This window comes from Arachis ipaensis, chromosome B10, assembly GCF_059453495.1.
Source record: "Arachis ipaensis isolate K30076 ecotype BB chromosome B10, ASM5945349v1, whole genome shotgun sequence".
Taxonomy (NCBI): domain Eukaryota; kingdom Viridiplantae; phylum Streptophyta; class Magnoliopsida; order Fabales; family Fabaceae; genus Arachis; species Arachis ipaensis.
The window spans coordinates 41672814-41744902 of record NC_142435.1 but is presented as its reverse complement, the minus strand read 5'-3'; the positions used below and the strand labels follow the sequence as shown (position 1 = coordinate 41744902).

At 40.4% G+C, this 72089-nt stretch overlaps 1 non-coding gene across 1 annotated transcript; it reads left to right on the top strand.

The window, feature by feature from the left end:
- The first annotated feature begins 33712 nt into the window (after positions 1–33712).
- Positions 33713–33820, top strand: LOC148579819 (small nucleolar RNA R71). The gene has a single exon (XR_015895377.1). It is a non-coding gene; the product is annotated as a small nucleolar RNA R71 (small nucleolar RNA).
- The last annotated feature ends 38269 nt before the right edge of the window (positions 33821–72089 follow it).

Here is a 72089-nt window from a genome sequence, read left to right as displayed (position 1 = left end):
TCTAGTGTTCTTTATTTTGTTTTAATCTGTATGTCCGATTATAGAATCTAGATACATACCAAGAAAGTGATTGAGGCCATTGTTTGATTATAGCTCACTATTCCCAAATTAGCCTACCTTTTACATCACCCTTGTTAGCCCCTTGAACCTTTAAAAACCCCTCTTGTTTTATAACCACATTACTAGCCTTAAGCAGAAAAATAAAATAAAAATCCCAAGTTGAATCCTTGGTTAGTTTAAGATAGAAATTGTGTGTTGTGTAAGTTGGGAAACCTATTGGAAACAGGGATGATAAAAACAAAGGGTAGAAAGTTAAAAAGAATAAAATAACTCAAAATAAAAATTTTGGGAAGCATGCTCATGTGAAATTAAAATAATTGAATTACCATGTGCATTAAAAAAAAAGAAAGAAAGAAAGAAAAAAGTTTTAGTATTTGAATAAAGGGGATACAAAAGAATTCTCCAAATGCAAAAAATAATGCACATGAGATAAAAAGAAATAAAAATTAAATATGAGCATGTAACATAAAAAGTGGGAAAAATATGGGAAAATAGGTAAAGAAGCTTTGCTTTACAAAATATGTATGTTAGGTGAGATCTTAGACTAATCAAGGATTAACTTAAATTAGCTCACTTAGCCTTATACATATACCCTTACCTTTACCTTGACCCCATTACAACCTTAATTAAAGACCTCATGATTTTTGTATGCCTACATTCTATAATTGTTGATTGGTTAGATGAAGAACAAAGTTATAGAAAGTAAGAATAAAAAGAAGAATAGATTGATTAACCCAATAAACACTGAGTGACTAGAGAGTAAACACAAAATCCAGTGAGGGTTCAATAGCTCATCAACATATATCTGTGCTTAAATTATTGTCTTGCAAGTTTATAAAATATTTTTCTTTCCCATCTCAATTGTAAAAGTGCTTTATCATTATCTAAGGTCTGGCTATATATATGATTCCTTGAAAAATGTGAATTAATTCAACTACATGTAAGCTTTATATACAAGTGAATAAAAATAATTAGAATTGCATGATGCATTTAGGTAGTTGCATTTAGAATAGATTGCATTGCATGAGATTCCACCACTTCAACCTTACCTTACTCTTTATCTTGGATTTAGCATGAGGACATGCTGTTGTTTAAGTGTGGGGAGGTTGATAAACCCGTATTTTATGATATATTTTATGCTCAAATTGAGTGATTTATTCAATCCTTCACTCACTTATTCATGTTAATTGCATGGTTTTACTTTCCCTTCCTTATTATGTGATGTATGTGAAAAACATGTTTCCTATGCTTTAAAAGTAATTATTTTAATTTCCCTTTATTACCATTCGATGCCGTGATTCGTGTGTTGAGTAATTTCAGATCTTCTAAGGCAGGATGACTTAAAAGATGGAAAGGAAACATACAAAATTGGAAGGAAAGCATAAAACAGAGTTTTTGAAGAAACTGGCAGTGATGCGATCGCATGGACGACGCGGCCGCGTGCCAACGCAAAATAGCAGTGACGCGACCGCGCGATTGACGCGACCGCGCGCCTTAAGGGAAACGCATATGATGCGGACGCCTGACTGAAGAGACCGCGTGACAAGGGAAACTCCAATTGACGCGACCGCGTGACCCACGCGACCGCGTGACAAGGGCCACGCACCAGAAATTACAGAAAATGCCCCCAGCGATTTTTGAAGCCCTTTTTGGCCCAAATCCAAGTCCAGAAGGCACAGATCAGAGGTTATAAAGTGGGGGAATGCATCCATTCAGAAGAGAGTCTCCAATTAGTTACCTTTCATGATTTAGATGTAGTTTTGAGGGAGAGGTTCTCTCCTCTCTCTTTTAGGATTTAGATTTAGGATTTTTATTCGTTTTCAGGATTATCTCTTTCTATCAGGTTCAACATTCCTTTTTATTTATCTTTTCAATTTAATTTATGAATTCTTCTATGTTACAGATTACTCTTTTGAATTAATGTTATTTGAGGTATTTCAGTTTACAATTGTTTCTTTTATTTATATTACCGTTGCTTCCAATCTGAAGGCATTTTTATTCCGGTAGATTTACTTTTTCCCTTTTTGGTCTTGGTTAAGAAATCAGTAACTCAGGAGTTATCAAACTCAACATGATTGATAATTGTTATCTTTGCTAATTGAATTGAACTTCAACAATCCCAACTTTTCCTTAGGGATTAACTAGGATTTGAAGATCAAACTAATTAGAACTTGACTTTTCTTTGCTTTAAGTAAAGGCTAACTAAGTGGAATTAAGATTCAATCTTCATCATCATTGATAAGGATAACTAGGATAGGACTTCTAATTTCTCATACCTTGCCAAAAGTTTACTTTACAGTTATTTATTTACTTTACAGTCTTTTACTTATTTCAATTGCAATTTAAATTACTTGTTCCTCATCTTAAAAACCCCAATTTACAATCTTCATAACCAATAATAAGAACATACTTCCCTACAGTTCCTTGAGAAGACGACCCGAGGTTTAAATACTTCGGTTATCAATTTATTTAGGGGTTTGTTACTTGTGACAACCAAAACGTTTGTACGAAGGGATTTTGGTTGGTTTAGAAACTATATCTACAACGCGACTATTTTTATAAAATTCTTTACTGGCAAAAAACCCTAACGTCAGTGCTTTAGGCACAAACACGCCCACGCGTACGCGTCCCTGATGCGTACGCGTCGCTTGCAAAATCAGCCCTCCACGCGTGCACGTCACCCACGCGTACATGTGGCCTTGCAAATCGGCGTAAATGATTGTATGGCCAGATAGTTATGATGGTGTGGGGATGGAATTATGCTGGAAGCACAAACCCCATCACGTGTATGCGTCCCTGACGCGTACGCATCATTTTTCCAATACAGGCCATTCACGCGTGCGCGTCCCTGACGCACACGCGTCACCCTAAATTTTGGCAATCTGCGTATTAAAACGGAGAGTTGTGCGTGCGCGAGGCTGCTCTCGCGCCAATAGCACAATTCAGGTCACGCGTACGCGTCACTTGAAAATAGCGCAACCCACGCGAATGTGTTATACACGCGTACGCGTCACATGCAACGCACAGTTTAACTAGATCTGCACCAGAATTCTTATCTTTTCTTCCCCAATGCTAATTCTCTCTTCTACCTTCTTAATTCTTTCTTCTTTCTTCTTTCTTCTTTCTTTTTTATTTCTTTTTACTTTTTCTTACTTTCTTCCCTCCTTCCTCCTCTTCTTCATCAAGGTTCTTTTCTTCTTCCCCTTTCACTTTTCCATTATTACTTTTATTTATGTTTTCTTCTTCTTTTTCTTTTTACTTTCATTATCTTTGTTTTCTTTGTCTTTCTTTTTCTTTTTAAATCCTTTTAATTGGTGTTAGAAATTTATTTGGGTGATTGTTTCTTCTATATTTTGCTTGTGAATATATTGAAGCATTGTTTGAAAATTAATATTACTTCTTAGGGTTGCTTGCATGTTCAAATTTAATACTTTCAATAACATATTTACTATGCATGCTAAGTGTTTGTGAAAAAGTCTGTATGGCATTATACATTTTTAATTATCCTGTTCTTCTACTCTAATGCCTGTTTTTCTCAAAATTCCTTTCAATATTTTATTGATTGAATATAATTATCAATACAAACAGATTGTTAGTTTGGAACATTTGATAATCAAATTGGGCAATTAATACTTGATCTATGCTACTCATGCCTTTGCCGGCATGCTAATAAACATCTTGCATCTTGCCATAATATGCACTTGCTATATTTCCATGGATGAACTGATCACATGTAGTCGCGACCATGTGATAAAAGTCATCATTCTTTACCTTGGCATTGATTATCACTTGTACTGTGCTCTTCCTTGCTTTAACCCTTAACTTTACATGTAACTTTCCTCTTCCCTTTTCAGGATGGCCACCAAGAAGGGTAAAGAGAAAGCTACTCCCAAACCACCGGCAAGAAAAGGAACAAAAAGGGCACTAGCTACGGAACCATCCTCAACAGCAGTCAAACCAACAGCAAAGAGGGTCAAGAGGATCATTAAGGTCAATGAAACAGAGAAAGCCTTTCCAGCAAGGGACACTACGCGATTTCCTAACCGCTACTGTGAGCAGATGTTCTCCATCTTGGCTGAGCGGACTATAATAATGAACATCTACTCATCCTTTCAACCTACATTGTTGATTTTGTTGAGCCCCGGATTGAGCGCAGACAATGGGAATTCTTACGAAGACAGCCACAGCAGGTGAATCTCTCATGGGTAGTTGAATTCTACTCTAATTTTCACATGCCAGCCCTGCAATCTGTCTATGTGCGTGAGAAGCAAGTCTCTATATCCGAAGAGGCCATTCAGCAAGCTTTAGATCTTCCCCCTGCTCCAGAAGGATTGGACGCATACCAAAAAGCCTCTTTCAAGCGCCAGACATACCAATTTGACTGGGACACCGTCCTCAGAGTTATAGCACAACCTGGCAGTAGATGGATCTATGGATACCATCGATCCCGACCTAAGGGCATATTGGCTTCAGCACTCACCTTGGAGGCTCGAGTATGGGCACAAATCATGTCCCATTACGTCTTTTCGAGCACTCACGAGTCCTCCTTCACTGCAGATATGGCTGTTCTCCTCTGGTGTATCCTTACAGACCAGCCACTCAATTTACCAAGACACCTTTGGTATGTCATGGGACACGTACAGATCGCGGGTAACCTACCTTTTCCCGCCTTGGTTTCAGATCTAGTTTCAGCAGCCAGAGTTTCCTACAGAGTTGGGGACACCAAGGCCATGATTCCACGGGATGATCAGTACGTCCCTAACGGAAAGTACATCAGACCTCCAGCAGCCACTACTAGCCAGCCTACAGAACCGACCGGAGATACTCCTTCTCCTTCCACATCACAAGCACCTTCAACAAATCAACTGCTCCTTCAGATACTTGAGAGGTTGGACCAGCTTGACCGGTAGGCAAAACAAAGAGAGCGCCGTAACAAGCGCCGATTTACATACCTCAAGGAGCTGATTATTGGAAACCAACCACCTGAAGAAGACCCAGACACTCCGGACTTCACTTCATCTACTAGCACAGGGAGCCATGACAATCCCGACTGTGGAGATGCTGCTACCAGCCCCCCTTTGTTCCTGACTGATGGCACCGAGGACAGTGCCAAGCTTTAAGTGTGGGGAGGTCGGTCAGTACCTGACTTCCGGAGGTAATTTCTCTTTCTTAACACCAATAAGTTATTTTTCTTTTGTTAGGATAGATTGCATAGTAATAGGTATTTGCATGCATATTCTATTTGATTGAAAAATAATAAGTTTCTTTTTAAGATCCTATTTTTGAAAAATTTTAATAATTTAAAACAAAACTTTTGTGTTAAAACTTGTTTGAAGATTGTAAATTGGAACCTGGTTTTTGAGCTAAGAACACACAACCTGTGAGATTTGAGCTTAACTACATGGTTACACTATTTAACCATAATATTTTATTCTTGTATGTTTTCTTCTCTATGATTGTAATTTTTATTTTATTCCATCCTATATGTCCAATGTTTAATGTGTTTATATGCATGCATATAATTGAGGCCATTAATTATTTTTACTCACTTATCCCAAATAAGCCTACCCTTTTAAATCACCTTTGTTAGCCACTTTGAGCTTTTTAATCCCCATTTATTCTATATTTTATCACATCACTAGCCTTAAGCAGAAAAACAAATTAATTACCCCAAATTGAATCTTTGGTTAGCTTAAGATAGAGATTGTGTGTTAACTAAGTGTGGAAAAACTGTGGGAACATGGGTTAATAGGGAATGTGTTATGATAAAATATTGGAAATTTGGGTACCTACTCATGTAAGACCAGAAAAATTAAAAAAAAAATCCATGTGCATTGATAATGTTATGTTTACTTTTATGCTTTCAAAAAAAAAAACAAAAAAAATATTCAATAAATAAATAAATAAATAAGGAGACAAAATTATCCCAATGTTAAGTTAATGAAAATATCAATGCATATGTGATACAAATTAAAAGAAAAGTTGATGCATGAGTATGTAATGCAAAAATGGGAATTTTGGATAGCTATATAGGCATGAATTTAAAAGTATATAGAGTGTATGTATAGGTAAGAGCTTAGGTTAATCAAGGATTCAATTTATAGCTCACTTAGCCATATATATACCCTCACCTTTACCTTAGCCCCATTACAACCTTGAAAAGACCTCATGATGTTTGCATTAGTACATTAAATATTTGTTGATTGGTTAGGTGAAGAACAAAGTTTAGAAAGCATGACTAGAGAAGACTAGAGTGGATTACCCTATACACTTGAGTGATTAGAGTGCACATATACTATCAGTGAGGGTTCAATGCTTGATTCTATGATCCCTGCTTTCATGATCTGTCTTCTTACAAGTTCACTGGTCTTTACTGTATGATTTGAATTAGTGGAATTTGGTTTATGTTTGTCTTGAAGAACTTATTTACTTTTGACCAAGTAGGCAGAATCATCTTAGCATATAGTTTCATTCATATACATAGGTTGCATTGCATTGCATGAGTCTTACTTTTCCTTACTCATTTATTTTATCTCCTTGAGCTAAGCATGAGGACATGCTAATGTTTAAGTGTAGGAAAGTTGATAAACCACTATTTTATGGTTTATCTTGTGTTCAATTGGGTGGTTTTTATCAAGTCCTTACCCACTTATTCATATGATTTGCATGATATTACAATTCCTTCCTAGTTTTGTTCTATGGTTGAAAACTTGCTTCCTAGAAGTCTTTAATTTGTGTATTTTAATTCTCCTTTATACCATTCGATGCCGTGATCCGTGTGTTATGTGTTTCAGACTTTATAGGGCAGGAATGACTTGGAGAATGGAGAGGAAGCTTGCAAAAATGGAAGGAACACAAGAAACTAAGGAGATAACCAGCGAGCATCGACGCGCACGCATGGCTCACGCGAGCGCGCGATATGGAGAAATTTGCAGCGACGCGTGCGCGTGCCTGACGCGTATGCGTGGATTGGAGTTTGCACAAAGATGCGTGCGCATGGATGACGCGTACGCGTGACACGCCAAGACGACTAGCAACACGTACGCGTCAGTCACGCGTACACGTGACATGCGCGATCTGCAGAAATAATAGAAAATGTCGGGGGTGATTTCGGGCTGAGTTTTGACCTAGTTTCCGGCCCAGAAACATAGACTAGAGCCAGGGAACATGCAGAGACTCAACACACATTCTCATTAGCATAGTTTTAGTTTTAGATCTGAATCTAGAGAGAAAAAACTACTCTTCCTCTAGGTTTTCTTTACATTCATAGTTTTATAGTTTTATGCTTTCGCTTTGGATATTGAAGAGTCATCACCTCCGTTGAAGTTACTATTCTAGTTTGTTTTCTTCTTCCCTTATTATTCCATATTCTGAATTCTTGTTTAGAGTTACAATTGGATTATTTTTAGAATTTATTAATGCAAAGGATTACTTTTATTTTTAATTAATTTGTAGTTATTGTCTATCATGTCTCTTTTCTATTCCCTACTTCCAACAACGAAGATGGTATCCATGTTGATGGAGTAGACTCCCAACTTGACAAGGGGGTTGATTAAGAGGAGACACTTGAGTTGGAATGCTCAAGTGATTAGTTAAATTGGAAGTTGTTGGCTAATTCTCTATTTACTAATGCTAGACCTTCCCAAGGGAGAGGACTAGGATTTGCGAATAAGAGTTAGCTCAATCACTTGACTTTCCTTTATTTAGTAAGGGTTAACTAAGTGAAAACAACAACCTCTTTATACTACACTTGAGAAAATTCCAACAAGGATAGAACTTCCAATTAATCATTCCCCCAGTCAAGGCTTTTTATTTTGAATAATATAAATCTCTTTTAATTTTTATTGCTTTAATTTACAATCATTTATTTGCCTATTGCCCAAACTCAAAATTCCCCACAAAACTCCTGATTAATAAGATAACACCCTTTTTGTCAACTCGTTGGGAGACGACCTGGGATTCATACTCCCAGTATTTTTATTCTAATTTTATGACAACCTTTCTAAATCGATGAGCGGATTTTAGCTGGTTAAAAACTATACTCGCAACGCTGTTCTTATATTCTAATTTCTTAATTGGCCGACTCCACCCCCGCATCAAACACATTCAAAAATATATTCCATCTTTTAAGTTTGTTTTGAGAATTATCTGAAACGTGGATTTAGGGTTAAACGTGAGGTCCAGATCCTTTTGTTTGGCAGCGTCTGACTTGTTGGTGCCAAGATGCCGCTTGTCTGAGTTCCTTGTGAGGAGATGGGGGTGGTACCTGCAAGAGACTCCGATGCTTAAGTTAGCAAGGGATTTGGGCAAGTTTTTAGTAGATCAGAACGTAAATTATACATGAGGAGTGTCAGTGTATTTATAGTAGAGTTAATAAACCACCTTTTGTTGGAGTAGTTCTATCTTTACTGATGGATAACTATTTCCTTTATCTTGAAAGTTTGTTGAGATCTATCTTTTGGGGAAGATAAAAATTGTGGGCGAGATTTGGGGAGGCAGTTACTTGCTTTTGGGTAGGTAGAGCTCGGCTCCTTTGTCGGTGTCCGACCTCTTTGAAGAGGTCGGGCGTGTCGTGGAGGCCACCTTTCTTGGTAGGCATTTTTTTTATTGGGCTTGACTTTATTTGTTGGGTTAGGGTATGAACAGTGCCCCTACTTGAGTCCTGGACTTTTTATAGGCCGGGCTCAAGCATTTCGAGGCCTTTGCTAGGACGTCGGGTGCCCTGCCTTTTCGGAGGTCGAGTATTCGACGTATTTTAAAATTTTGAAAGTTACCCCTCTTTAAATGAGGGGTGAATGTTGCACGGAAGTTTCTCCTTGGGATCCGCACTTGCTTTAAAGAGGAGTTAAGGGGTCGTTTGCCCCTTGTCTCTTATAAAAGTCTTTCGAATCTTCTTCTTCTTCTACTTTTTCACAATTCTGAAAACCTTTCCGTTTCCTCCTTTCTTGGTAAAGAACTTTCTCGTTTCTTTCTTTTTTCGATTGTTCTTGCTTCGAAGAATTCTCCATTTTGGATTTTCTAGAGGTTTTATCTTGCTGGTATGGAGAGAAACGTTCGTGTTTTAGTGCTGTTTGACGTGCCCCTCCTCTTTTCGAAATCTTCATCAAGGTAGGTTTCTTTTACCTTCTTCCTTGATAATCTTGCATTCTGTTTACATGAGTTTGCTCAGAGTAATGATGTTGATGTTGATGTGCTCTGTTGGTTGATTCTTGGAGTTGTATTAATTTTGGTTGTGAACTCTCTTGGCTTTTCTTACCAGCTGGGACTGGTGTCGAAATGTTTGGTTGTGTGTCTGGTATCTTGTAGAACTGTAGTTGAAACTACTTTTTGTTGTTTTGGGATCATCTAAAGATTTTCGAAAATGTTTGAAAATATAGCCATTTTGTTGTCTGTTGGTTGTATTCAGATTGCCCCCAATGGTGTCGCTTTTGTGTAATGACGTTATTTCTATTACGTGGGAGAGACACCATTTGATATTTCTGTATGTTGAAGAATTCACTGAACTGTGTTGATTAGCTTTGTGTGTTTTTTACCCGACCTGTGATGTCCGAGCTCTTTTTTGTAACGACTTCTTTACTTTGCATTTGTAGGTATAGACTTTATGTCACGGTCTGCCGTTCTCAATATGTCAACTAAGGTTTTCCCTAGCCTCTTAACTTGGGTAGATATTACCATTTTGTCTTGTGTTCCCGTAGTAGATAAGGAGTATTGTGATGCCTTCCGTAGACATCATAAGATTTGTGAAAATAGAGAGGATGAGAGAAACTACAAGTTGATAGTGTCCGACCCAGAGGAGTGGGTATGTTTTCCTCCTTTAGACAACACAGAGCGTCCTTTCTTCTGCGCTTACGATTGCTTTCTTTCTAAACTGGGTGTTTCTATTCCTTTCTCAGATTTTGAGTCGAATATCCTCTGGTCTTGCAATGTTGTTCCTATGCAATTGCACCCAAACTCTTGGGCTTTGCTGAAAATCTTCCAACTTCTTTGTTGAGAACTCAAGGTCTAACCTTCTGCCTCGGTTTTCTTTTATTTGTTTGTGACCAAACCCGGGACATTAAAGAGGAAGGCATCTTGGTTTTCATTCTGAGCTGCTTAGGGTAGAAAGGTATTTTATATTTTTGATGAGTCTTTCCATGACTTCAAAAATTACTTTCTTAAGGTCGGGTCAGTAGAGGGTGTCTGACCTTTTTATTTAGATGAGAATGATGAACCCTCATTTCCCCTTTATTGGCAAGAGGAGCCTGTGATAGCCAAGTATACCGTGGATAGGTTAGATGAGGTCGAAAGACATTTTGTGGATGTATTACAAGAGTGTTGGGGTTGGGCCCCTCATTTAGACACCAAGAAGTTCTTAGGGGACCCCAGTCAGCTTCGGTCCAAGCTAGGTAGTTTCCCGATCTCTTAGCTTTTTGTCTTATTAAGTTGTCTTTTATTGTTCTGATGTGCTTTCTTCTTTCGTAGAGACTATGGCCTCTAAGACCTCGTCCATGAAATTATTGTGCCAGACCCGAAAAATGGTTGTGGCTCCGGGCCTTCAAGATAAGGAGGCTGGAGGTGCTTCCTTCCGACCATCCCCTGAGAAGCAGGACCCTGGCCCCACAGCCCAGAAAAAGGTCATCCTTACCCTCTAACGTTCGGTTGGTCTCTTCCGACCCGCCTTCTGAGAGCTCAGGTGACCTTTCTTCCCCGTTATCATCAGGGCCCCTCCTAAAAACAAAAAACTGCTGGGGAGCCGGGCATTAACGAGAAGGATTTCAACGGGTTTGCTTGAAGTGAGAGGAACATCTTGGCTTATAGCCAAATAACCATGGATGATGTGGCGATTTAAAATCACCTCCACCATATGGCTCGCAACTATATTTGTATGGCAGAGATGAGTACTGCCCTGGCTAAGGAGCTTAGGAAGATTCCCATCCGAGCTACTCAGGCTTTCCTTGATTCCACCCGAGCTAAGTGGGGAGGGTAAGTAACTTGAAGGCAGAACTGGAGCAGAAGAATGCCAAGATGATGTCAGATTTGGAGAAAGCTTGATCTCGAGCAGTGTTCCGAGGGTTACCTGAAATTGAAGGTCGTCTCGGATGAGATCTGCTGTTGTTGCTGGAGCTGTCGTGTCTGACTTGTTGGATTTGGTGGTGCTGCTTATCCTTGATCACCGGAGGGTGATGGTACCTGCAAGAGACTCCGATGCTTAAGTTAGCACGTGCTTTAGGCAGGTTTTTGTGTAGAATCAGAATGTAAATTATACCTGGGTGCTCCAGTGTATTTATAGTAATGGGGAGTGATCTTCCTTGAGATAAGTTTGTTATCTTATCTTATCTTTTGTGGAAGAGATCTTTATCTTTTAGTCCACCGCCTTTTGGTGAGCGGGGATCCTTTACTTTGGGCCTGCTTTGGGCCTACATGGTGTTTTGGCCGAGCTCTTTATGGAGAGGTCGGTGATGAGCCAGCCTTGTAAGAGGTCGGTCGCGTTGTCTCCGTCGAACCCAGACCGTATAGCTCGGTCCAGGGTATGAACAGTGCCCCTGCTTGAGCTTCGATCTTTCTTTGAGGTCGTGTTTTCTAAACTTCGACCCCTTTGAGGAAGTCGTGTGGTGCACAAAATTGTAAATCACACTTTTCACAACTCTGCACAACTAACCAGCAAATGCACTGGGTCGTCCAAGTAATACCTTACGTGAGTAAGGGTCGATCCCACAGAGATTGTCGGCTTGAAGCAAGCTATGGTTATTTCGTAACTCTTAGTCAGGAAATTAGTAATGAAAATAATTGTGTTTATGAAGAATAAATAACATAAAATAAATGGTACTTGTAATTCAATAACGAGAAACAGGTTGAGGTTCCGGAGATGCTCTGTCATCTGAATCTCTGCTTTCCTACTGTCTTCTTCTCCAAACATGCACAGCTCTTTCCATGGCAGGCTGTATGATCCTCTCGGATGAAAAATACCAGGCGCTGTCACCGCACGGCTAATCATCTGTTGGTTACCACTAGTGTCAGAATAGGACCCTTGTCCTTTTGCACACTGTCACTGCACCCAACATTCGTAGGTTTGAAGCTCGTCACAATCATCTCCTTCCAGATCCTACTCGGAATACCACAGACAAGGTTTAGACTATCCGGATCCCAGGAATGGCTGCCAATAATTCTAGCCTATACCACGAAGGTTCTAACCTCCGGACTCGGTCCGTTGATCAGAAACCCAAGAGATACACATTCAAGCTGTCACCCAATGACTACGTTGAGCTCAGATAGAATGGGAGTGGTTGTCAGGCACGCGTTCATAGAATTGAGAATAATGATGAGTGTCACGGATCATCATCTTCTCCGGATTAAAGTACGAGTGAGTATCTTATAATAGAATCAAGCGTGATTGAATGGAAAACAGTAGTAATTGCATTAACTCATTGAAACACAGTAGAGCTCCTCACCCCCAACCATGGGATTTAGAGACTCATGCCATCAGACATACAATATGAAGTGTAAAAATATCATAAGGTCCTCAATGAATCTCTAAAAGTAGTTTTTATACTAGACATAGGTTTACAGAAAATAAGTAACTAAGTGCAGATAGTGCAGAATTCCACTTTTGGGACCCACTTGGTGTGTGTCTGGGCTGAGCTTTCAAGATTTCATGTTCATACGCCCAAAGTTGGCGTTAAACGCCACCCCAGGTGCCAGAATGGGCGTTTAATGCCGAAAAAGGTGCCAGTTCTGGCATTTTACGCCAGACAGTTTTAGGCTGACTTTGGACGCTGATTTGGGCCATCAAATCTCTGACAAAGTATAAACTATTATATATTGCTGGAAAGCCCAAGATGTCTAGTTTCCAACGCAATTAAGAGTGCGCCAATTGGGCTTCTTTAGCTCCAGAAAATTCAGTTCGAGTGCAGGGAGGTCAGAATCTAACAGCATCTGTAGTCCTTTTTCAGCCTCTGAATCAGGTTTTTGCTTAGGTCCCTCAATTTTAGCCAGAAAATATCTGAAATTATAGAAAAATACACAAACTTATAGTAAATCCCAGAAATGTAATTTTTGAATAAAAACTAATAAAAATATAATAAAACGTAACTAAATTATACTAAAAACTACTTAAAAACACTGCCAAAAAGGGTATAACTTATCCGCTCATCACAACACCAAACTTAAATTGTTGCTTGTCCCCAAGCAACTAAAAAAAATAGGATAAAAAGAAGAGAATATACAATGAATTTCAAACTTATCAATGAACTTAGTTCCAATTAGATGTGCGGGACTTGTAGCCTTTTTGCTTCTAAACAGTTTTGGCATCTCACTTTATCCTTTGAAGTTCAGAATGATTGGCTTCCATAGGAACTCAGAATTTAGATAGTATTATTGATTCTCCTATTTCAGTATATTGATTGTTGAACACAGCTACTTTATGAGTCTTGGCCGTGACCCTAAGCATTTTGTTTTCCAATATTACCACCGGATACATAAATGCCACAGACACATAACTGGGTGAACCTTTTCAGATTAAGACTCAGCTTTGCTAGAGTCCCCAGTTAGAGGTATCCAGAGCTCTTAAGCACACTCTTTTTGCTTTGGACCATGACTTTAACCGATCAGTCTCAAGTTTTTCACTTGACACCTTCACGCCACAAGCACATGGTTAGGGACACTCCTTAGTTTCTTGGATCCTTTTTACCCTTGCCTTTTGGTTTAAAGGGCTATTGACTTCTTTTTTTCGCAAGCTTTGTCTATTCACTGCTTTTTCTTGCTTCAAGAATCAATTTTATGATTTTTCAGATTATCAATAACATTTCTCCTTTTTCATTATTCTTTCAAGAGCCAACAATTTTAACATTCATAACAACAAATTCAAAAATATGTACTGTTCAAGCATTCATTCAGAAAACAAAAGGTATGGTCACCACATTAAAATAATTAAACTAATTTCAAGATATAATTTGAAATCATGTACTTCTTGTTCTTTTGTAATTAAAAATATTTTTTATTTAAGAAAGGTGAAGGATTCATAAGACATTCATAGCTTTAAGACATAGACTCTAAATTTTATTAATCATGAAATAAAATAAGACATAAAATAAACATAAAAGCAGACCAATAATAATAAAAGAAATAAAATTAAAAACATAAAAATAAATGACTCTTAAAATAGATCTCTAATAACAAAAGTTATCACAGAGTTAGGACTCAACAACTTGCATTGGGAGAGGCAAGTACTCCTTCAATTTGTGGGACGCCTAGCTCTTCAAGGGGCAGCTTTTGGCGCTTTAGCACCTGTATCTCACGCCCTTGCTTCTCTTGTTCTATGAACAGTTTGCAAAGCATGCTAGTTTGATTCTGCTGGTCCTCTTTGAGTTGATTTACAGCTTCTTGCAGTTTGGTGACAGATGCTTCTAAGTGAGTCCAATAGTCAAATTGAGGAATTTCTGGAAGGAGCTCATGTGCCCTCCTCTTGATGAGGTTGTCTTGAACTTGCTGTCCATCCATCACCCTTTTGGTGATTGGGTGTTCGACTGGGATATACTTATCAACACCTATTTGTACTCCTGCATCTTTACATAACAGACTGATCAAGCTTGGGTAGGCCAATTTGGCCTCAGTAGATTCCTTGTTTGCAATTGTGTAAATTTCACAAGGAATTAATTGATGGACCTCCACTTCTTTTCCCAGCATAATACAGTGGATCATCACTGCTCTTTTGACAGTGACTTCAGAGCGGTTACTAGTGGGAGTATGGATCGCCCAATGAAATCCAGCCAGCCCCTAGCAATTGGCTTGAGGTCTCCTCTCTTCAGTTGGTTTGGGACACCTTTTGAATTGGTTATCCACTTGGTTCCAGGGAGGCATATGTCCTCTAGAACTTGATCCAACTTTTTATCTTTAGCCATTCTCCTGTTAAAGGATTCTGGATCATCTTGCAGTTGAGGAAGTTTGAGGACTTCTCTCACTTTTTCAAGATGGAAATAGATATTCCTGCCTCTGACCATGGTTCGAAAAGTGTGGAAGGCAGTTCCCTCCATTCTTTGCTTATCTATTAGCCATAGATTTGCATAAAATTCCTGGACCATGTTTCTTCCTACATTCATCTCAGGATTAGCTAGAATTTTCCAGCCTCTGTTTCGAATCTGCTCTTGGATCTCTGGATATTCGTCTTCTTTCAGATCGAACTTGACTTCCAGGATTACTGATCTTCTGCACATTATTTTGAAGTAATGATCTGCATGTTCTTTGGTGCAGAACCTCTCATGCATCCATTGTGGTTTTGGATTATTTTCTTTCTTGCCTCTTGGAGTGGTTTATTTTCCTTTAGGGGCCATGATCTTGGTCAGTGATCACGGAAAATCACACCAAACTTAGAGGTTTGCTTGTTCTCAAGCAAAAGCACAGAAAGAAGATGAGTAGATGGAGATAATGATTCGAATGATGGAGGAGGGGTGATGGCCGAATGTATAAATAGAGGGGAGGGAGGGTATGGTTTCGAAAATTTAAAAAGAAAAAGATATGATTGAAAGATATGATTGATAAAAGATAGACATGATATGAAGAAGATATGAGGAAGTTAAATCTGAAATTTTTTTGTTTATGTATCTAAGAAATAAAAGATAATATGAATGAATTGAAAAGATTTGAAAAAAAATTAGGAAGATAAATGAGTTTTTGAAAAAGATTTGAAAATAATTTGAAAGAGAATTAAAAGGAATTTATAAGATTATGAATTTTTGTTAATGGAAGTTAGAAATTGAATGTTTGTAATGTTTAGATGCAGAAAATTTTGAATTAAAATAAGAAAATTTGAAAAAATTTGGATTGAAAATGAAATTACCTCTCCCCTGTCTGTTCTGGCGTTAAACGCCCAGAATGATATCTACTCTGGCGTTTAACGCCCATCTGGTGGCCATTTTGGGCGTTTAACGCCCAGCTAGGTACCTTGGCTGGCGTTAAACGCTAGAAATCCTTCTTCATTGGCATTTTTCTAAACGCCCAGAATGCTGCTAATTCTGGCGTTAAACGCCCAGAATGCTACTTATTCTGGCGTTTAACGCCCAGAATGCTACCTTTTCTGGCGTTAAACGCCCAAAATGGTAGCCATTTTGGCATTTAATGCCCAATTTGCCTCTTTACTGGCGTTTTGACGCCAGTGAGCTCCTTTCCTCTGTGATAACGCCAGTGAGCTCCTTTCCTCTGTGATTTTGATATTTTATGTCTTGAATCTCCATTTTCCTTACTTTTTCACTGAAAATATATTAAATAACAAGAAAAACAAAATTAAAAAGACTTATCTAACTGTTACAAACATCTAATTATTGATAATGGCTGGGTTGCCTCTCAGCAAGTGCTTCTTTATTGTCTTTAGTTGGACTTTACTGAGCTTTTAACTTAGTCTCAGCTTTGAGCATTCTTGCTCAACATTGCCTTCAAGATAATGTTTGATTCTTTGTCCATTAACAATGAACTTTTTGTCAGAATCAATATCTTGAAGTTCTACATAGCCATATGGTGACACATTTGTAATCACATACGGGCCCTTCTATCGGGATTTCAATTTTCCGGGGAACAATTTGAGCCTTGAGTTAAACAGTAGGACCTTCTGTCCTGTCTTAAAAACTCTAGATGACAGCCTTTTGTCATGCTATATTTTTGCTTTCTCCTTATAAATCTTGGCATTTTCGAAAGTATGGAGTCTGAATTCTTCCAGCTCATTCAACTGGAGTAATCTCCTCTCTCTAGCTACCTTAGTATCAAGATTTAGAAATCTGGTTGCCCAGTAGGCCTTGTGTTCCAGTTCCACTGGCATATGACAGGCTTTTCCATACACAAGCTGGTATGGAGAGGTCCCTATAGGAGTCTTGAATGCTGTTCTGTATGCCCACAGAGCATCATCTAGACCTCTTGTCCAATCCTTTCTACGGGCATTTACAGTCTGCTCCAGGATCCGCTTTAGTTCTCTATTTGAGACTTTAGCCTGCCCATTTGTCTGTGGATGATATGGAGTTACTACTTTATGGTTGATTCCATACCGGACCAAAGCAGAGTCAAGCTGTTTATTATAGAAATGAGTGCCTCCATCGCTGATCAGTATCCTAGGGACACCGAACCTGCTGAAGATATTCTTCTGGAGGAACTTCATCACTGTCTTAGTATCATTAGTGGGTGTTGCAATTGCCTCTACCTATTTAGATACATAGTCCACTGCCACCAGAATATAAGTGTTTGAATATGATGGTGGGAAAGGCCCCATGAAGTCAATGCCCCATACATCAAACAACTCAATCTCAAAGATCCCTTGCTGAGGCATGGCATAACCGTGAGGTAGATTACCAGCTCTCTGGCAACTGTCACCGTTACGTACAAACTCTCGGGAGTCTCTATAGAGAGTGGGCCAGTAGAAGCCGCATTGGAGGACCTTTGTGGCTGTTCGCTCACCTCCGAAATGTCCTCCATATTGTGATCCATGGCAATGCCATAGGATCTTCTGTGCCTCTTCTCTAGGCACGCATCTACGGATCATTCCTCTGCACACCTCTTAAAGAGATATGGTTCATCCCACAAGTAGTACTTTGTATCAGTGATTAATTTTTTTGTTTGCTGCTTACTGTACTCCTTGGGTATGAATCTCACAGCTTTATAGTTTACAATGTTTGCAAACCATGGTATTTCCTGAATGCCAAAGAGTTGCTCATCCGGAAAGGTTTCAGAGATCTCAGTAGAGGGGAGGGACGCTCCTGCTACTGGTTCTATCCGGGACAGGTGCTCTGCTACATGGTTCTCTGTCCCTTTTCTGTCTCTTATTTCTATATCAAACTCTTGCAGAAGCAACACCCATCTGATGAGTCTGGGTTTTGAATCCTGCTTTGTGAGGAGATATTTTAGAGCAGCATGATCAGTGTACACAATCACTTTTGATCCCACTAAATAAGGTCTGAACTTGTTAATGGCATAGACCACTACAAGTAACTCCTTTTCTGTGGTTGTGTAATTCTTATGTGCATCATTTAAAACACGACTGGCATAATAAATGACATACATAAGCTTATTATGCCTCTGTCCCAATACTTCACCAATGGCATGGTCACTGGCATCACACATTAGTTCAAATGGTAATGTCTAGTCTGGTGCAGAAATAACTGGTGCTGTGACCAGCTTAGCTTTCAGAGTTTCAAACGCCTGCAGACACTCTGTGTCAAAGACAATTGGCATGTCAGTAGCTAGCAGATTGCTCAGAAGTTTTACAATTTTTGAAAAATCCTTTATAAACCTTCTATAGAATCATGCATGTCCCAAAAAGCTTCTAATTACCTTAACATTGGCAGGTGGTGGTAATTTTTCAATTACCTCTACCTTTGCTTGATCCACCTCTATCCCCTTATTTGAAATTTTGTGCCTAAGAACAATTCCTTCAGTCACCATAAAGTGACATTTCTCCCAGTTTAAAACCAGGTTAGTCTCTTGGCACCTTTTCAGAACAAGTGTTAGATGGTCAAGACAGGAGCTGAATGAGTCTCCAAATATTGAGAAGTCATCCATGAAGACTTCCAGAAATTTCTCTACCATATCAGAGAAGATAGAGAGCATGCACCTCTGAAAGGTTGCAGGTGCATTGCACAGACCAAATAGCATTCTTCTGTAGGCAAATACTCCAGAAGGACATGTAAATGCTATTTTCTCTTGGTCCTGAGGATCCACTGCAATTTGGTTGTAACCTAAATAGCCATCCAAAAAGCAGTAGTATTCATGACCTGCTAGTCTCTCTAGCATCTGGTCTATGAATGGTAAAGGAAAATGATCCTTTCTGGTGGCTGTATTGAGTCTTCTATAATCAATATACATACGCCACCCTGTAACTGTTCTTGTAGGAACCAGTTACTGTCATGCCTCCCTTCTTGGGAACAACTTGGACAGGGCTCACCCAGGGGCTATCAGAAATAGGATAAATAATCCTAGCCTCCAGTAACTTAGTGACCTCTTTCTGCACCACCTCCTTCATGGTTGGATTTAGCCGCCTCTGTGGTTGAACCACTGGTTTAGCATTATCCTCCAATAGGATCTTGTGCATGCATCTTGCTGGGCTAATACCCTTAAGATTACTTATGGACCATCCAAGAGCTGTCTTGTGTGTCCTTAGCACCTGAATTAGTGCTTTCTCTTCTTGTGGATTTAAAGCAGAGCTTATAATCACCGAAAAAGTGTCACCTTCTCCCAGAAATTCATATTTCAAGGATGGTGGTAGTGGTTTGAGCTCGGGTTTAGGAGGCTTATCCTCTTCATGAGGAATTTTCAAAGGTTCTTCTATTCTCTCTGGTTCCTCCAGATCAGGCTGGACATCCTTAAAAATGTCCTCTAGCTCTGATTCGAGACTCTCAGTCATATTGATCTCTTCCACTAAGGAATCAATAACATCTGCACTCAGGCAGTCTTTTGGTGTGTCTGGATGCTGCATGGCTTTGACAGCATTCAACTTAAACTCATCCTCATTGACTCTCAGAGTTATCTCTGCTATTTAGACATCAATGAGGGTTCGTCCAGTTGCTAGGAAAGGTCTTCCTAGAATGAGAGTTGCACTCTTGTGCTCCTTCATTTCCAGCACTACAAAGTCAGTAGGAAAGGCAAATGGCCCAACCTTGACAATCATGTCCTCAATTATGCCTGATGGGATTTTAATAGAGCCATCAGCAAGTTGGAGGCATATCCAGGTTGGTTTAACTTCATCAGTCAAACCAAGCTTTTTGATAGTGGATGCAGGTATTAGGTTGATACTTGCCCCAAGGTCACATAGAGCTGTCTTGGTACAAGCATCCTCTAATGTGCATGGTATCATAAAGCTTCCAGGATCTTTAAGCTTCTCTGGTAAACTTTTCAGAATGACTACACTGCATTCTTCAGTGAGAAAAACTTTTTCAGTTTCTCTCTAATCCTTCTTATGGCTTAAGATCTCTTTCATGAACTTAGCATAAGAGGGTATTTGCTCAAGTGCCTCTGCAAACGGAATCTTTATTTCAAGAGTCCTAAGATAGTCTGCAAAGTGGGCAAATTATTTATCCTGTTCCACTTGACGGAGTTTCTGAGGATAAGGCATCTTAACTTTATATTCTTCAACCTTGGTTGCTGCAGGTTTATTTCCTACAGAAGTGGTTGGAGAAGCCTGCTTAAGGGGGTTGTTATCAGCACTTGCAAGTGTCTGACCCCTTTGTGGCGTTTGAACGCCAGGATTGCGGGCTGCATGGGCATTTAATACCAGATTGCCACCCTTTTCTGGCGTTTAGACGCCAGAACTGGCCATCCCTTGGGCGTTTAACGCCACCTTTTCACCCTTTTCTGGCGTTTGGACGCCAGAATCATTCCTCTCTGGGCTCTTACTGTCCTCAGAGGGATTTTGGATAGTGGTTTGGTTATCCTTTATTAGCTGTTCCTTTGTTGGCTTCCTGCTACCTTGGATAGATACATTCAGTGTTTTCCCACTCTTTAATTGAACAGCTTGGCATTCTTCTGTTATCTGTTTAGATAGTTGCTGTCTTGTCTGATCCAATTATGCTTCCATATTTTGGTTGACATTTTTAGTGTCTTGGAGCATCTCTTTGAATTCTACGAACTGTTTTGTTATAATAAGCAATTGCTGATTGAGTTCAGCAACTTGTTCTTGAGGACTAAGTTCAGTAGATACTGCTTTAGCCTCTTCTTTCAGGGAGGACTCACTGCTTAAATATAGATGCTGATTTCTAGCAACTGTGTCAATGAGCTCTTAAGCCTCTTCAATTGTCATTTTCATATGTATAGATCCACCAGCTGAGTGATCTAGAGATATTTGAACTTTTTCTGTAAGCCCATAGTAAAAGATGTCTAACTGCACCCACTCTGAAAACATTTCAGAGGGGCATTTCCTTAGCATCCTTCTGTACCTCTCCCAGGCATTATAAAGGGATTCATCATCCTCTTGTTTAAAGCCTTGGATGTCTAGCCTTAGCTGTGTCATCCTTTTTGGAGGGTAATATTGATTCAGGAATTTGTCTGATAATTGTTTCCATGTTTTTATGCTTGCTGTGGGTTGGTTATTTAACCACCTCTTAGCTTGATCTTTTACAGCAAATGGAAATAGTAATAATCTATAGACATCCTGATCAACTTCTTTATCACGTATTGTGTCAGCAATTTGTAAAAACTGTGCCAGAAACTCAGTAGGTTCTTCCTGTGGAAGACCAGAATACTGGCAATTTTGTTGCACCATGATAATGAGCTGAGGATTTAGCTCAAAACTGCTTGCTCTGATGGGGGGTATACAGATACTACTCCCGTATGCAGCAGTAATGGGGTTAGCATATGACCCCAGAGTCCTTCTGGACTATTCATTTCCACTTAGATCCATAATGGAGAAAGGGAGATGTTGTAGATTATAAAATAGAAATAAAGTAAAAGAAAAATAAAAATATTTTTGTTTTTATTATATTTATTTAATGCTAACCGAATTCAAGAGAGAAGAAAATAAAATAATTGGGAACTAGAAAAATAAGCATCAAAAATTAAATAAAATAATATAGATTAAAATAAAATAAAAAAATTCGAATGCTAAAATGGCTGATGAAATAAAAAAAGATTTGAAAAATTTTGGACATGATTTTAAAATTTGAAGATTGAAACTTTCTCAATAAGGAAACACCAAACTTAAAATTTTTCAATCAAAATAACAAAGTAGGACAAGTAATTCGAAAATTATGTCTAGAAGGAAAAATATTTTTTAAAAAAATTTATAAAGGACTTTCAAATTTTGAAGATTGAAATAAAATTAGATAAGATTTTGTGTGATTTTTGAAAAAGATTTTGAATTTTGAAATTTTAAAACTAAGATAAGATAAAAAAATTTTTAAAATAGAAATCTGAAATTTTTTTTGAAATTTTTGAAAATTCAATTAAATAAATAGAAAAGATATTTCTGAATTTAATGAGGAAAGAGAAAAAAAATAAAATGACACCAAACTTAGAATTTTTTAGATCAAAACAAAGGAAACAAACAAGGAAACTTTGAAGCTCAAGACGAACACCAAGAACAAAATTTAAAATTTTTTTTAAGAAAATGAAAACATAAAGGACACCAAACTTAAAAATTTTTTATATTTTGGACACTAATAATTCAAAAAATTGAAAGAAAAATAAAATCATGCAATTGACACCAAACTTAAAATATGAAACTAAACTCAAACAGAAGACTAAATTATGAAGTTATTGGTTTTAAAAATTTTTCGAAAATAATTTAGAAAAAGAAAATAAGGATTCTAAAATTTTAACCAAAAACAATAATAGAAGACTCTAAACCAAAAGATAAATTTTTTCTAATCTAAGCAACAAAATAAACCGTCAGTTGTCCAAACTCGAACGATCCCCGGCAACGGCGCCAAAAACTTGGTGCACGAAATTGTAAATCACACTTTTCACAACTCCGCACAACTAACCAGCAAGTGCACTGGGTCGTCCAAGTAATACCTTACGTGAGTAAGGGTCGATCCCACAGAGATTATCGGCTTGAAGCAAGCTATGGTTATTTCGTAACTCTTAGTCAGGAAATTAGTAATGAAAATAATTGTGTTTATGAAGAATAAATAACATAAAATAAATGGTACTTGTAATTCAATAACGAGAAACAGGTTGAGGTTCCGAAGATGCTCTGTCATCTGAATCTCTGCTTTTCGACTGTCTTCTTCTCCAAACACGCACAGTTCTTTCCATGGCAGGCTATATGATCCTCTCGGATGAAAAATATCAAACGTTGTCACCGCACGGCTAATCATCTGTCGGTTCCCACTAGCGTCGGAATAGGACCCTTGTCCTTTTGCACACTGTCACTGCGCCCAATATTCGCAGGTTTAAAGCTCGTCACAATCATCCCCTTCCAGATCCTACTCAGAATACCACATACAAGGTTTAGACTTTTCGGATCCCAGGAATGGCTGCCAATAATTCTAGCCTATACCACGAAGGTTCTAACCTCTGGACTCGGTCCGTGGATCAGAAACCCAAGAGATACACATTCAACCTGTCGCCCAATGACTACGTTGAGCTCAGATAGAACGGGAGTGGTTGTCAGGCACGTGTTCATAGAATTGAGAATAATGATGAGTGTCACGGATCATCATCTTCTCCGGATTGAAGTACGAGTGAGTATCTTAGAATAGAATCAAGCGTGATTGAATGGAAAACAGTAGTAATTGCATTAATTCATTGAAACACAGCACAGCTCCTCACCCCAACCATGGGGTTTAGAGACTCATGACGTCAGACATACAATATGAAGTGTAAAAATGTCATAAGGTCCTCAATGAATCTCTAAAAATAGTTTTTATACTAGACTAGTAACCTAGGTTTACAGAAAATGAGTAACTAAGTGCAGATAGTGCAGAATTCCACTTTTGGGACCCACTTGGTGTGTGCCTGGGCTGAGCTTTCAAGATTTCACGTTCATATGCTCAAAGTTGGCGTTAAACACCACCCCAGGTGCCAGAATGGGCGTTTAACGCCGAAAAAGGTGCCAGTTCTGGCGTTTTACGCCAGACAGTTTTAGGCTGACTTTGGATGCTGGTTTGGGCCATCAAATCTCTAGTAAAGTATGAACTATTATATATTGCTGGAAAGCCCAAGATGTCTACTTTCTAACATAATTAAGAGCGTGCCAATTGGGCTTCTGTAGCTCCAGAAAGTTCAGTTCGAGTGCAGGGAGGTCAGAATCCAACAGCATCAGCAGTCCTTTTTCAGCCTCTGAATCAGGTTTTTGCTCAGGTCCCTCAATTTCAGCCAGAAAATACCTGAAATTACAGAAAAATACACAAACTCATAGTAAATCCCAAAAATGTGGTTTTTGAATAAAAACTAATAAAAATATAATAAAAAGTAACTAAATTATACTAAAAACTACTTAAAAACACTGCCAAAAAGGGTATAAATTATCCGCTCATCATCGTGCTCGAGCATCTTGACTTTGGTCGATCTTGAGTAGTTTCTCCTCATGCGATTCTGGTATCACCTTTTATAATGCGAGGTGTTTTTCAGCTTCTTTTGATTGCGGCGTGCCTTTGGTGTGCGTTTTAATTTTCCTTGGGAATGTGCGATTGTTTTTAAAGCTCATTGATTAGGTTTTTAACCCTTTACCATTTCGTTTTCCCTCTTTTCTTCGAAAAGAGAAGAATTTGAACTTAGCCCTTTTTTCCTACTCCCTCCTGTTCCACTTTGCTCTTCGTCCTTGCCTCCAAGCTTGCTTCTTTCGTGCATTTCTTTTGCTCAGTGAAGAGGAGCTTCTCTTCCTCAACGTTGTTCTTTTCTTGGATTTTTGAAGCCTTGTTGGTGAAGATTGCTTGTGGCTTACTCTTTGTTTTACCTTCTTTCTCAGGTTGGTATTTTACTTCATACCTTTTCTTTTACATGCTTTATTTGTCTTCGTTCTCATTGCTTTTACCCTTGCATGCTTTTCCTTCGTACAAAGTTTTGATCTTTGTTGAACTTCTCTTGAAAAAGGTTGAAACTTTCTTGGCGATTCTTGTGTGCTCTTGTTTTTTGATAGTTACGGTCTTTTTATCTTTGCTGTTTGTATGAAAAAATGTTGGTACTTAGGTTGAAACTCCTTGTATTTTCTTTTGTTTGAGAGGGTTAAGGCTCTGGCTTTTGTGTCGTTTCTTTTTCTGGGTTCTGCTCTGTTGTTGCCTCCAAAGGGTTCCCCTGGACTTTTGGTGTTGATCCTCTGTTCTATGCGAGTCCTGGGGTTCCCTTTTGCTGCCATGTCTGACACTTGTTGATTGTTTCTTGTCATTCTCTTACTATCCGAGTTGTTTGGTAGTGACCTCTTTTCTTTTTTCTTACTGTAGGTGTAGTTGCTGTATGTCTTCTCATAAGAATATTGTCGAGATGTCCACAAAAATCCCTGCTAGCATGGCCGACTGGCTAGACTCTATAGTCTTGATGTGTGTTACGGTGGCCGATCCGGAGTACTGTGAGAGGCTTAGGAGGTTCCATAGGATCTGTAGCAATATGGATGATGAAAAGAATTATGAACTGTTGTCGCTCGACCCTGAGGAGAGGGTTAGTTTCCCTTCCTTAACTCGGGCAGAGCATCCTTTTTTCTATGCTTACGATTACTTCTTTAGCTAGCTAGGTATTACTCTTCCTTTTACTGCTTTTGAGACCGACCTCTTATGGTCCTGTAATGTGGCCCCTTTTCAGCTTCATCCAAATTCTTGGGGTTTTATAAAGATTTTTCAGCTGTTATGTCAAGAACTAGGTGTCTGACCTACCGAATCTCTTTTTCTATGCCTTTTTGTGTTGATAAAACCCGGGGTGGCTAAGAAGAAAGCCTCTTGGATTTCCTTCCGAGCTACTCAAGGGAAGAAGGTGTTTTCTATGTTTGATGAGTCCTTTCGGAACTTTAAGAATTACTATTTCAAAGTCCGAGCTGTGGAGGGTGCTCGTCCTTTTTTCTTGGATGAGAATGATGAACCCTCCTTCTTTTTATGGTGGCAAAAAGATGTAGTAGTGGTCAAATATTCTTGGGAGAGTCTGAGTGAAGTAGAACAAGATTGCAAGATTGTGCCCGCTCCCGATGATGATGATGAGGGTCCTCCTCCTGTGCCACCGGCCAAGGCTTCTGCGGCTTCAGCTTCCCCGACTCCTTCTGCCGAGGTGGTTCCTCCAGAGCCTGAGCCTGATGTAGAGATTCTAGATCGGCCGGATGGAGTTGTCAATGCTACTCCTATCTCGACCATGCCTCCTCCTCCTCTTCCCAAGGATGTTGCCACTGGGGCGAATTTAGATCCCCTATAACTTGTTGTTTGTTTGTGTACTAGTACAGTCCGACTTATGGGCTTTGAACTTGTTTTTTGTATGTCTTTGTAGCTGACTTTGACACTTGGTTGCTTCCTAGCAGCTTTTATTTTCTTAAAAAACAAACACTTTAAACCGGCAGCCTTTGAGTTTTTAATGCTTTAACTTGAAGAATGCATTTTGCTGAATGTTTGGAGGTTTACGTTTTGCAACCTCTTGCAAATTTTATAGAGATTAGGTATTTCCTAGTCCGACCTCCTTTGAGCGGGTTTCCTACCCTTGCCTTTGGGATCACGCCTTGCTTTGAGTTGGTACTTGTCAACCCTTTGCTTTTGGCAAAATTATCCTTGCGGCTTGGTGTTTGGACTTTTAGTGACTTGTCCAATAACTTTTTAGTGTTCTTTATATAGAACCTTTTTAGTCTCGAATGACTTTTGTAGCCTTAAGTTGTTTCTCAACCTTTTCGCTTGTTCTTCTTTTTTGAGATTGTACCTGCGCCTCTTCTTAGCTGACGTCGACCTGTACGACTTTGTTACCCGGGCTTTTTAGTCACATTCCAATAACTTTTTAGGTAGTGTTCTGATGAGGAACCTTTTCTTTATGGTTTGTTTGGATGACTTTTTAGCGCCGTTTTGACTTGTGCTTTTGCTTTTTAAGTAGTGTCTTTTTTGCAAGACTTGTACCTTTATAGTTGAGCATTTTGGACCTTGGTTTATTAACCTTTCTTTGGCCTTTGCGAGATATTTTTATCCCTTTTTAGTGATCCTTTCACTGATCTGACTTCTCTGTCGGTCCTTCTCAAGTTATTTTTAGTAATCCCATTTTAGTTAGACATTGTCAGGCCACTTTTTCTAGGTTACTTTTTTATAACTTCTTGCATTATCTTGCTTCTATCGCTTCACCTTGCCGACCTCTTTTAATCGGGCGATGAATTTTGCGTTTTATGAGCTTAGAGTAATGCGTCTTGGTAGGAAACTTTTTAGGGAATTGACGACTTTCATTCAAATAATAATGAGATAAAAACATAAATAAGAATGTACATGAGAGTGCTTACCCTTCTAGGTCGGGCAGCTTCTTAGATCTAGGCCTGGCGCCTCATTAAAAAACCTTTTTAGAAAAAATAGTGCGCTTTGACCTAAGATCTTTACTTATTTTCTAGCTATAGTACTGGTGCACGAAATTGTGATCTCAGGCAACGGCACCAGAAACTCTGTACGCACGTCTTACTAAATCGTTTTTCATTCACAACTTCGATACAACTAACCAGCAAGTGCACTGGGTCGTCCAAGTAATAAACCTTACGTGAGTAAGGGTCAATCCCACGAAGATTGTTGGTATGAAGCAAGCTATGGTCACCTTGTAAATCTCAGTCAGGCGGATATAGAATAGTTATGGAGTTTTCGAATATAAATAATAAATAGATAAAAGATAAGGATAGAAATACTTATGTAAATCATTGGTGAGAATTTCAGATAAGCGCATAGAGATGCTTTCGTTCTTCTGAACCTCTGCTTTCCTGCTGTCTTCATCCAATCAATCTTACTCCTTTCCATGGCTGGCTTTATGTAAGGACATCACCGTTGTCAATGGCTACTTTTAATCCTCTCTGAAAAATGGTCCGATGCGCTGTCACTGCATGGCTAATCGTCTGGAGGCATCACCCTTGTCAATGGCTGTATCCCATCCTCTTGTGAAAATGGTCCAAATGCTCTGTCACAGCACGGTTAATCATCTGAGGTTCTCGATCATACTGGAATAGGATTCACCCTCCTTTTGCGTCTGTCACTACGCCCAGCACTCGCGAGTTTGAAGCTCGTCACAGTCATTCAATCCCAGAGTCCTACTCCGAATACCACAGACAAGGTTTAGACTTTCCAGACTTTCATGAATGCCGCCATCAATCTAGCTTATACCACGAAGATTCTGATTAAGAGATCCAAGAGATACTCATTCAATCTAAGGTAGAACGGAAGTGGTTGTCAGGCACGCGTTCATAGGGAATGATGATGATTATCACGTTCATCACATTCAGGTTGAAGTGCGAATGAATATCTTAGAAGTGGAATAAGTTGAATTGAATAGAAAAATAGTAGCACTTTGCATTAATCTTTGAGGAACAGCAGAGCTCCACACCTTAATCTATGGAGTGCAGAAACTCTACCATTTGAAAATACATAAGTGAAAGGTTTAGGCATGGCCGAATGGCCAGCCCCCAAAACGTGATCACAGGATCAAAAATACAATCCAGAATCTTCCAAAGATGTCTAATACAATAGTAAAAAGTCCTATTTATACTAAACTAGTTACTAGGGTTTACAGAAGTAAGTAATTGATGCATAAATCCACTTCCGGGGCCCACTTGGTGTGTGCTTGGGCTGAGCTTGAATGTTACACGTGCAGAGGCTCTTTCTGGAGTTGAACGCCAGGTTGTAACGTATTTCTGGCGTTCAACTCTGGTTTGTGACTTGTTTCTGGCGTTTAACTCCAGACAGCAGCGTAGAACTGGCGTTCAACGCCCTTTTACATCGTCTAAACTCGGCCAAAGTATGGACTATTATATATTGCTGGAAAGCCCTGGATGTCTACTTTCTAACGCAATTAGAAGCACGCCATTTTGAGGTCTGTAGCTCTAGAAAATCCACTTTGAGTGCAGGGAGGTCAGAATCCAATAGCATCAGCAGTCCTTCTTCAACCTCTGAATCTGATTTTTATTCAAGTCCCTCAATTTCAGCCAGAAAATACCTGAAATCACAGAAAAACACACAAACTCATAGTAAAGTCCAGAAATATAAATTTAACACAAAAACTAATGAAAACATCCCTAAAAGTAACTAGATTCTACTAAAAACATACTAAAAACAATGCCAAAAAGCGTATAAATTATCCGCTCATCACAACACCAAACTTAAATTATTGCTTGTCCCCAAGCAGCTGAAAATCAAATAGGATAAAAAGAAGAGAATATACTATAAATTTCAAACTATCAATGAAACATAGCTCCAATTAAATGAGCGGGACTTGTAGCTTTTTGCCTCTTGAATAGTTTTGGCATCTCACTTTATCCATTGAAGTTCAGAATGATTGGCATCTATAGGAACTCAGAGTTCAGATAGTGTTATTGATTCTCCTAGTTCAGTATGATGATTCTTGAACACAGCTATTTTATGAGTCTTGGCCGTGGCCCTAAGCACTTTGTTTTCCAGTATTACCACCGGATACATAAATGCCACAGACATATAATTGGGTGAACCTTTTCAGATTGTGACTCAGCTTTGCTAAAGTCCCCAATTAGAGGTGTCCAGGGTTCGTAAGCACACTCTTCTTTTGCTTTGGACCTTGACTTTAACCGCTCAGTCTCAAGTTTTCACTTGACACCTTCACGCCACAAGCACATGGTTAGGGACAGCTTGGTTTAGCTGCTTAGGCCAGGATTTTATTCCTTTAGGCCCTCCTATCCACTGATGCTCAAAGCCTTAGGCATTTTTTATTTACCCTTGCCTTTTGGTTTTAAGGGTTATTGGCTTTTTGCTCTTGCCTCTTGGTTTTAAGAGCTTTTGGCTTTTTCTGCTTGCTTTTTCTTTTTCTATATTTTTTTCGCCATTTTTTTTCTGCAAGCTTTGTTCTTTGCTGCTTTTTCTTGCTTCAAGAATCATTTTTATGATTTTTCAGATTATCAAATAACATGTCTCCTTGTCATCATTCTTTCAAGAGCCAACATATTTAACATTCTTAAACAACAACTTCAAAAGACATATGCACTGTTCAAGCATTCATTCAGAAAACAAGAAGCATTGTCACCACATCAACATAATTAAACTAAGTTCAAGGATAAATTTGAAACTCATGTACTTCTTGTTCTTTTGAATTAAAACATTTTTCATTTAAGAGAGGTGATGGATTCATAGGACATTCATAACTTTAAGACAAAGTTACTAACTACTAATGATCATGTAATGAAGACACAAATATGGATAAGCACTTAACATAGAGAAAACAAAAAACAGAGAAAGTAAGAACAAGGAATGAGTCCACCTTAGTGATGGTGGCGTTTCCTTCTTGAGGAACCAATGATGTCCTTGAGCTCTTCTATGTTTCTTCCTTGTCTTTGTTACTCCTCCCTCATTGCTTTTTGATCTTCTCTTATTACATGAAGGATGATGGAGTGCTCTTGATGTTCCACCCTTAATTGTCCCATGTTGGAACTTAATTCTCCTAAGGAGGTGTTGATTTGCTCCCAATAGCTTTGTGGAGGAAAATGCATTTGAGGCATCTACGGGATCTCATGGTGATGAGCTTCATGCGTCTCTTGAGATCCATGAATGGGCTCTCTTGCTTGCTCCATCCTTTTCTTAGTGATGGGCTTCTCTTCCTCAATGGGAATGTCTCCTTCTATGAAAGCTCCAACTGAGTAACATAGATGGCAAATAAGATGAGGAAAAGCTAGCCTTGCCCAAGGAGAGGGCTTTTCGGCTATTTTGTAGAGTTCAAGGGAGATGACTTCATGAACTTTTACTTCCTCTCCAATCATGATGCTATGAATCATGATGGCCCGATCCACAGTAACTTCAGATCGGTTGCTAGTGGGGATGATGGAGCGTTGGATGAATTCCAACCATCCTCTAGCCACAGGCTTGAGGTCCAGTCTTCTTAATTGAACCGGCTTGCCTTTGGAGTCAATCTTCCATTGAGCTCCTTCCACACATATGTCCATGAGGACTTGGTCCAACCTTTGATTAAAGTTGACCCTTCTAGTGTAGGGGCGTGCATCTCCTTGCATCATAGACAAGTTAAACGCCAACCTCACATTTTCCGGACTAAAATCTAAGTATTTCCCCCGAACCATGGTGAGATAATTCTTTGGATTCGGGTTCTTACTTTGATCATGGTTCCTAGTGATCCATGCATTGATATAGAACTCTTGAACCATTAGGATGCCGACTTGTTGGATGGGTTTTGTTAGAACTTCCCATCCTCTTCTTTGGATTTCATGTCGGATCTCCGGATACTCATTTCTCTTGAGCTTGAAAAGGACCTCGGGGATCACCTTCTTCTTGGCCACAACATCATAGAAGCCGTCTTGATGGGCTTTGGAGATGAACCTTTCCATCTCCCATGACTCGGAGGTGGAAGCTTTTGTCTTCCCTTTCCCTTTTCTAGAAGATTCTCCGGTCTTAGGTGCCATCAATGGTAATGGAAAAATAAAAAGCTTATGCTTTTACCACACCAAACTTAGAATATTGCTCATCCTCGAGTAAGAGAATAAAGAATAGATGAAGAAGAAGAAGAAAATATGGAGGAGAGGAGGGATGTGTTTCGGCCAAGAAGGGGAAGAGAGGGTTGTGTTGTGTGAAAATGAGGAAGAATGGAGGGCTATATATAGGGAAGGGAGGGGGGTAAGGTTCGGCCATATAGGGTGGGTTTGGGTGGAAAATTGATTTTGAATTTTGAAGGTAGGTGGAGTTTATGAGGTAGGTTTATGGGGAAGAGTGGGTGGATGTGAGTGGTGAAGTGGTGATAGGGAAGAGAGATTGAGGTGATTGGTGAAGAGTTTTGGGGAAGAGTGTTTATGGGATTGTGTGAAAGAGGGGTGAGAAGAAGTGAGTGGAGGTAGGTGGGGATCCTGCGGGGTCCACAGATCCTGAGGTGATCCTGTGGGGTCCACAGATCCTGAGGTGTTCAAGGATTTACAACCGTGCACCAAATTAGGCATGAAAAATGCCCTTGCATACAACTCTGGGCGTTCAGCGCCAGATTGGTGCTTGTTCTGGGCGTTGAACGCCCATTTGTTGCCCATTTCTGGTGTTGAACGCCAGAACCATGCTTGTTCTGGGCGTTCAGCGCCAGCTCTTCTCCAGGGTGCAATTCTGGCGTTCAAACGCCCAGATGCTGCCCATTTTGGGCGTTCAGCGCCAGAACCATGCTCTGTTCTGGCGTTGAATGCCAGTCAGATGCTTCTTACTGGCGTTTAAACGCCAGTAAGGTCTTCCTCCAGGGTGTGATTTTTCTTCTGCTGTTTTTTATTCCGTTTTCAATTTTTTTATTTATTTTGTGACTCCACATGATCATGAACCTAATAAAACATGAAAAACCATGAAAATAAAATTAGATAAATAAACATTGGGTTGCCTCCCAACAAGCGCTTCTTTAATGTCACTAGCTTGACAGTGGGCTCTCATGGAGCCTCACAGATGTTCAGAGCATTGTTGATACTCCCCAACACCAACTTAGAGTTTGGATATGGGAGTTCAACACCAAACTTAGAGTTTGGTTGTGGCCTCCTAACACTAAACTTAGAGTTTGACTGTGGGGGCTTTGGTTGACTCTGCAGTGAGAGAAGCTTTTTATGCTTCCTCTCCATGTTTACAGAAGGGTTACCTTGAGTTGTAAACACAAGGGAGTCCTCATTCAATTGAAGGACTAGTTCACCTCTGTCAACATCAATCACAGCTCTTGCTGTGGCTATGAAGGGTCTTCCAAGGATGATGGATTCATCCTCATCCCTCCCAGTATCTAGGACTATGAAATCAGCAGGGATGTAAAGGCCTTCAACCTTTACTAACACATCCTCTACTTGTCCATAAGCCTGTTTTCTTGAACTGTCTGCCATCTCTAATGAGATTTTAGTAGCTTGCACCCCAAAGATTCCCAGTTTCTCTATTACAGAGAGGGGCATGAGGTTTATCCCTGAACCAAGGTCACACAGAGCCTTATCAAAGATCATGTTGCCTATGGTACAAGGTATTATGAACTTTCCAGGATACTGTTTCTTCTGAGGCAATGTCAGTTGATCCAGATCACTTAGTTCATTAGTGAACAAGGGAGGTTCATCTTCCCAAGTCTCAATACCAAATAATTTGGCATTCAACTTCATGATTGCACCAAGGTACTTGGTAACTTGCTCTTCAGTAACATCCTCATTCTCTTCAGAAGAGGAATACTCATCTGAGCTCATGAATGGCATAAGGAAGTTTAATGGAATCTCTATGGTCTCTAGTTGAGCCTCAGATTTCTTTGGTTCCTCAGAGGGAAGCTCCTTATTGATCACTGGACGTCCCAGGAGGTCTTCCTCCTTGGGATTCACATCCTCTCCCTCCCTTACAGGTTCGGCCATGGTGATTAATTCAATGGCCTTGCACTCTCCTTTTGGGTTTTCTTCTGTATTGCTTGGGAGAGTACTAGGAGGGATTTCAGTGATCCTTTTACTCAGCTGGCCCACTTGTGCCTCCAAATTTCTAATGGAGGACCTTGTTTTATTCATGAAACTTACAGTGGCCTTAGATAGATCAGAGACTAAATTTGCTAAATTAGAGGTATTTTGTTCAGAGTTCTCTGTCTGTTGCTGAGTAGATGATGGAAAAGGCTTGCTATTGCTAAACCTGTATCTTCCACCATTATTAATGCCTTGTTGAGGCTTTTGTTGATCCTTCCATGAGAGATTTGGATGATTTCTCCATGATGGATTATAGGTGTTTCCATAAGGTTCACCTAAGTAATTTACCTCTGCCATTGCAGGGTTCTCAGGATCATAAGCTTCTTCTTCAGAAGATGCCTCTTGAGTACTGTTGGATGCAGCTTGCATTCCATTCAGACTCTGAGAAATCATATTGACTTACTGAGTCAATATTTTATTCTGAGCCAATATGGCATTCAGAGTATCAATTTCAAGAACTTCCTTCTTCATAGGCGTCCCATTACTCACAGGATTCCTCTCAGAAGTGTACATGAACTGGTTATTAGCAACCATGTCAATGAGTTCTTGAGCTTCTGAAGGCATTTTCTTTAGGTGAATGGATCCACCTGCAGAAGTATCCAATGACATTTTAGCTAATTCAGATAGACCATCATAGAATATATCCAGGATGGTCCATTTTGAAAGCATGTCAGAAGGACACTTTTTGGTCAGTCCTTTGTATCTCTCCCAAGCTTCATAGAGGGATTCACCTTCTTTCTGTCTGAAGGTTTAAACATCCACTCTAAGCTTGCTCAGCTTTTGAGGAGGGAAGAACTTGGCTAAGAAAGCCTTGACCAGCTTATCCCAAGAGTTCAGGCTATCTTTGGGTTGAGAGTCCAACCACACTCTAGCTCTGTCTCTTACAGCAAAGGGGAAAAGCATGAGCCTGTAGACTTCAGGATCTACTCCATTAGTCTTAACTGTATCACATATCTGCAAGAATTCAGTTAAGAACTGAAAAGGATCTTCAGATGGAAGTCTATGAAACTTGCAGTTCTGCTGCATCAGAGAAACTAATTGAGGTTTCAGCTCAAAATTGTTTGCTCCAATGGCAGGAATGGAGATGCTTCTTCCATGTAAATTGGAATTAGGTGCAGTAAAGTCACCAAATATCCTCCTTGCATTATTATTATTTTCGGCTGCCATCTCCTCTTCCTGTTCGAAAATTTCTGAAAGGTGCTTGCTGGATTGTTGTAATTTAGCTTCTTTTAGTTTCCTCTTCAGAGTCCTTTCAGGTTCTGGATCTGCTTCAACAAGAATGTTCTTGTCCTTGCTCCTGCTCATATGAAAAAGAGGGACAGAAAAATAATAATAATAGGGGTCCTTTTTACCACAGTATAGAAGTTCCCTTTGTTAGTAGAAGAAAAGGATGTAATGTAAAGAAAGAAACACAAGGGTGAGGAGAGCAGAGATGTGAGATGAGAGAGAAAAGGAATTTTCGAAAATTATTTTTGAAAAAGAGTTAGTGATTTTCGAAAATAGTTTTTGAAAAAGGTTAGTAATTTTCAAAAATTAAAATCAAAAATTAAAATAATTAGTTAATTAAAAAGAATTTTTGAAAAAGAGGGAGATATTTTCGAAAATTAGAGAGAGAGGGAGTTAGTTAGGTAGTTTTGAAAAAGATAAGAAACAAACAAAAAGTTAATTAGTTAGTTGAAACAAATTTGAAAATCATTTTTGAAAAGATAAGAAGATAAGAAGTTAGAAAAGATATTTTAAAATCAAAATTTTTTTTTGAAAAAGATATGATTTTGAAAAAGATAAGATAAAAAGATATTTTTGAAAAGATATGATTGAAATTAGTTTTGAAAAAGATTTGATTTTTAAAATCACAATTAATGACTTGATTCACAAGAAATCACAAGATATGATTCTAGAACTTAAAGTTTGAATCTTTCTTAACAAGCAAGTAACAAACTTGAAATTTTTGAATCAAAACATTAATTGATGATGTTATTTTCGAAAATTAGGAGATAAAAATAAGAAAAAGATTTTTGAAAAATATTTTTAAAATTTTCGAAAATAACTAAGAAAAATGAAAAAGATTTGATTTTTGAAAAAGATTTTGAAAAAGATAAGATTTTTAAATTGAAAATTTGATTTGACTCATGAAAAACAATTGAATTTTAAAAATTTTTGAAAAAGTCAATCCAAATTTTCAAAATTTATGAGAGAAAAAAAGGAAAGATATTTTTTTGATTTTTGAATTTTTAATGATGAAAGAGAAAAAACATGAAAATAGTGCAATGCAAGAAAATTTTGGATCAAAACAATGAATGCATGCAAGAATGCTATGAATGTCAAGATGAACACCAAGAACACTTTGAATGTCAAGATGAACACCAAGAACATATTTTTAAAAATTTTTAATGCAAAGAAAACATGCAAGACACCAAACTTAGAATTCTTTGATGCTTAGACCCTATGGATGTAAGAATGCATATGAAAAACACCATACAACACAAAACAAGAAAACATCAAGATCAAACAAGAAGACTTACCAAGAACAACTTGAAGATCATGAAGAACACTATGAATGCATGAATTTTTCGAAAAATGAAAGATGAACATGCAATTGACACCAAACTTAAAATCTGACTCAAGACTCAAACAAGAAACATGAAATATTTTTTTTTTATTTTTATGATTTTATAATTTTTTTTGTATTTTCTTTTAATTTTTTCGAAAATCATTTGAAAAAGAAAAATAAGGATTCCAAAATTTTTAATATGAATTCCAGGAATCTTATGCTCTTTAGTCTAAAGCTCCAATCAAAGGGTCAGGCATAGCTTAATAGCCAGCCAAGCTTTAGTATGTAACTCAGACATGACACGCCTGACATTCCCTATCCAGAAGAACTAGACATGGCTTTATAGCCAGCCAGGCTTCAACATGCTTCATGAAACACTAGAATTCATTCTTAAAAATTCTGAAGAAAAATATATTTTTGAAAACATTTTTATTTTAAAATTTTTTCGAAAACAAAGGAGAAAATTTTGAAAGATTTTTGAAAATTTTTTTTTTTTGAAAACTTTTTTTTGAAAAAAAAATAAGAAGAAAATTACCCAATCTGAGCAACAAGATGAACCGTTAGTTGTCCAAACTCGAACAATCCCCGGCAACGGCGCCAAAAACTTGGTGCACGAAATTGTGATCTCAGGCAACGGCGCCAGAAACTCTGTACGCACGTCTTAATAAATCGTTTTTCATTCACAACTTCGATACAACTAACCAGCAAGTGCACTGGGTCGTCCAAGTAATAAACCTTACGTGAGTAAGGGTCGATCCCACGGAGATTGTTGGTATGAAGCAAGCTATGGTCACCTTGTAAATCTCAGTCAGGCGGATATAGAATAGTTATGGAGTTTTCGAATATAAATAATAAATAGATAGAAGATAAGGATAGAAATACTTATGTAAATCATTGGTGAGAATTTCAGATAAGCGCATATAGATGCTTTCGTTCCTCTGAACCTCTGCTTTCCTGCTGTCTTCATCCAATCAATCTTACTCCTTTCCATGGCTGGCTTTATGTAAGGACATCACCGTTGTCAATGGCTACTTTTAATCCTCTCTGGAAAATGGTCTGATGCGCTGTCACTGCATGGCTAATCGTCTGGAGGCATCACCCTTGTCAATGGCTGCATCCCATCCTCTTGTGAAAATGGTCCAAATGCTCTGTCACAGCATGGCTAATCATCTGAGGTTCTCTATCATACTGGAATAGGATTCACCCTCCTTTTGCGTCTGTCACTACGCCCAGCACTCGCGAGTTTGAAGCTCGTCACAGTCATTCAATCCCAGAGTCCTACTCAGAATACCACAGACAAGGTTTAGACTTTCCGGACTCTCATGAATGCCGCCATCAATCTAGCTTATACCACGAAGATTCTGATTAAGAGATCCAAGAGATACTCATTCAATCTAAGGTAGAACAGAAGTGGTTGTCAGGCACGCGTTCATAGGGAATGATGATGATTGTCACATTCATCACATTCAGGTTGAAGTGCGAATGAATATCTTAGAAGCGGAATAAGTTGAATTGAATAGAAAAACAGTAGTACTTTGCATTAATCTTTGAGTAACAGCAGAGCTCCACACCTTAATCTATGGAGTGCAGAAACTCTACCGTTTGAAAATACATAAGTGAAAGGTTCAGGCATGGCCGAATGGCCAGCCCCCAAAATGTGATCACAGGATCAAAAATACAATCCAGGATCTTCCAAAGATGTCTAATACAATAGTAAAAAGTCCTATTTATACTAAACTAGTTACTAGGGTTTACAGAAGTAAGTAATTGATGCATAAATCCACTTTCGGGGCCCACTTGGTGTGTGCTTGGGCTGAGCTTGAATGTTACACGTGCAGAGGCTCTTTCTGGAGTTGAATGCTAGGTTGTAACATATTTCTGGCGTTCAACTCTGGTTTGTGACTTGTTTCTGGCGTTTAACTCCAGACAGCAGCGTAGAACTGGCGTTCAACGCCATTTTACGTCGTCTAAACTTGGCCAAAGTATGGACTATTATATATTGCTGGAAAGCCCTGGATGTCTACTTTCCAACGCAATTGGAAGCGCACCATTTTGAGTTCTGTAGTACCAGAAAATCCACTTTGAGTGCAGGGAGATTAGAATCCAATAGCATCAGCAGTCCTTCTTCAACCTCTGAATCTGATTTTTGCTCAAGTCCCTCAATTTCAGCCAGAAAATACCTGAAATCACAGAAAAATACACAAACTCATAGTAAAGTCCAGAAATGTGAATTTAACACAAAAACTAATGAAAACATCCCTAAAAGTAACTGGATTCTACTAAAAACATACTAAAAACAATGTCAAAAAGTGTATAAATTATCCGCTCATCACGTCTCTTGAGATCCATGAATGGGCTCTCTTGCTTGCTCCATCCTTTACTTAGTGATGGGCTTCTCTTCCTCAATGGGAATGTCTCCTTCTATGAAAGCTCCAACTGAGTAAAATAGATGGCAAATAAGATGAGGAAAAGCTAGCCTTGCCCCAGGAGAGGGCTTTTCGGCTATTTTGTAGAGTTCAAGGGAGATGACTTCATGAACTTCTACTTCTTCTCCAATCATGATGCTATGGATCATGATGGCCCGATCCACAGTAACTTCAGATCGGTTGCTAGTGGGGATGATGGAGCGTTGGATGAATTCTAACCATCCTCTAGCCACAGGCTTGAGGTCCAGTCTTCTTAATTGAACCGGCTTGCCTTTGGAGTCAATCTTCCATTGAGCTCCTTCCACACATATGTCCATGAGGAATTGGTCCAACCTTTGATTAAAGTTGACCCTTCTAGTGTAGGGGCGTGCATCTCCTTGCATCATAGGCAAGTTAAATGCCAACCTCACATTTTTCGGACTAAAATCTAAGTATTTCCCCCGAACCATTGAATATAATTCTTTGGGTTTGGGTTCTTACTTTGATCATGGTTCCTAGTGATCCATGCATTGGCATAGAACTCTTGAACCATTAGGATGCCGACTTGTTGGATGGGGTTTATTAGAACTTCCCAACCTCTTCTTTGGATTTCATGTTGGATCTCCGGATACTCATTCTTCTTGAGCTTGAAAGGGACCTCGGGGATCACCTTCTTCTTGGCCACAACATCAAAGAAGTGGTCTTGATGAGCTTTTTGAAAAATATTTTTAAAATTTTCGAAAATAACTAAGAAAAATGAAAAAGATTTGATTTTTGAAAAAGATTTTGAAAAAGATAAGATTTTTAAATTGAAAATTTGAATTGACTCATAAAAACAACTAGATTTTAAAAATTTTTGAAAAAGTCAAATCTAATTTACAAAAATTTATGAGAGAAAAAGGGGAAGATATTTTTTTTGTTTTTTGAATTTTTAATGATGAGAAAGAAAAACATGAAAATGATGCAATGCATGAAAATTTTGGATCAAAACAATGAATGCATGCAAGAATGCTATGAATGTCAAGATGAACACCAAGAACACTTTGAATGTCAAGATGAACATCAAGAACTTATTTTTGAAAAATTTTTAATGCAAAGAAAACATGCAAGACACCAAACTTAAAAATTTTTCATGTATAGACACTATGAATGCAAGAATGCATATGAAAAACAAGAAAAGACCCAAAACATGAAAACATCAAGATCAAACAAGAAGACTTACCAAGAACAACTTGAAGATCATGAAGAACACTATGAATGCATGAATTTTTCGAAAAATGCAAGATGAATATGCAATTGACACCAAACTTTCAACTTGACTCAAGACTCAAACAAGAAACATGAAATATTTTTTATTTTTATTATTTTTTTATTTTTTTGGATTTTTGTATATTTTTTTCGAAAACAAAGGAGAAATTTTTGAAAGAATTTTTTTGAAAAAATTTTTGAAAATAAAACAAAAAAAAAAATTACCTAATCTGAGCAACAAGATGAACCGTCAGTTGTTCAAACTCGAACAATCCCCGGCAACGGCGTCAAAAACTTGGTGCACGAAATTGTGATCTCAGGCAACGGCGCCAGAAACTCTGTACGCACGTCTTAATAAATCGTTTTTTATTCACAACTTCGATACAACTAACCAGCAGGTGCACTGGGTCGTCCAAGTAATAAACCTTACGTGAGTAAGGGTCGATCCCACGGAGATTGTTGGTATGAAGCAAGCTATGGTCACCTTGTAAATCTCAGTCAGGCGGATATCAAAAGGTTATGGAGTTTTCGAAATTAAATAATAAGTAAACATAAAATAAGGATAGAAACACTTATGTAATTCATTGGTGAGAATTTCAGATAAGCGTATAGAGATGCTTTCGTTCCTCTGAATCTCTGCTTTCCTGCTGTCTTCATCCAATCAGTCTTACTCCTTTCCATGGCTGGCTTTATGTAAGGACATCACCGTTGTCAATGGCTACTTTTAATCCTCTCTGGAAAATGGTCCGATGCACTGTCACTGCATGGCTAATCGTCTGGAGGTATCACCCTTGTCAATGGCTGCATCCTATCCTCTTGTGAAAATGGTCCAAATGCTCTGTCACAACACGGCTAATCATCTGAGGTTCTCGATCATACTAGAATAGGATTCACCCTCCTTTTGCGTCTGTCACTACGCCCAGCACTCGCGAGTTTGAAGTTCGTCACAGTCATTCAATCCCAGAGTCCTACTCGAAATACCACAGACAAGGTTTAGACTTTCCGGACTCTCATGAATGCCGCCATCAATCTAGCTTATACCACGAAGATTCTGATTAAGAGATCCAAGAGATACTCATTCAATCTAAAGTAGAACAGAAGTGGTTGTCAGGCACGCATTCATAAGGAATGATGATGATTGTCACGTTCATCACATTCAGGTTGAAGTGCGAATGAATATCTTAGAAGCGGAATAAGTTGAATTGAATAGAAAAACAGTAGTACGTTGCATTAATCTTTGAGGAACAGCAGAGCTCCACACCTTAATCTATGGAGTGCAGAAACTCTACCGTATGAAAATACATAAGTGATAATGGTTCAGGCATGGCCGAATGGCCAGCCTCCCATGCAGGTCTAGAGATCTAAAAATGATCAAAAGATGTCTAATACAATAGTAAAAAGTCCTATTTATACTAAACTAGTTACTAGGGTTTACAGAAGTAAGTAATTGATGCATAAATCCACTTCCGGGGCCCACTTGGTGTGTGCTTGGGCTGAGCTTAAATATTACACGTGCGGAGGTCATTCTTGGAGTTGAACGCCAGTTTGTAACATATTTCTGGCGTTCAACTCTGGCTTGTAACGTGTTTCTGGCGTTTAACTCCAGACAGCAGCGTAGAACTGGCGTTCAACGCCCTTTTACGTCATCTAAACTCGGCCAAAGTATGAACTATTATATATTTCTGGAAAGCCCTGGATGTCTACGTTCCAATGCAATTGGAAGCACGCCATTTTGAGTTCTGTAGCTCCAGAAAATCCATTTTGAGTGCAGGGAGGTCAGAATCCAATAGCATCAGCAGTCCTTCTTCAACCTCTGAATCTGATTTTTGCTCAAGTCCCTCAATTTCAGCCAGAAAATTCCTGAAATCACAAAAAACACACAAACTCATAGTAAAGTCCAGAAATGTGAATTTAACATAAAAACTAATGAAAACATCCCTAAAAGTAACTAGATTCTACTAAAAACATACTAAAAACAATGCCAAAAAGCGTATAAATTATCCGCTCATCAAGTACCTTCTTAGGTTACAGGCATGCCATGACCTTGGTAACTCTTGCCCTTCGAGGTCAGACACCTTGTAGTAACCTTTGCCCAGTACTTCTGCAATTCAGTATGGTCCTTTTCAGTTGGCTGCTAGCTTCCCTTCTCCTGATTGACCTGCTCCGATATTATTTCGGATTAAGATGAGGTCATTGGTGGTGAAGCTTTGTTGGAATACCCTCTGATTGTACCTTAAAGCCATTCGATGCTTTAGTGCTTCCTCTTTAATCCGAGCTTTTTCTCGGACTTCTGGAAGTAGGTCGAGCTCTTCCCTTTGAGATTGCGAGTTAGTATCTTCATTGTAGATGATCATTCTGGGAGATCCTTCTTCTATTTCCACGGGAATCATTACCTCTATTCCATAAGCATGTCGAAAGGGTGATCCACCAGTGGTGGAATGTGGTGTTGTCTGATATGCCCATAGGACTTGTGGGAGCTCTTCAGCCCAAGCTCCCTTTGCGTCCAATAACCTTCGCTTTAACCCGGCTAATATGACTTTGTTGGCGGCTGATGAGGTAAAATCGATTCCACACAAACTCATCGGCAAGTGTACCGGGTCACATCAAGTAGTAAAACTCACAAAAGTGAGGTCGATCCCACAAGGATTGATGGATTAAGCAACTTTAGTATGGTGATGAATTTAGTTAAGCTAATATTAATGAATTGAGTGGAAATTAATTGACAGAATGTAAATTGCTAGGAATCTAAACTGCAGAATGTAAATTAACTGAAACTTAAATGGCAAAAAATTTAAATTGCTGAAACTTAAAGAACAAGAAACTAAAAGGGCTGAATCTTAAATTGCAAGAAATGTAAATAAGTGAATCTTAAAGTGCAGGAAATTAAAAAGTGCAGAAACTTAAATAACAAGGAAACTTAAATTGCATGAATTATAAAGGGATTTGGGTACTGGGAATCAAACAGAATTGAAAAATGTAAATTGCAGTAAAACCAGAGAGATCTAAGTTGAAAAAATTCAAAGAAAGTGATTCATCAGGGATTGGAGATAATATAATCCTTCCTGAATCAATTGGATCTCAACTCCTTTCTCAATCATATGAGTAGATCTATGGCAGATTGAAATTGATTTGATCCCAATTTCTTGGCAATCCAATCTCTCTAATCACAATCAATCTTGCCAATTCCTTGATCTAATTGTCATGAGAAGAGGTTAAGTGCATATCTCTCATCCATAAGCCACACTAGCTCTCAGGATCTCAATTCCTCCCGAATGGTGTTGATCAAGAGAGTAGTGAAGGATAGAGCTCCAATTCTAATGTAAGTGATTCCCCTTCCAAGGCTCACACAAGCATTCACTGAATTAAACCCCCTTCCAGAGTGAATAATTCACAATCAAAACAGAAGATACCCAATAGCTACACAAATGAATAGAGAAGAAGAAGAATTTTATTGATTCATTGGAATTACAATAGAGCTCCTCCCCCTAATGAAATTGAGGTTTAGTTCATCATTGCTCTAGCATAAAAACAGAAAAGAAAAATTGCAGAAGTGAAGAAGATAAAGAATAAAAAGAAATTCAAATCTAAAACTCTAAAGAACTCCTAAAAAGAAAAACTCAAAGAAAAGCTCCAGGAAAAAGATCCTAATGAAATCAAATTTTCTTTTATTTATACACTTTCCAATTCAGTCATCAAGTACTTGGAGTGGGCTTTTTGGCCTTTGATGAAGTGGGTCAAGATTGGTACTTTGGTGCAGCTTCAGGAGAACGTAGTGTTCTCAAAGAGAGCGCAACGCTCATTCACCGACGCGTACACATCTCCTGCGCGTGCGCGTCCCTTGAAATTTTTGCACATCGATGCGTACGCGTACCATACGCATGCGCGTCGTCACTATCTCCAGCCTCATCCATGCTTGCGTGTTTCATGCATGCACGCGCGTCATTGTAGCATTCCTTAAATGAGCGCTACGTTCGCGCCATGAGCGCTCCCCACGTGTGTGCGTCCTTTGCGCGTGCGCGTGGATGGCAAATTGTCAATTCCCAGCTTCCGCGTCATCCACGCATTTGTGTGTTTCTTCCCAAATGCCCCATCCACGCGTGTGCGTCATGTACGCATGCGCGTGGATGGCGAATCTTCAATCCCAAATTTGAAATTATCGCAGGCGCTCATTCAAAGTGAACGTAGCGCTCTTTTTGTAAAGGAGCGCTGATCACACCCACGCGTACGCGTCATGCACACGTACGCGTGGGTCTTTCAAAATTCTTGCCCTACGCGTAAGCGTCGCTAGAGAGTGTAACGTTCTTCAATTGAGCACAACGTTCTTCTGCAATGCTTATTTCTCTGCTTTTTCTATTCATCTTTTCACCTGCCATCAATCAAACATATAATAAAAGTCTCACCAAAATCATAAGGTTTTGCATCATTCATAATAATCACTTAATTCTTGCATAAATCTCATGATTTTGTATAAAATTAATAATGTTTGATTGAATTAAAATAAACATGAAATTCCACTCCAATCACTTACTTATTGTGCAAGAAATGCATGAAACCTTATGAAAACAAGAAAGAATGCTAGTAAAAACTAGCCTAAAATGACTTGTCATCAGCGGCTTCTGCCTGTCCATTGGCCTGTGGGTGTTCTACAGAGGTGAATTGGTGCTTTATTTTCAGGTCAGCTACCAAGTTCCTGAAACCAGTGTCGGTAAACTGGGTGCCATTATTTCTGGTAATGGAGTGAGGAACCCCAAACCTTGCGATAATGTTTCTATATAGAAATTTCTGACTTCTTTGGGCGGTGGCAGTGACCAATGGCTCTGCTTCAATCCATTTTGTAAAGTAGTCTATGCCTACAATGAGGAACTTAACTTGCCATTATCCCTGGGGGAAGGGTCCGAGGAAGTCGAGCCCTCATTTTGCAAATGGTCAAGGTAAAGTAACACAAATGAGCTCTTCAGGTGGAGCTATGTGGAAGTTGGCATGCTTCTGGCATGGTGGGCATGTTTTGACAAACTCTGTTGCTTTCTTTTGCAAGGTCGGCCAGTAAAAATTAGCTTGGAGTACCTTTTTGGCAAGAGCTCTTGCCCCAAGGTGGTTGCCATACATGCCTCCGTGGACTTCCTCCAGGACGTCCCTTGTAGCGGAGGTCAGGACACATTTAAGAAGGGGTGTTGAGATTCCTCTCCTATATAAGACGTCGTCCACTATGGTATAGTATTGCCTTCCCGTATTAGCCTTTTCGCCTCTTTTTTGTCTATGGGGAGCATTTCAGACTTGAGGTAGTTGATTATGGGAGTCATCCATCCTTGATCCTGTCCTGATATGGCTAGGATCTTCTCCTCCTCCAAGATCGATGGACTTTGCAGTGTTTTTTGGATGAGGCTTCTATTATTACCCCCTAGTTTGGTGCTGGCTAGTTTTGAAAGTGCATCAGCTCGGGCATTTTGTTTCCTAGGTATATGTCGGACCTCATATCCATTAAATTATCCGAGCTGTTCTCTGATTTTGTCCAGGTATTTTTTCATGGTGCGATCCTTAGCTTGATAGCTCCCTTCTATTTGCGAGGTGATTACCTGCAAGTCACTGAAGACAGTAAGTTTTTGAACTCCTACCTCCTTAGCCAGCCTCAGACCAGCCAGTAGCACCTCGTAATCAGCTTGATTATTTGAGGCAGGGAACTCAAACTTTAATGAGAGCTCGATTTGGGTTTCCTTATCACTCTATATAATTATGCCTGCACCACTCCCGGTTTTGTTCGATGAGCCGTCCAGTAGAGATTCCATTTTATGGGAATACCCGGGGTGTCAGTGTATTCTGTGATGAAGTCGACCAGATACTATGACTTAATAGCTGTCCAAGCTTCATATTTAAGGTTGAATTCTGATAATTCGATTGCCCATTGTAGAATTTTTTCTGCTAAATCTGTTTTCTGTAAAATACCTTTTATGGGCTGCTTAGTCCGTACTCTGATGGTGTGAGCTTGGAAATATGAGTGGAGTCGTCGAAAAGTGAATATAGGGGCGTAGGAGAACTTTTCTATCTTTTGATAGTTTAATTCATCCCCTTGTAGAGCCTTACTGATGAAGTAGATGGGTTGTTGCCCACCTTCGTCTTCTCTAAGTAGTGCTGAAGCTATTATCCGACTTCCTACGGCGAGGTATAGTATGAGTTCTTCGCCTTCCTGAGGTCGAGTAAGGATGGGTGGTTGCCCCAGAATCTTCTTGAAATCCTGGAAGGCTTGTTCACATTCTGGAGTCCACTCAAACCTCTTTCCCTCTTTTAATCTGGATAGGGCTGCTAGTCTTCCGTTAAGCTATTGTACCTCTTTGACATAAGTCAGGCTTTTCATGTTAAGTATGGCCTGACACTTATCTGGGTTAGCTTCAATTCCTCTCTGAGTGAGCATGAAGCCCAAAAATTTACCGACTTCTACCGCGAAGGTGCACTTTGCGGGGTTAAGTCGCATCCCATGCTTTCTTAAGGTGTCAAACACTTTGGTGAGGTCGGATAGCAATGATTCTTCCTTTTGTGTTTTTACCAGCATGTCGTCTACATATACCTCCATTAGCTTTTCGATGTGATCGGCGACAACTTTGTTCATCAATCTTTGGTATGTAGCCCCTGCGTTTTTGAATCCAAAAGGCATAACTATGTAGCAGTAGTTCGCTCTAGGGGTTAGAAACGAGGTCTTTTCTTGGTCGGGTGGATACATTGGGATCTGGTTGTATCCTGAATAGGCGTCCATGAAGGAAAGATACTTGTATCCGGAAGAGGTATCCACTAGAGTGTCTATATTTGGGAGTGGGTAGGGATCTTTTGGGCAGGCCTTATTGAGGTCTGTGTAGTCAGTACATGTTCACACCTTGGGTCGAGCTATCCGACCCGAGATGTTCAGTAACAAAGCGACCGACCTCTTCAGGTCAGGCTATCCGACCTCTTCTCAAAGAGCTTGGCCAAATCGACAGGAAAGCCCAGTAAAGGGCCCAAATAGAGGAACACGACCCAAATCTAAAGGCAGCCAAAGCCTAGAAGGATAAAGGTGGTTCCCCAGAAGATAAGATGACCTCACTTAAAGATAAGATAAGATAAGATAACTATCTTATCTCTGGAAAGGTCACTCCACACCATTATAAATAGACTGGAGCACCCAGGTATAACTCATACTCTGATTCTACTAAAAATCTGCTTAATACCCATGCTAACTTAAGCATCGGAGTCTCTTGCAGGTACCCCCACCCTCCGGTGACGAAGGATCAGCAGTGCAGCTAGTTCCACAAGTCGGATACGACAGCTCCGGCCACCATCCACCAGCCGGACACGTCATCCCCGACCAGTACAGAAGATCTCGCCTGAGATCGACCTACAGTTTCAGGTAACCCTTGGAACATTGGCGCCGTTGCCGGGGACCTGAAAGTCATCCCATCACCATGGCGGACGATCATGACAACGACCACGATTCAGATCTAGAGGATAGAACACCGCACAAAAACGCAGACACTACACTGAAAGATACCCCGGAATCTAACGGGGACAAAAACTCATCAAATCTGGGAGTGATAGAAGTGCTTCAAGATCGTTTAAAGCAACTTGAAAAAGAAACCCAGCATCAACGAGAAGTTGGGAAGGATCTACAAAGAGAGGTAAAGCGACGCCGAGAATTAGAAAATAAACTTCTAAAACTCGAAGCCGATCTCAAAGCCAAAGCTACTCGGTCTACCCCTGAGGACAACTCTCGCAAGGATCAAGATCCATTCACTAGGGAAATCATGAAGACCAAAATCCCTAAGGACGTCAAACTTCCGGATATGACTTTGTATGATGGCACTACAGATTCCAACCATCACCTCAACAATTTCAGAAGTAGAATGTACTTCACCAACGCCTCAGATGCAGTTCGCTGCAAAGCTTTTCCAACAACTCTCACAAAGGCAGCAATTAGATGGTTCGACAACCTACCTCCGAAGTCCATCTCAAGCTTTGATGACTTAGCCAAAAAGTTCCTGGCCAGATTCTCCATCCAAAAAGATAAGGCTAAGCACGCCCCCAGTCTACTAGGAATCAAACAAGGAAATCGGGAAAGTCTTCGCAACTACATGGAAAGATTCAACAAAACATGCCTAGACATACAAAGCCTACCAACAGAGGCCGCCATCATGGGCCTCATCAATGGCCTACGAGAGGGACCTTTTAGCCAATCCATATAAAAAAAATACCCCACATCTCTGGATGAGGTGCAAGAACGAGCGGAGAAATACATCAACATGGAAGAAAATTCTTGACTAGGAGAAACCTCAAAATCCGGATTCACCTACCGAGACAAAGATAAAGAGCCCAAAAAGAAGATCGGCAAGGGGAAAAAATTAAAAAATATCATAATTACACCCCTCTTCGGGTGTCCTTTATGGATGTTTACAAAGAAGTCTGCCACAAAGAAAAAATACCCCCAGCTCGACCACTCAAAGGCAAAAGAAGAGGAGGAAACCGGAACGAATATTGTGAATACCATCGAGTCCGTGGGCACTCCACCAACAAATGCTTTGACTTAAAAAATGTCATAGAAAAATTAGTGAGGGAAGGAAAACTAGATCGGTATCTAGCCACCCGGGACGATGAGCAAGGAAAAAGGAGAAGGGACGAGGAGGTTGGACGAACCGAGCGATCACCTCATACACCAGAAAGACATGTTCATATGATACACAGAGGGTTTGCAGGAGGAGGAATCTCCAAATCATCTCGTAAAAGATATCTCAAAGAAGTATATCATGTCGAAAGAAAGGAGGAAGCACCCGACATCCCTGCAATTACGTTTACCAAAGAAGATGCATCCGGTATCATCTCAGGGCACGACGATCCCATGGTCATCATTATTATACTGGCAAATGCAAATCTCCACCGCACACTGATAGACCAAGGGAGCTCCGCCGACATCTTATTCAAAACTGCCTTCGACAAGCTCGGCTTGGAAGATAAAGAACTTAGAGCATACCAAACAGCCTGTTAGGACTGGAAGACACTCCAGTGCAACCACTGGGATACGTCCCACTACACACAACCTTCGGAAAAGGAAACCAATCCAGAAAACTCAAGATAGACTATATCGTGGTCGACGTGAGTTCAGCCTACAATGCCCTAATAGGTCGGACAACACTAAATTAACTCGGTACAATAGTCTCAACTCCACATCTATGCATGAAATTCCCAAATGCAGAAGGGATAGCTACGATAAAAGCAGATCAGAAGATGGCGCGCCGCTGTTATAACAAAAGTCTAAACCTCAGAGGCAGAGGAGAAGAATTCCACACAATCGAACTTGGTGGAGTTCGGAGGTGAGAAGAACTCCGTCCACAACCTGAAGGTGAAGTAGAGAAAGTCCAGATCAGAGACATCCCGGACAAAACAACCAATATTGGCACGATTCTAAAAGGAGACATAAAAGAATCATTCGTACAGTTTTTACGAGAAAACGCCGACCTCTTTGCGTGGAAGGCTGCAGACATGCCAGGCATAGACCCCGAGTTAATGTGTCATAAGCTAGCAGTCTACCCTGGATCTCGGCCAGTACAACAGAGGCGTAGAAAGCTCGGACCCGAACGATCCCAAGCTGTGGAAGAGCAGGTACAAGCTCTACTGGAAGCAGGATTCATAAGAGAAGTCAAATACCCACTATGGTTAGCTAACGTCGTCTTGGTGAAAAAATCAAACGGGAAGTGGCGAATGTGTACCGACTATACTGATCTCAACAAAACCTGCCCAAAAGACCCTTATCCACTCCCAAGTATCGACGCCCTGTTAGATGCCTCCTTCAGATATAAATACCTCTCATTTATGGATGCATATTCCGGATACAATCAAATCCCAATGTATCCACCCGATCAAGAAAAAACCTCGTTCTTAACACCAAAAGAAAACTACTGCTACATTGTGATGCCTTTTGGTCTCAAAAATGCGGGAGCTACTTATCAAAGGCTAATGAATAAAGTCTTTTCGGATCATATCGGAAAAGTCATGGAAGTCTATGTGGACGACATGTTGATAAAGACACAAAGTGAAGAGACATTATTGTCTGACCTGGTCCAAGTGTTCGACACTATAAGGAAGCATGGCATCCGACTCAATCCTGCAAAATGCACTTTTACAGTAGAAGCTGGCAAGTTCTTAGGTTTTATGCTCACATAAAGAGGAATTGAGGCAAATCCGGATAAATGCCAGGCCATACTCAACATGAAGAGCCCAACTTGTGTCAAAGAGATACAACAACTCAACGGGAGATTGGCAGACTTGTCCAGATTCCTAGCGGGATCAACGATAAGATCTCTTCCCTTCTATGCTACTCTAAGGAAAGGAAAGAGGTTTGAATGGAAAAAGGAGTGCGAACAAGCCTTCCAAGATTTCAAAAGATTCCTAGGACAGCCACCTATCATATCCCGGCCACGAGAAAGAGAACCACTTATATTATACCTCGCGGTAGGAAGTCGGGCAGTAGCCTCAGCACTAGTTCGAGAAGACGACAGAGGGCAACAACCCGTATACTTCATCAGTAAAGTATTACAAGGATCCGAGCTGAACTACCAAAAAATAGAAAAATTTGCCTATGCTCTCATACTAACATCTCGACGACTTCGCCCGTACTTCCAAGCTCACACCATTAAGGTTCGGACCAACCAGCCCATAAAAGGGATATTGCAGAAAACAGATCTAGCGGGCAGAATCTTACAATGGGCAGTCGAGTTGTCCGAGTTTGACCTTCAATACAAAGCTCGGACAGCCATCAAATTACAATACTTAGCCGAATTCATTACAGAATTTACAGACACCCCGGAAACCCCACAGAATGCAATCTCTATGTGGACGGTTCCTCGAATAAGACTGGAAGCGGCGCAGGTGTGATAATTGAAAGTAATCAAGGAACCCAAATCGAACTCTCTCTCAAATTCGGGTTCCCTGCCTCAAACAACCAGGCAGAATATGAGGCACTACTAGCTGGTTTAAAGCTGGCTAAAGAGGTCGGAGTTCAAAGACTCATTATCTTTAGCGACTCACAGGTGATCACTTCACAAATAACGGGGAGCTACCAAGCTAAGAACCCCACTATGAAAAAATACCTGGGTAAAACCAGGGAGCAGCTCAGACAACTCCGGGAATATGAGATCCACCACATACCCCGCGAACAGAATGCCCGAGCTGACGCACTCTCAAAACTAGCCATCACCAAACCAGGAGGCAACAATAGAAGCCTCATCCAGGAAATAATACAAAACCCGTTAATCTCGGAAGAGGAAAAAGTCCTAGCCATAATAGGTCTAGATCAAGGATGGATGACTCCTATAATTAACTACCTCAAAACAGAAACACTTCCTACAGATGAGAAGGAGGTAAAAAGGTTAAAACGGGAGGCACAATACTACACTATCATAAACAATACTCTATACAAAAGAGGAATTTCAATACCATTGTTAAAATGTGTACCGACTTCCAATACGAAGGAAGTTCTAGAAGAAATACACAGTGGCATCTGTGGCAATCATCTCGGAGCACAAGCGCTCACCAAAAAAGTACTTCGGGCAGGATTTTATTGGCCAACTCTACAAAAAGAGGCCACAGAGTTCGTAAAGACATGTCCACCATGTCAAAAACATGCCAACTTTCACATCGCCCCGACAGAGGAGCTCATCAGCGTAACCTCACCTTGGCAATTTACAAAATGGAGACTCGACCTTCTCGGACCCTTTCCTCAGGGATCGGGACAAGTTAAATTCCTCATAGTAGGGGTAGACTATTTCACAAAGTGGATCGAGGCAGAACCCCTAGCTAATGCCACTACTCAAAGAAGTTGAAAATTCCTATATAGGAACATTGTCACAAGGTTCGGGGTCCCATACTCCATCACCACAGACAATGGCACCCAATTCACAGATGCAGGCTTCAGAAAATTACTAGCCGACTTGAACATAAAGCACCAGTTCACTTCCGTCGAACATCCCTAAGCCAATGGACAAGCCAAAGCTGCCAACAAAGTCATATTGGCTGGGCTAAAACGAAGATTACAAGACGCAAAGGGAGCTTGGGCCGAAGAACTCCTACAAGTCCTATGGGCATATCGAACAACGCCACATTCCACCACAAAGAAATCACCCTTCCGATTAGCATACGGAACGGAGGCAATGATCCCAGTAGAGATCGAGGAAGGGTCGCCTAGAGTGGTTCATTACAATGAAGAAGCCAACTCCCAACTTCAAAGGGAAGAGCTCGACCTACTTCCTGAAATCCAAGAAAGAGCTCGGATCAGGGAAGAAGCACTAAAACGTCGAATGGCTTCCAGATATAATCAAAAGATAGTGCCAAGAGGTTTCGCTGAGAATGATCTCATCCTAATCCGAAATGATATCGGAACAACTCGACCCGGAGAAGGAAAGCTGGCAGCAAACTGGAAAGGACCCTACTGAGTCATAGAAGTACTTGGGAAGGGCTACTACAGACTGTCCGAACTCGAGGGGCGAGAGCTTCCCAGGTCATGGCACGCCTGCAACCTAAGAAGGTGCTATAGCTAGGAATGGTAAGGGATCTCAGCATAGGGTGTACTCTTTTTCCTGAAAAGGTTTTTTAATGAGGCACCAAGTTGAGATCCACAAATTATCTGACTTAAAAGGATAAAAACTCCACAAGTACATATTTGCATTTTCTTTTAAATAAAATATGTTAGATGTTCTACAAGTTTTCAAGACGCATTAATCTGAAACATTCATCGCACGATTATAAAGCAACAGATCGGCAGAAAGTGAAAATAAAATTCACTGCACGATCACGATAAAGACCAGTAGAGATGAAAACCAAATTTATCTCAAGGTCGACTAAACAAGGATTGAACTCACCTTCTACAAATCGGCAAAGATAGAATAATGCAAGAAGTTATCGAAAGTGATCCGGAGAAAGGACCTGACGAGGTCTTAATGGATTGCTAAATAATAACTTAAAGACTGGCCGACGTTAAGAAGTCGGACCAAGTCAAACCAAGTTATAAGTAAACCCTGGAAAGAGGTCTGGCCAACCCTATAAAAGAGGATTACTTTAACTTAGAAGGGCTCGACATGACGAAGTCGGCCCAAAGCATAAAAGTTATAAAAGTAATCCCTGAAAGAGACCTGAACAAGGTCCAAGAAAGAGGATTACAAAAATAACTTAGAAGGGCCCGACATGACAAAGTCGGCCCAAAACATAAAAGTTATAAAAGTAATCCCTGAAAGACACCTGAACAAGGTCCAAAAAAGAGGATTACAAAAATAACTTAGAAGGGCCCGACATGACAACATCGGTCCAAAACATAAAAGTTATAAAAGTAATCCCTGAAAGAGACCTGAACAAGGTCCAAAAAAGAGGATTACAAAAATAACTTAGAAGGGCCCGACATGACGAAGTCGGCCCAAAACATAAAAGTTATAAAAGTAATCCCTGAAAGAGACCTGAACAAGGTCCAAGAAAGAGGATTACAAAATAACTTAGAAGGACCCGACGCGAAGAAGTCGGTCCAAAATATAAAGCTACCTGAAAGAGACCTAAAGAGGGGTCCAAAAAAGAGGATTGTCAACAACAGCTCGGACAAAATCGACATAATGAAATCGGCGACCTCAGCGTTATACAAAGAAAATTCCTAACAAAGACCTGAACAAAGTCCAAACAAAATGAATTGATGGAAATGACATCATGCAAAAGAACCAAGCCAATCCAAAGAGGTCAAGCAACAAAGCTCCAGCACTACCAAAAACCTAAAATGGGCACCAAGGTAGATAAAGACCGACATGATATTAAAAGACATGAAGTTATAATAAGAGCAAGCTCAAAGAGGCTACCTAAGTTAGCCCCAAGGACTTGGAAGCTATTTTTGTTTTTCAAAAAAGAAGTTGCTAAACAAGCAGCTAAAAGAGTGTCAACAGTCATCAAAATACCATTTACAAAATAAAAAGTTCAAAAGCCCGCAGACAGGGCCATACACAAATATACCAAGAATAACTAAAGAGGATCCAGAGGTTTTTCCAGAAGCTGCATCAACATGGGGCGAAGGAGGACGAGTCTGGAGGGGCACAGCATCTACCGTCCCATCGTCTCGATTTAATATCTGACAATCAGGCTCTGGTTCAGAACGACTAACCCCAGCAGGAGGAGCTGAAGAAGTCGGCACAACAGTGGCTTTGGCAACCGGCACAGGCAGAGGTTCAACATCGTCGTCATCAAGGTCATCAGGGACAATCTTGCCATCCTTTACAACATTGTCCAGGCTGAAGAGAGTAAGGTCGACCTCGGAAGCAAGAACTCAAACTTGCTCCTTCAAGTTCTCATAAGCAGCATTGACGCTGCCCACAAGGTGACCCTGGAGCTTGGCATAGTCAACTCGGGCAGACTCCAACTCTTCCCTAAGACGCATTACCTCACGGTAGGATGTGACATAGCTGTCCTTGTGTCTCAATTCCGTGTCTTCAGCTAACCTCACAGAAGCCGCTAAAGCAACAGAACTCGCCTTCTCGCCCTCCAACTCCTTCTCCAGCTTGGCCACCTTTACTTGAAGCTCCTCCTTCAAATCCTTCATTCTGTCAAACTCCCGCTTAGCCTCCTCCATAAAGGCCTTGGTTGCATGAAGAGGAAGATCTTGAGCAGTACAATACATAGCAGCTCCCATATGTGCCATCTTAATACTACTCCGAGTAATGAAGTCTAAATGGCGAAGGAGAGAGACATCGTCAGTGGGGATGATACCATAAGGACCGATTTGCTGATCAACAAACTCAATTGCATCAAAATCAGGAGCGTCAAGGTTAAAAGGCTCAGTTGTCTTCTGTTTTTTGTGAGGAGGAGCACCAGAAGTAGCCACAGAAGCTTGCGGAGGATCAACTAAACGAACCCGGGGAGTAGGGATTACCTTCCTCGCCCCCGGCAAGCTCGGTACGGCCGGCTTCAACTGAACCTGGGACGACCCCTCTCCGGCCGCCTTGGCCGAGATGCTTTGGGCTACAGTAGCCTTCCTGGCCCTCTTGAAGGCCTTCATAGATTCATTATTTTTAATCATATCTGCAAGCAACACATAACAGTGGGAAATCAAGTTACAAATCAGAAAAGAGCTTCCAGAAAATAGAATCGACAAACAAAGAAAGGAAATCAATCACTACCTAGCTCAGCTCGGAGAAGTGAGGGGTCCTCTAAGAATTTCTTGGTATCAAGATGGGGAGGCTCACCCCAATTCTCCTCCAACACAGTCACAAAGCCCTGTTCGACCTCGTCCAACATCTCCCATGAATACCTCGACACAACAACGTTCTTTTGCCAGTCTAAAGGGAAAGTGGGCTCATCATTCTTATCCAGAAAAAAGGGCCGAGCTCCTTCAACATCTCGGACCTTGAAGAAATAGTTCTTAAAATCACGAAACAACTCGTCATACATAGAAAAAACTTTCTTCCCTTGCGAAGCTTGGAAAGAAACCCAGGCAGTCTTTTTCTTTACTACCCCAGGTTTTGTCAAGACAAATAAATAAAAGAAAAGGGATTGCGAGGCAGGGACGTCAAGTTCACGACACAACAATTGAAAGATCTTTATAAATCCCCAAGAATTGGGGTGAAGTTGGGATGGAGCTACATTGCAAGACCAAAACAGATTGGTCTCGAAAGGAGTAAAAGGAATGGTGATGCTCATCTGGCCAAAAAAGAAATCGTATGCATAGAAAAAAGGACGGTCTCTAGCAACTCGATTAGAGAAACAAACTCTCTCTTCAGAAGTAGGAGGTACAAGCTCATAATTCTTTTCTTCACTATCACTATTACAAACCCTATGAAATTGCCTAAGCTGCTGACAAAATTTGGAATCAACCAAAGAAACACATAAAAGAACCATCGAATCCACCCAATCAACCATGCCCTCAGGGACTTGGGAAGATGTCTCAACAATGTTCTTGTGAGAAGACATGAGGTCAACTAGTCCTACAGCAAGAAAAGAAGAAAATAGATTACTAACCCAAAGTAAAAAACAACCCATTGCGTATCTTTTGATTTTTGACTTTATCGGAGATGTTTGGGTTAGTAATCTATTTTCTTCTTTTCTTGCTGTAGGACTAGTTGACCTAATATCTTCTCGCAAGAACATTGTTGAGACATCTTCCCAAATCCCTGAGGGCATGGCTGATTGGATGGATTCGATGGTTCTTTTGTGTGTTTCTTTGGTTGATTCCGAATTTTGTCAGCAGCTTAGGCAATTTCATAGGGTTTGTAGTAGTGGTAGTGAAGAAAAGAATTATGAGCTTGTACCCCCACTCCTGAAGAGAGAGTTTGTTTCTCTACTCGAGTTGTTGGAGACCGTCCTTTTTTCTATGCATACGATTACTTTTTTGGCCAGATGAATATCACCATTCCTTTTACTCCTTTTGAGACCAACCTGTTGTGGTCTTGCAATGTAGCTCCATCCCAACTTTACCCTAATTCTTGGGGTTTTATAAAGATCTTTCAATTGCTGTGTCGTGAGTTTGACGTCCCTGCTTCGCAATCTCTTTTCTTTTATTTGTTTGTCTTGACAAAACCTGGGGTAGTGAAGAAAAAGGCTGCCTGGGTTTCTTTCCGAGTTTCGCAAGGAAAGAAAGTTTTTTCTATGTATGACGAGTCGTTTCGTGATTTTAAGAACTATTTCTTCAAGGTCCGAGCTGTTGAAGGAGCTCGTCCCTTTTTTCTGGATGAGAATGATGAGCCCACTTTTCCTTTAGAGTGGCAAAAGAACGTTGTTGTGTCGAGGAATTCCTGGGAGATGTTGGACGAGGTCGAGCAGGCCTTTGTGACTGTGTTGGAGGAGAATTAGGGGGAGCCTCCCTATCTTGATACCAAGAAATTCTTAGGGGACCCCTCACTCCTTCGAGATGAGCTGGGTAGTGTTCAATTTTGGCTTTCCTTGTTTTGTTGAGATTATTTCTTTACGAGCTCTTTTTTTATTTGTAACTTGTGATATTTTGTTTGCAGAGATGATTAAGAATAAGGAATCTATGAAGGCCTTTAAGAGGGCAAGAAAGGCTACTGCAGCTCAAAACGTCTCAACTAAGGCGGCCGGTGAGGGATCATCTCAGGTTCAATTGAAGCCGGCCATACCGAACTCGCCGGGGGTGAGGAAGGTAATTCCTACTCCCCGGGTTCGTTTGGATGATCCTCCTCAAGTTTTTGTTGCTACTTCTGGTGCTCCTCCAAACAAAAAACAAAGAACAACTGAGCCTTTCAACCTTGATGCCCCTGACTTTGACGCGGTTGAGTTTGTCGATCAGCAGATTGGTCCTTATGGTACCATTCCTACCGACGATGTCTCCATGTCTCCCTCCTTCGCCACTTGGATTTTATTACTCGGAGTAGCGTCAAGATGGCACATATGAGAGCTGCCCTGTACCGAACTGCCCAAACCTCCCTCTTCATGCTACCAAAACTTTTATGGAGGAGGCTAAGCAAGAGTTCGACCGTATAAAGGGTTTGAAGGAGGAGCTCCAAGTGAAAGTGACCAAACTGGAGAAGGCGTTGGAGACCGAAAAGGCTAGTTCTGTTGCCTTGGCGGCTTCTGTGAGGTTGGATGAGGATACCGCCTTGAGGCACAAGGATAGCTATGTTACGGCCTATAGGGAAGTGATGTGTTTCAGGGAGGAGTTGGAGTCTGCCCGGGTTGATTATGCTGAGCTCCAGGGTCACCTTGTAGGCAGCGTAAATGCTGCTTATGAGAACCTGAAGGAGCAAGTTCGAGTTCTTGCTCCCGAGGTCGACCTTACTCTCTTCAGTCTGGACAATGTTGTAAAGGATGGCAAGATTATCCTTGACGACCCTGATGACAATGATGTTAAACCTCCCCCTGTGCTTGCTGCCAAAGCCTCCGAAGTGACAACTTCTTCCGCTCCTTCAGCTGAGGTTGATCATCCCGTGTCAGATCCTGACTGTCAAATCTTGAATCGGGATGATGGGACTGTAGATGCTGTGCCTATTCAGACTCGCCCTCCTTCACCTCGTGCTGCCGAGAAGCCTTCGGGTCTTCCCTGATTATATGAATGCTTTGTGTATATAGCCCGTCTTGTGGGCTTTTTAAACCCTTTATTTTGTAAATGATGTTTGCTGACTGTTGATACTCTTTTAGTTGCTTGTTTAGCAACTTTATTTTGAAAAACAAAATAGTTTCCAAGCTTTTGGGGCTGATTTTGGTGGCCTCTGAAGCTTGTTATAACTTTATGTTTTTATATCATGTCTATCTGCACTCGACTTGGCACCTTTCTAGGTTTTGTGAATGCTGGAATCTTTCGTTGTCTGACCTCTTTGGATTGGCTTGATTCCTTTGCCTGATGTTTTTTCTAGTAATTCGCTTTGTTTGGATCTTGCTCAGGTCTTTATTAGGAATTACCTTGTAAAACACTTAAGGTCTTTTGGGAGGCCGATTTCGTTGTGTCGGTTTCGTCCGAGTTGTTGTTAGTGATCCTCTTTGGACATTGTTTAGGTCTCTTTCAGAGATTACTTTTGTGATCTCTTGTTTTGGGCCAACTTCGTCATGTCGGTCTCTTCTAAGTTATTTTTGTAATCCTCTTTCTTGGACTTTGTTCAGGTCTCTTTCAGGGATTACTTCTATAACTTTTATTTTTGTAATCCTCTTTCTTGGACTTTGTTCAGGTCCTTTCTCCGGATCACTTTCGATAACTTCTTGCATTATTCTATTTTCATCTTTGCCGATTTGTAGAAGGTGGGTTCAATCCTTGTTTAGTCGACCTTTAGATGAATTTGGTTTTCATCTCTGTTGGTCTTTATCGTGATCGTGCAGTGAATTTGTTTTTCACTTTCTGCCGATCTGTTGCTTTATAATCGTGCGATGAATGCTTCAGATTAATGCGTCTTGAAAACTTGTAGAACATCTAATATATTTTATTTAAAAGAAAAAATGCAAATATGTACATGCGGAGTTTTTATCCTTTTAAGTCGGGTAATTTGTGGATCTCAACTTGGTGCCTCATTAAAAAACCTTTTCAGGAAAAAGAGTGCATCCTATGCTGAGATCCTTTACCATCCCTAGCTATAGTACCTTCTTAGGTTGCAGGCGTGCCACGACCTGGGAAGCTCTCACCCATCGAGTTCGGAGAGTCTGTAGTAGCCCTTCCCAAGTACTTCTATGACTCGGTAGGGTCCTTTCCAGTTTGCTGCCAGCTTTCCTTCTCCAGGTTGAGTTGTTCCGATATCATTTCGGATTAGGATGAGATCATTCACAGCGAAACCTCGTGGCACTACCTTTTGATTATATCTGGAAGCCATTCGACGTTTTAGTACTTCTTCCCTGATCCGAGCTCTCTCTTGGATTTCAGGAAGTAAGTCGAGCTCTTCCCTTTGAATTTGGGAGTTGGCTTATTCATTGTAATTGACCACTCTAGGCGACCCTTCCTCAATCTCTACTGGGATCATTGCCTCCGTTCCGTACGTTAACCGGAAGGGTGATTCCTTTGTGGTGGAATATGGCATTGTCCGATATGCCCATAGGACTTGTGGGAGCTCTTCAGCCCAGGCTCCCTTTGCATCCTATAATCTCCGTTTTAGACCAGCCAATACCACTTTGTTGGTAGCTTTAGCTTGTCCATTGGCTTGAGGATACTCTACGGAAGTGAACTGGTGTTTTATATTCAAGTCGGCTACTAACTTTCTGAAGCCTGCATCTGTGCATTGGGTGCCATTGTCTGTGGTGATGGAGTATGGGACCCCAAACCTTGTGACAATATTTCTATATAGGAATTTTCTACTTCTTTGAGCAGTGGCATTAGCTAGGGGTTCTGTTTTGATCCATTTTGTAAAGTAGTCTACCCCTACTATGAGGAATTTAACTTGTCCCGATCCCTGAGGGAAGGGTCCGAGAAGGTCAAGTCCCCATTTTACAAATGGCCATGGTGAGGTCACGCTGATGAGTTCCTCTGGCGGGGCGATGTGAAAGTTGGCATGTTTCTGGCATGGTAGACATGTCTTTACAAACTCTGTAGCTTCCTTTTGTAGAGTTGGCCAATAAAATCCCGCCCGAAGTACTTTTTTGGTGAGATCTTGTGCTCCGAGATGATTGCCACAAATGCCACTGTGTACTTCTTCTAAAACTTCCTTTGTGTTGGGAGTCGGCACACATTTTAATAGAGGTATTGAAATCCCTCTCATGTATAGAGTATTGTTTATGATGGTGTAATGTTGTGCCTCTCGTTTTAACCTCTTTTCCTCCTTTTCATCTGTAGGGAGTGCTTCTGCTTTGAGGTAATTAATTATGGGAGCCATCCATCCTTGATCTTAACTTGTTATGGCTAGGACTTTTTCTTCTTCCGAGATTGACGGACTCTGCAGTATTTCTTGGATGAGGCTTCTATTGTTGTCCCCTGGTTTGGTGCTGGCTAGCTTTGAGAGTGCGTCAGCTCGGGCATTCTGTTCACGGGGTATGTGGCGGATCTCATATTCCCGGAGTTATCCGAGTTGTTCCCTGGTTTTACCCAGGTAATTTTTCATAGTGGGATCCTTGGCTTGGTAGCTCCCTGTTATTTGTGAAGTGACCACTTGTGAGTCACTGAAGATAATGAGTCTTTGAGCTCCGACCTCTTTAGCCAGCTTCAAACCAGCTAGTAGTGCCTCATATTCCGCCTGGTTGTTTGAGGCAGGGAACCCGAATTTGAGGGAAAGTTCAATTTGGGTTCTTTGGTTGCTTTCAATTATCACACCTGCACCACTTCCAGTCTTATTCGAGGAATCGTCCACATAGAGATTCCATTCTGTGGGGGCTTCCGGGGTGTCTGTAAATTCTGCAATGAAGTTGGCTAAGTATTGTGATTTGATGGCTGTCCGAACTTCATATTGGAGGTCGAACTCGGACAACTCGATTGCCCATTGCAAGATTTTGCCTGCTAGATCTGTTTTCTGCAATATCCCTTTTATGGGCTGGTTGGTCCGAACCCTAATCTTGTGAGCTTGGAAGTACGGACGAAGTCGTCGAGATGTTAGTATGAGAGCATAAGCAAATTTTTTTATTTTTTGGTAGTTTAGCTCGGACCCTTGTAGTGCTTTACTGATGAAGTATACAGGTTGTTGCCCCTTGTCGTCTTCTCGAACTAGTGTTGAGGCTACTGCCCGACTTCCTACTGCGAGGTACAATATGAGTGGTTCTCCTTCCTGTGGTCACGTTAGGATAGGTGGTTGTCCCAGGAATCTTTTGAAATCTTGGAAGGCTTGCTCGCACTCCGTTGTCCATTCAAACTTCTTTCCCTTCCTTAGAGTGGCGTAGAAGGGAAGAGATCTTATTGCCGATCCTACTAGAAATCTGGACAAGGCTGCCAACCTCCCGTTGAGTTGTTGTACCTCTCTGACAAAAGTTGGGCTCTTCATGTCAAGTATGGCCCGGCATTTATCCGGATTTGCCTCGATTCCTCTTTGTGTGAGCATAAAGCTCAAGAATTTGCCAGCTTCTACTGCGAAGGTGCATTTTGCAGGATTGAGTCGCATGACATGCCTTCTTATAGTGTCGAACACTTGGGCTAGGTCGGATAATAGCGTCTCTTCACTTTGTGTCTTTATTAACATGTCATCCACGTAGACTTCCATGATTTTTCCGATATGGTTTGGAAAGACTTTATTCATTAACCTTTGATAAGTGGCTCCCGCGTTTTTAAGACCAAAGGGCATTACGATGTAGCAGTAGTTTGCTTTTGGTGTTACAAACGAGATTTTTTCTTGGTCCGGCGGATACATTGGGATTTGATTGTATCCTTAATATGCATCCATAAACGAGAGATATTTATATCCGGAGGAGGCATCCACCAGAGCGTCGATACTTAGGAGTGGATAAGGATCTTTTGGGCAGGCTTTGTTGAGATCAATGTAGTCGGTGCACATTCGCTACTTCCCATTTGACTTTTTTACCAAGACGACGTTAGCTAGCCATAGTGGGTACTTGACTTTTTTTATGAATCCTGCCTCCAGTAGGGCTTGTACTTGCTCTTCCACAACTTGGGATCGTTCTGGCCCAAGTTTTCTTCGTCTCTGCTGTACTGGCCGAGACCCTGGGTAGACCGCCAACTTGTGGCACATTAGTTTGGGGTCTATGCCTGGCATGTCTGCAGCTTTCCATGCAAAGAGATCAACGTTATCTCGTAAGAACTGTACGAGTGATTCTTTTATGTCTCCTCTTAGAATCGTGCCAATATTGGTTGTTTTGTTTGAGATGTCTCCGATCTGGACTTTCTCTACTTCACCTTCAGGTTGTGGACGGAGTTCTTCTCGCCTCTGAACTCCACCAAGTTCGATTGTGTGGAATTCTTCTCCTCTGCCTCTGAGGTTTAGACTTTCGTTATAACAGCGGCGCGCCATCTTCTGATCTGCTTTTATCATAGCTATCCCTTCTGCAGTTGGAAATTTCATGCATAGATGTGGAGTTGAGACTATTGCGCCGAGTTGATTTAATGTTGTCCGACCTATTAAAGCATTGTAGGCTGAACTCACGTCGACCACGATGTAGTCTATCTTGAGTGTTCTGGATTGGTTTCCTTTTCCGAAGGTTGTGTGTAGTGAGATGTATCCCAGTGGTTGCACTGGGGTGTCTCCCAGTCCGAACAAGTTATTTGGATATGCTCTAAGCTCTTTTTCTTCTAAGCCGAGCTTGTCGAAGGCAGTTTTGAATAAGATGTCGGCGGAACTCCCCTGGTCTATCAGTATGCGGTGGAGATTTGCATTTGCCAGTATAATGGTGATGACCATGGGATCGTCATGTCCCGAGATAACACCGGATGCATCTTCTTTGGTAAACATAATTGCAGGGATGTCGGGTGCTTCCTCCTTTCCCTCGACATGATATACTTCTTTGAGATATCTTTTGCAAGATGATTTGGAGATTCCTCCTCCTGCAAACCCTCCGTGTATCATATGGACATGTCTTTCTGGTGTACGAGGTGATCGCTCGGTTCGTCCAACATCCTCGTCCCTTTTCCTTTTTCTTTGCTCATCGTCCCGATTGGCCAGATACCGATCTAGTTTTCCCTCTCTTACTAATTTTTCTATGACATTTTTTAAGTCAAAATATTCGTTGGTGGAATGCCCACGGACTCGATGGTATTCACAATATTTGTTCTGGTTTCCTCCTCCTTTTTTGCCTTTGAGTGGTCGAGCTGGGGGTATTTTTTCTGTGTGGCAGACTTCTTTGTAGACATCCACAAGGGACACCCGAAGAGGGGTATAATTATGATTTTTTTAATTTTTTCCCCATGTCGATCTTCCTTCTTTTTGGAATCTTTATCCTTGTCTCGGGAGGGGTAGGTGAATCCGGATTTTGAGGTTTCTCCTAGTCGAGAATTTTCTTCCATGTTGATGTATTTCTCCGCTCGTTCTTGCACTTCATTCAGAGATGTAGGGTATTTCTTTGATATAGATTGGCTAAAAGGTCCCTCTCGTAGGCCATTGATGAGGCCCATGATGTCAGCCTCTGTTGGTAGGCTTTGTATGTCTAGGCATGTTTTGTTGAATCTTTCCATGTAGTTGCGAAGATTTTTCCGATCTCCTTGCTTGATTCCTAATAGACTGGGGGCGTGCTTAGCCTTATCTTTTTGGATGGAGAATCTGGCCAGGAATTTTTTGGCTAAGTCGTCAAAGCCTGAGATGGACCTAGGAGGTAGATTGTCGAACCATCTAATTGCTGTCTTTGTGAGAGTTGTTGGAAAGGCTTTGCAGCGAACTGCATCTGAGGCGTCGGTGAGGTACATTCTACTTCTGAAATTGCTGAGGTGATGGTTGGAATTTGTAGTGCCATCATACAAAGCCATATCTGGAAGTTTTAAGTCCTTAGGGATTTTGTTCTTCATGATCTCCCTAGTGAATGGATCTTGATCCTTGCGAGAGTTGTCCTCAGGAGTGGACCGAGTAGCTTTGCCTTTGAGATCGGCTTCAAGTTTTAGAAGTTTATCTTCTAATTCTCGGCGTCGCCTTACCTCCTTTTGTAGATCCTTCCCAACTTCTCATTGATGCTGGCTTTCTTTTTCAAGTTGCTTTAAACGATCTTGAAGCGCTTCTATCACTCCCGGATTTGATGAGTTTTTGTCCCTGTTAGATTCTGGGGTATCTTTCAGTGTAGCGTCCGCATTTTTGTGCGGTGTTCTATTCTCTAGAACTGAATCATGGTCGTTGTCATGGTCGCCCACCATGGTGATGGGATGACTTCCAGGTCCCCGGCAATGGCGCCAATGTTCTGAGGGTTACCTGAAATTGTAGGTCGATCTCGGACGAGATCTTCTGTACTGGTCGAAGATGACGTGTCCGGCTGGTGGGTGGCGGTCAGAGCTGTCGTGTCCGACTTGTTGGACTGGCTGTACTGCTGATCCTTTGTCACCGGAGGGTGGTGGTACCTGCAAGGGACTCCGATGCTTAAGTTAGCAAGGGTATTAAGCAGGTTTTTAGTAGAATCAGAGTATGAGTTATACCTGGGTGCTCCAGTGTATTTATAGTGGTGTAGGCTGACCTTCTTTGGTAAGATAAGTTAGTTATCTTATCTTATCTTATCTTATCTTTGGGTGAGGTCAGCTTATCTTCAAGGGAACTGCCTTTATCTCTATAGGCTTGTACTGCCTTTGAATATGGGTCGTGTTCCTCTATTTGGACCCTTTACTGGGCTTTTCTGGCATTTTGGCCGATCTCTTTGAGAAGAGGTCGGATAGTCGGACATGAAGAGGTCGGTCGCCTTGTCGCTAACATTCCAGGTCGGACAGCTCGACCCAGGGTATGAACAAGGGGGTGTAAAAGAGAGTTGAGGAGAGCTATACTCGGACCTTTACGGAGCTGATTGACCTCCGGGGGGAGTTGAAGGATGCCCGGGAAGAACATGCGGCCCTTCAAGAAAATGTGGCTGCAGGGATGGATGAAATGTTTGAAAACTTGAAGGCTCAGGTCCGAATTTTTGTCCCCGACTGGACCTGTCTCCTCTTGGCCAAGACAACATTGTTGTTGATGGGAAGATAGTGCCAGCCCCCTAGCGAGGATGAGGGGCCTCCTCTCAACCTGAAGACTTCTGCTCCCCAGGTCGGTCAAAGTTCCGCTCCGTTCGAGGTCCAACCCGAGGTCATTAATGTGGAGGCTTCTCCTTCACTTTTGGCTGCTATCCTCACTGTGCTGGTTTCCATGCTCCCTCTAACCCCTCCTGTTAAGAGAAAAGATGTTGTCATAGGCGAGGATCTCAACCCGCTTTTTGGTGAGAAATCTTAAAGTCTCTTTGCTTCTGTTTAGGATATTTGGAAGGTCCCGACTCGTGGGTCCTTATGAATTTTAAATTTATTTTGTAATATTTCGTAGTTCCTTGAACACTTTAATTTATATTTTGCTTTCTCCAAACTCTATAAAGTAGTTTTCAAAGTTACTTTATATCTTAGTTACTTTATAAACAACCTTATGAAGTAGCTTTCAAGCTACTTTCTTTGCATCTTGAACAATCTTTCGCTTTTTTAAATGAAGCTAGGTTTTTTAGAAGTTGAATATAGCTTGCCTAATTTTAAATTCCAGAAACTTTGTTAAATGATTAGTTCTTTTATGATTTTCCTTTCTTAGTTCCAACTTCGAGTAGTCGGTTTTTATTAAGTTACTTCTATAGCTCGTTTTTTACCTGGCCTAACAATTGAGGTCGCTTTCACGAGTTGTTTATATAACTTATTACATTAATTTGTACCTCATCGATTCATCTTGCCAACCATGTTAGGTGGGGCAATAATTTTTGCGGTTTGTCGAGCCTAAATTAATGCGATTTTAATAGAAAACCTTTGAAGAAAGAAGTAGGAATTTTATTATAGTCAAAAAATTTCCTTACATAAATCTACGTACTAGGGGCTTGAGTACCCCTAGCCCATGTGCTGGTGCCTCATTAAAAAACCCTAGAATCAGAAAAAAGAGTACACCAATGCACAAGGTTCCCTATCTAGCTATAATACTTTCTTAGGTTACATGCGTGCTAGGACCTCGGGAGCTCCCACCCTTGCAGGTTGGACACTTTATAGTAACCTTTTCCTAAAACCTCAACTATTTTGTAAGGTCCCTTCCAATTAGCGGCCAACTTTCTTTCTCCTGATTTTTGTACTCCGGTGTCTTTCAGATCAAGATGAGGTCGTTGGTGGTGAAGCTCCTCTTGATCACCTTTTAGTTGTATCTTAAAGTCATCCCTTGCTTTAGGGCTTCTTCCTTAATTTGAGCTCTTTTTCAGACTTCGGGGATGAGATCGAGCTCTTCTTATTGTGCCTAGAAGTTAGCTATTTCATTGTAAAATATGACTCTAGGTAATTCTTTAAGTACTTCTATGGGGATCATTGCTTCCATTCCATAAGTAAGTCGGAAAGGTGATTCCCCTATTGTAGAATGCAGGATGGTCTGATATGCCCACAAGACTTGAGGGAGCTTATCAGCCCAGGCCTCTTTCGCATTTTGTAGTCGGCGATTTATCCCAGTCAGTATGACTTTGTTGGCAGCTTCAGCCTGTCCATTGGCTTGGAAGTGCTCTACCAATGTAAATTGATGTTTTATCTTTAGGTCGGCCACCGGGTTCCTAAAGGTTAAGTTAGTGAATCGAGTCCCGTTGTCCGTGGTTATGGAGTGGGAAACTCCAAACCTTGTGACAATGTTCTTATATAAGAATCTTCAACTTTTCTGAGCGGAGATAGTGATAAACCCCGATTTTGTGGTTTATCTTGTGCTTAATTTGGGGAATTTTATCAACTTTTCTCATATTTATTCAATGAAATAGCATGGTTTTGTAATTCTCCCTTGATTTGTGCTTAAATGTGAAAACATACTTTTTAGGCCTTAAAATAGCTAAATTTAACTCACTTTAATTCTATTCAATGCCTTGATATGTTTGTTGAGTGATTTCAGGTTCATAAGGCAAGTATTGGATGGAAGAAGTGAGGAGAAAAGCATGCAAAGTGGGAGAACTCATGAAAAAATGAAGGAACCGTAAAGCTGTCAAGCCTGACCTCTTTGCACTCAATCGACCATAACTTGAGCTACAGATGTCCAAATGAGGCGGTTCTAGTTGGGGTGGAAAGCTAACATCCAGGGCTTCAAAATGATATAAAATTTGCCATATTTTCTTCGCGTTTAGGGGCGCGCACACACCATATACGCGTGTGTGCCGATGGAGCACGTGATTCACTAAAAGTGAAATCGTGGCTAGCGATTTCTAGCTCATTTTGGGCCCAATCCAACTCATTTCTAATGCTATTAAATCCAAGGATTGAGGGGGGGGGGAATGAATCAAGTAGTCATAGTTTAGTTTTCATCATGTTTTAGAGTAGAATTCTAGAGAGAGAGGCTCTCTCCTCTCTCTAGACTTAGGATAGAAATTAGGGTAAAGTTAGTTTAATCACTCTCAAATTTCTCTTTCAATTCTTGTTTTGATTTTAGTTCTTATTATATTTTAGTGTTATATTGTCTCAATCTTCTTAGCTTCTCTTGTTAAATTCTTGTTTTACTCTCTTTTATGTTGATGAACCATTGTTGGATCTTAATTTTCCTTAATGCAATTTTATGTTTCCATGCTCTTCTATGTTTATCTTCATTGTTATTGTTGATTTCTTGCTTATGATTGTTATGGGTTCCTTTAATTCTTGCATTTTATGATGTTTACTTTTCTTGCACTCTAAGTGTTTGATAGAATGTTTCCTTTAGTTTTTGAGTAGCTTTTCCTTGCTCTTGGCCTAGGCTAAGGGAATTGAGTGACCTTGAGTCATTGGGTCTCAATGATTTGGTGATTTGAGAACCCTTGGTGATCAATATAATACTCATTGATACCAACCCACTACTAATCTAATTAGTAGATAGGTTAGAACTTATGGGTTGATGTGATCAAAGCCATTTGACGTACTTCAAGTCTAGGAGTAGATATTACGTACTTAAGACTTTTGGAAGTAGACTTAATGAGCTTGGTTCCTCATAATTATCAATATATGGTTTGTAGACAAGGATGGTGATCTCAATTACCTATGTCTAGCCAAGATTTCTTTCCTTTATTTTATTAGTTCTTGTTGTTTAATTTCTTGTCATTTATTTTTCTTGTTAATTACCAAATCAAAACCCATCATCCCTTTATAGCCAATAATTGAGAACTTCATTGCAATTCCTTGTGAGATGACCCAAAGTTTAAATACTTCGGTTAATTCTTATTGGGATTTGTACTTGTGACAACCAATATTTTTTATGTGAGAATTGTTTGTTGGTTTGGAGCTATGCTTACAACGAAGTGCTTATTTCTATATGAGAAATTCTAGACCATCGAGCAAATCTCATTTATCAAAATGGCACCGTTGCCGGGGAATTGCAATGGTGTTATGTTATTGCCTATTGTATATATGTTAATATGCTTCTTTGCTAGTTTTTGCTTGTTTTAGGAGTTAGTTTTTATTAGTTCTTACTAGTTTTGTTTTTATTTTCTCTTGCTATTATGAATTCTCACCACTTTGGCTATGAGTTTGGTTCAAATTATGTTGTAGGAAATGGGAGCTACAATGAGGATGTGCATCAAGGATGGAACAATCAAAGATGGGAGGAGCCTCAAGGGATTGATCAACCTTATTGGCAACAACCCCCTCCATTTTCTTATGGGTATAATTCTAATCCTAATACATATCAATCTAATGGATGTGGTGACCCTTATTGTAATTGTCAACAACCACCACCACATGCCTATGAACCACCCCCTCAACGTGACTTTGAACCACCTTACTCACAAGCCCCTACCACCAAACACCTCATTATGACCCTAATTCTTATCCACCATACCAACCACCTTATGAACCATATGAACCACACATGGAACCACCACCATTCCAACACAATTACTCTCAAGAACCACCTCAATATACACCTTAATATACACCACCCCCATACCCTTATCAAGGTGAACCAACTTCCAATTATGAAACCTCCTTCCCAAATAATAAAACTTCTTTTTCAACACTACCTCCAATGGATGATCCTCTCCAAAAATATGTTAGTTCTTACATTCGAAGGCAAGAAGAGAACCAAAAGGAGTTTAAGGAGCTAGAAGCCAAGATGGCTATCCTAGCGGAAGCCGTTAGCAATATGGTCTCCTCCCGCCTAAGCCTATGCGATCAAAGAACTCCCATTGTTGAATGTGGAGAAGCAATTAAGGAGCATAGTGAGGGAGTGAGCTTAGAGCTTCAAGGTGAAGAAGAGGAGTTGAAGCAAGAATTGTCACAAGGGGAAGAAGTTGAGATAAATGAGCTGGAAGAAGTGGTTGAAAATATAGGAGATGTTGGAAGTCCATGGGAATGTAGAATTAGAGATTTCTCTTCCAAGATTCTTGATGTTGATGTTGAGGAGGGTGTACAACCTCCAAAGCATATCATGATTGAAGACTTTGAAGAGGTTGATCAAGAGATGGACTCAATCATTGAGGAGTTCCTATCTACAATTGAATCTTCTCCCATTGGGCTTGAAATTGGGGTCAAAGAAGAAGATGCACAACCTCTCATGCCCTTTGTGAGCAATGAAGAAGAAATTGAATTAGAAGAGAGCCACCAAGAGGAAGAGGTTGAAGTTGAGGAAAGATGTAAAGAGGTGGAGGTAATCATAGAAGAGCACAAGGGAGTGAAACTTGCAAGATCATTGGAACCACCCCTTCCTAAGTCACCATCCTACACAACATTCAAGTGGGTAGAATTTCTATCCCTAAGCTTCACTTTCTCACTTGAATATGGTTTGATTGAAAATGATGGTCAACTTAGAGCTCTTTGTGGAGTTAAGAGTAAGAGAGAGTTGTGTAGTGGTTGGAAATATCACGCTAAGTTCATAATGGATGCATGCTCGAAGTTGAATGGCAATGGTTGGTGTAGAACCAAATTGCATGGGTCCAGGAGAATGTTTGGGTGCTTAATTGAGAATTTTAAGGTCATGCCACCCAATTGGAATCTTGATGATCAATTTGAAGATGGGTGTCAAAACAAAGTGTGGGATCTCAGATCGCACAAGGAGAATCAAATTTGGGAGCCCATGGCTTGTGTGGAACTCCATCAAGGCTTGGAGTTATCATCTTTGAAGAGTAAAGCTTATTGGAGATTCAAGCATTGGTGGATGTTCAAGGATAGCTTCAAGCACAAGCCACCTTAAGAGGAGCTCCCCATAAGTCCAACTTAAGGACAATAAACAAAAGTGTTAGGTGGGAGACACCCCGCCATGGTAAATTCTTTTCATTTTTCCCTTTTGTACATATTGGTAATTAGTTTAATTTCATGTTTTGTTTTGTTTGTTGAGTTTATTTGGTAGTTTAGTATGTCAAATAAGGTCTCATGGTGTTTTGGTAGTTGTTTGGAGGTTTGGAATGCTTGGTTTGGTGTAAGAACTTGGAAAAATTTTGAAAAATAGAGCACCAACCCACGCGTACGCGTGCCCAAGCTTTTCAGCCAATCCACGCACACGCGGCATGCACGCGTACGCGTGGATGTGGAAGTTTCGTTCCCCCAGCCAAAAACCAGAGATTTATGCCTAGTTTGTACCTATTTTGTGCCAGCGACTGACAAACCCCAATTTGACGGTTTGTTTTGCCTTGAATTTAGAACATTTTGATAACCTTTGTCACATTTAGCCTAAGAATTAGCATGGTTTTGTTATCTCTTCCATGATTGTGCTTAAGTGTAAAAACATGCTTTTTAAGCCTTATTTTGGTGAATTCTAGTTTCTGTTTGATTCCATACGATGCCGTGATGTGTTTGCTAGTAATTCCAGGGTTGAAATAGGCTAGGCATGGATCAAAGGAAGCATGGAAGGGAGCATACAAGTGGAGAGAAGCATAAAAAGTCAAAGAAGCAAAGTCAGCCATGCACGCGCACGCGCACAAGGCGCTCGCGCGCACATTGCAGAATCGACCAGGGACGCGCACGCGTACCATGCGCGCACGCGCCGATGCTGGCACATGACCTCATTAATGCAACACGTGCCTGGCGATTTGAGAGGGTTTCTGAACCCATTTTTGGCGCCAAATTGCTAAGGGAAAGGAATAAAAGGATGAAGGATTAAGGAGGAGGCATGAATCATTCATCACTTAGGATCATTGATCACTTTAGATGTTAGTTACCATTATTTTAGTTTTAGTTTTGTAGTTAGTTTCTAGAGAGAGAAGCTCTCCCTTCTCTCTAGGATTAGGATTAGGTTTAGGTTAATCTCTCTTCTTAGATCTAGGTTTAACTCATGCTTTGATTCACTTTTCATTTACCAATTCTTAATCTTCTCCTCTTCCTATTTCTAGATGTGTGCTTTAATAATTGTAATCCTTCATTTTGTTTTGGATATATTGTTGTTCCTTGGTTTTCTTTCAATAGTGCAATTTGAGGTAATTCATGATAATTGTGATTTCCTTGATTGTTGTTGTTAATTCCTTTCAATAATTGTTGTTAGACTTCATTCTTGTTGTTGATTTACTATACTTTTCTCTTGTGCCTTCCAAGTGTTTGATGAAATGCTTGGTTGGATTTTAGTGTAGATTTTGTTCCTCTTGGCCTAGGTAGAGTAATTAGTGACACTTGAGTTATCTAATTCCTTTGTTGATTGATAATTGGAGAGATTGCTAATTGATTTGAAAGCCTCCAAAGCTAGTCATTCCTTTAGGAGTTGATTAGGACTTGAGAAATCAAATTGATTCATCCACTTGACTTTCCTTTAATTAGTAAGGGTTAACTAAGTGGTAGCAATGAACAAATCTCATCACAATTGAAAAGGATAACTAGGATAGGACTTCTAATTTTCATACCTTGCCAAGAGCCTTTTATAGTTGTTAGTTTATTTTCATTGCCATTTACTTTTCATGCTTCTTATCCAAAACCCCAAAATAACCCATAACCGATAACAAGACACTTCATTGTACGTCCTAGGGAGAACGACCCGAGGTTTAAATACTTCGGTTTATAAATTTTAGGGGTTTGTACTTGTGACAAACAACTTTTTGTATGAAAGGATTAGTGATTGGTTTAGAAACTATACTTTACAACGAGATTTCATTAGTGAAATTCTAAACCGTCAAAAATCCCAATCATCAAAATGGCGCCGTTGCCGGGGATGTGCAATGGTGTTGTGTTATTGGTTATTGTACATATGTGAATATTGTGAATAGGTTTATCTTTTGTTGTTTCTTAATTTTTGTTAGTTTTATTTTGTTCTCTCATTATGAATTCTCATCACTTTGGCTTTGAGTTTGGTTCTAAGTGTGTTGTAGGAAATGTGGACTTTAATGGCAACATGTACCAAGGATGGAACACTCCAAGAGGGGAGGAGCCTCAAGGAATTGATCACTCCTATTGGCATCAACCTCCGGACACTTATAGGTATAACCCTCATCCTAATGCATGTCAATTCAATGGCTATGGTGGATCACCTTGTGACTTCCAAGCACCACCACCATATGCCTATGAATCTCATCCTCAACATGAACCTCAACCATTCTCACAAGCCTTTCATCACCAAGCACTACCCTATGATCCATATCCATCATATAACCAATCACCCATACCACATCCTTGTGATCATTATGAGCAAGAACCTTTAGAACCACCACAACCATATCAAGATTACTCCCAAGAACCACCTCAATACTCATCATCTCCATACCTTTACCAAGAAGAACCACCTTCCTACCATGAACCCTCCCTCCAAAATAATGAACCTTCCTATTCACCCCAAGCCCCAATAGACGATCCTCTCACTTTGTTACTCCAAGGACAAGAAGCCATGAAGCGGGATACATTTGAGTTTGTGACCAATTTGACCAAGGTGGTGCACACTTTAGCCCACCAATGCTTGAATACTCAAGGTACCTCCGT